The 60,698-nt window shown below is 43.5% G+C and overlaps 4 protein-coding genes across 6 annotated transcripts; 3 read left to right on the forward strand and 1 right to left on the reverse strand.

The window, feature by feature from the left end:
- Positions 1–1,022: 1,022 nt before the first annotated feature.
- HSPA14 (heat shock protein family A (Hsp70) member 14) lies at positions 1,023–13,545 on the forward strand. 2 transcript variants are annotated; one of them, XM_032207985.1, is made up of 14 exons: positions 1,023–1,080; positions 2,195–2,275; positions 2,353–2,435; positions 3,387–3,435; positions 4,027–4,120; positions 4,239–4,329; positions 5,327–5,431; positions 6,258–6,419; positions 7,403–7,558; positions 8,708–8,810; positions 9,996–10,211; positions 10,598–10,771; positions 11,240–11,310; positions 12,857–13,545. In XM_032207985.1, the coding sequence occupies exons 1-14, from the start codon at positions 1,024–1,026 to the stop codon at positions 12,933–12,935; spliced, it is 1,521 nt and encodes a 506-aa protein (XP_032063876.1). In that variant the 5' UTR covers position 1,023; the 3' UTR covers positions 12,936–13,545. The 2 variants fall into 2 exon arrangements, with proteins under 2 accessions (XP_032063876.1, XP_032063877.1); XM_032207986.1 differs by lacking the exon at positions 12,857–13,545 and having other exon boundaries at positions 10,647–10,771; positions 11,240–11,300.
- Positions 13,546–15,064: 1,519 nt separating this feature from the next.
- SUV39H2 (suppressor of variegation 3-9 homolog 2) lies at positions 15,065–23,226 on the forward strand. Its single transcript, XM_032208130.1, has 6 exons — positions 15,065–15,120; positions 16,108–16,253; positions 17,222–17,893; positions 19,304–19,450; positions 20,983–21,112; positions 22,018–23,226. Exons 1-6 carry the CDS (start codon positions 15,102–15,104, stop codon positions 22,125–22,127), a joined length of 1,224 nt encoding a protein of 407 aa, XP_032064021.1. The 5' UTR covers positions 15,065–15,101; the 3' UTR covers positions 22,128–23,226.
- A 2,147-nt stretch (positions 23,227–25,373) lies between these two features.
- DCLRE1C (DNA cross-link repair 1C) lies at positions 25,374–37,488 on the reverse strand. Its single transcript, XM_032207988.1, has 14 exons — positions 37,371–37,488; positions 37,122–37,173; positions 35,635–35,719; positions 33,724–33,783; positions 33,336–33,391; positions 32,606–32,707; positions 32,301–32,373; positions 31,991–32,131; positions 31,755–31,856; positions 31,172–31,308; positions 30,952–31,006; positions 29,832–29,920; positions 28,908–29,008; positions 25,374–27,732 (listed from the first exon to the last, which is right to left on the reverse strand). Exons 1-14 carry the CDS (start codon positions 37,477–37,479, stop codon positions 26,744–26,746), a joined length of 2,151 nt encoding a protein of 716 aa, XP_032063879.1. The 5' UTR covers positions 37,480–37,488; the 3' UTR covers positions 25,374–26,743.
- Positions 37,489–37,701: 213 nt separating this feature from the next.
- Positions 37,702–51,081, forward strand: MEIG1 (meiosis/spermiogenesis associated 1). 2 transcript variants are annotated; one of them, XM_032208113.1, is made up of 5 exons: positions 37,702–37,730; positions 44,944–45,064; positions 46,500–46,629; positions 48,496–48,658; positions 50,719–51,081. In XM_032208113.1, exons 3-5 carry the CDS (start codon positions 46,526–46,528, stop codon positions 50,845–50,847), a joined length of 396 nt encoding a protein of 131 aa, XP_032064004.1. In that variant the 5' UTR covers positions 37,702–37,730; positions 44,944–45,064; positions 46,500–46,525; the 3' UTR covers positions 50,848–51,081. The 2 variants fall into 2 exon arrangements, with proteins under 2 accessions (XP_032064004.1, XP_032064003.1); XM_032208112.1 differs by having other exon boundaries at positions 37,704–37,730; positions 44,973–45,064.
- Positions 51,082–60,698: the final 9,617 nt, after the last annotated feature.

Raw genomic sequence — 60,698 nt, forward strand, 5'->3', positions numbered from 1 at the left:
CAGCCTTTCCTCACAGGGGAGGTGCTCCTGGCCCCGTATCATCTTTGTGGCCCTCCGCTGGACTCTTCCCAGGAGCTCCCTGTCTTTTTTGTGCCAGGGAGCCCAGAACTGGACACAGCACTGGATAATCACCCAAACTGCCCACACACACCAGGTCGGGGAAGATACAGACACTCAATCTGACCCCAGCACCAGGCACAGGGGCTGTGATCCTATAACCCCGTACACCCTTTTCTCCCTTTTCTCCCTATTCCACCTCATTCATCCTGCTCCCCCTCCCAGTCCAGAGCCTGAGCAGCTTTTGGCATGGTGGCAGGAGTTGGGCTCTGACCCATGTTCAAGTCCCCCAGCCTGCGAGCTGGGTTAAAAAGCACACTCATTAGACATCATTTTGTTGGTTTTTATTTTACTTTTTTTTTTTTTCAGTTTTAACACAGATGGGCTTCTCCATGGCAGCGTAACGTTTCCACGTGGTGTGATTTACGCTCAGATGTTGGTCACAGCTGGTTAGGTCACGCAGAGGCAGCCCTTCAGCCCTGCCGCCTCATTAACGATATTTGGGTAAAAAATGTATATATTTATACTGCCTCGTGTGCTTCACTGCCTGCAATTACACACTGAGAGAAGCCAACGGCATAAAATACACACACACCCCGCCCGCCCCCGGCCTGTACACACAGGGAATAGCTTCCTGCGCCTTTCTTTGCATTAATCTTTATTTTGGGGTTAAATAAACTCAAGCCCGGCACTGACGAGCTCCCCTCACCCCTCCCACCCCCCACCCCCCCCCTCACGCACAAAATCTGCCGCGTTGCCATGCGCGATGACGCGCACCCCCCCCCCTCCGATTTTTCTGATTGGTCACTCCGACGCTGCGAGAACGCGGGGGAGAGGAGGGGGTGGAGCCGCGAGCCGTGTATGAGAGGCGGACGCTGATTGGTGCGCGCGGAGAGACGCGGGGCGGGATTGGCTGGCGGCGGGAGCGCGGGGCATTGTGGGGCGGCGGCGAGCAGGAAGGGGCTGATGGCGGCCATCGGCGTGCACCTGGGGGCGTCCTCGGCCTGTGCCGCCGTGTACAAGGTGCGGGGCGGAGGGGGGGGAGGGCGAGGAGAAGTAGTAGTAGTAGTAGTAGTAGTAGTAGTAGTAGAAGGAGGAGGTGGTGGTGGTGGTAGTAGTAGTAGTAGTAGTAGTAGTAGTAGAGGAGGTGGTAGTAGTAGTAGAGGAGGTGGTAGTAGTAGTACTACTAGTAGTAGTAGTGGAGGAGGAGGAGGAGGTAGAGGAGGAGGAGGAGGTAGTAGTGATAGAAGGAGGAGGTAGTAGTAAAGGAGGTGGAGGGAGGAGGTGGAGGAGGAAGTAGTAGTGGTAGTAGAAGGAGGAGGTGGGTGGAGGAGGTAGTAGTAGAGGAGGTGGGAAGAGGAGGTGGAGGAGGTAGTAGTGGGAGGAGGAGGTAATGGTAGAGGAGGTAGGAGGAGAAGGAGGTGCTGGGAGGAGGTGGAGGAGGAGGAGGAAGTGGAGATGGAGGAGGTGGGTGGAGGAGGAGGTAGGAATAGTAAAAGGAGGAGATGGTGGTAGTAGCAGAGAGGGTGGGGGAGTAAGAGGTAGTGGTAGGAGAAGGCGGTGGTGGTAGTAGCAGAGGAGGTGGGGGATGAGACTGATAGTAGAGGAGGTGGTAGAGGGGATAGTAGTGGTAGTAGAAGGAGGAAGTAGTAGTAGAAGAGGTGTGAGGAGGTGAAGGAGGAGGTAATGGTGGTAGTAGTAGAGGAGGTGGTGGGAGGAAGAGGAGGTGGAAGTAGTAGTATAGGATGTAGCATGTGGAGGAGGTGGTGGTAGTAAAAGGAGGAGATGATAGTAGTAGTAGAGGAGGTGGAGGAGGAGGAGGAAGTGGAGATTAAGGAGGAGGAGGTGGTGGGAGAACGAGGTAGTAGTGATAAAAAGAGGAGATGGTAGTAGTGGAGCAGATGGTGGAGGAGGGTGTAGTTGTGATAGAAGGAGATGGTAGTAGTGGTAGAGGTGGTGGAGGAGGTAGTGGGATGAGGAGGAGGAAGTAGTAATAGAAGGAGGAGATAATAGTAGAGGAGGTGGTGGAGGAGGAGGCGGCAGTGGAGGAGGAGGAGGTGGTAGTAGTAGTAGGGGAGGTGGTAGGAGGAGGAGGAGGTGGTGCCGGGGTGACGCTGACAGACATCTGTCCCCGCAGGATGGCCGCGCAGACGTGGTGGCCAACGACGCGGGGGACCGGGTGACTCCTGCCGTGGTGGCGTTCACGGAGAGCGAGGAGGTGAGGGGGGCCCGCAGGGTGGTGCCCCGGGGGAGCCGCTCCGCGTGGGGCTCACCGAGCGCCTCTTTGTTGTTCAGGTGGTCGGCTTGGCGGCGAAGCAGAGCAGGATAAGGAACGTGTCCAGCACTGTAGTGAAAGTAAAGCAGATTCTGGGGCGAAGGTAAGCACATAGGAGGGGAAGGGAAACTGAGAAGCGCAGTTCTCCCCATGAAAGCTGCTCAGTGTCCAAGGCGCTGATGTCCAAGGCACTGTACTGTCAAGCAGTAGCAGTAAAATGAATCTGGTGCTAACAGCGTGGTTCCCCTGGTCTTAAACATTGATTGAATCATTGAAACTCCTTATCCAATATTTAATTTTAAAGTGGAGAGATGCAAAGAATTCTAGGCCTGAATTTATTTAGGTTTAGGTCTGGCGCTGGAGATGCCACAAAACATTTTAGTGATAACGTGGCTGCGTGTTCCAGCTCTTCCACTGAAGCAAGTGGAAGAGAACGTGTCCACTCTGCATCTCTTAGTGCTTGGCAGATACTTCATTTTTTGTCACAAATAGAGGACAGGCAGCTTATTGCTGTCACCTTATCTCAGTCAAGACAATAGAAATTGTTTGCTGTTGTATGGCACTGGAACAGGCTGCCCAGGGAAGTGGTGGAGTCACCATCCCTGGAAGTCTTCAAAAGACGTTTAGATGTAGAGCTTAGGGATATGGTTTAGTGGAGGGCTGTTAGCGTTAGGTTGGAGGTTGGACTCGATGACCTTGAGGTCTCTTCCAACCTAGGAAATTCTGTGATTCTGTGAAATGCCACCAGAGTCTTTTATAACTGAATGTTGGGGGTGGTGGGTTACAAACAAACGTGATGGGTTCTTTTTTTTGTCACTTTCCACCAGCTAGCAGGTGTTTCTGCTATTGTTAGCATGGGGAATGGTGCTTGACAGATAGCAGCAAAACCATTACGTTGTGATCTTTTCTTCCACGTAGATGTATCCGTAGAGTGAAAAGAGGAATCTTGCCTGGAGTGTAGCTTCTTCACGTACTGTCAACATCACCAAGATGAATTTCTGCAGTTACCCCGGAGCATATGGTTTATCTTGCTGTTCTGTTTTTGTCTTCACAGCTCTGGTGACCCCCAAGCACAGAAATACATTGCAGAAAGCAAATGTTCGGTGAGTATGAGCTATTCTGTTTCGTTTTTATCAGAATAACTTTTCATTTTATACCGTGCTACTTTGCAGTTTGTGCCACGCTGGTTGTGTTCTGCAGCGATCGGCTCTCCCAATATGAAGTTTGTTTGCTGTTGTATGGAATGTGTTCCTCTAGAACGTGTTTCTTTCTCTCTTTAGAAAGTAGAGAACTCCTTGTTTGGACATCTGCTGCCATAATGTAGTCCAGCAGAAAAAAATACATACATCTCTTGGCCATTCATAAAAGACAATTCTTTTAAAAATATTGTAGAAGCAGCAAGTAGTTGAGCTGTTGTACTACAGAGAGCTTTTTAATAGCAGAAGGAAGTCGGGAGCTTCTAAGTCTCTACGAACATCACTGTCATGTTGGATAGTACAAGGTTTCCTTGTGCTCTTTAACAGCATTTTGGGAATGCTTTCTTGTCACAGAATCCAAACTATTCTAGATACAACAGAAAATATCTACAACCTTCTCCCTTTTTTTATTACTTTGAACAGAAACTAAATAGGTTATTAATAAACACTAATGTTCAAATTATGCTTCTAACAAGGGTGTGTTGTCTTTGCTTACAGGTAGTTGAGAAGAATGGGAAACTTCAGTATGAGATAGATAATAAGCTTATTAACCCAGAAGATGTGGCAAAGCTAATTTTCAGTAAAATGAAAGGTACTTAATGAGTAAAAGCATTTAATAATAATATTTCTAAGCTTATCCTCACATTTTCAAGATGTGGTCTGTTGGTACTTTGCTTTTAATCAACATGTTTTGCCTGTGTTTATGACAGAAACTGCTCAGTCTGCAATTGGGTCGGATGTAAATGACGTTGTTATCACTGTCCCGTTTGATTTTGGAGAGAATCAGAAAAATGCCCTTGGGTAAGAGGATTCAGATTTTTCTGTTGTTTACTGTGCCTAAAGCAGACCTCCTGGCAGGTGAGCAACGGGAGTTCTGCTGGACTTTGCTGTCATCGTGGCTGTAGTGTCATCTCAGATGTGGTATTTCTACTGCCTCGTCAGTGTCCCCTTTGAAATGCAAATGATTTTTCAGCCCTCCATAATTTCCCTCTGCATCTCACCAAACTAAATGGTGCTACCTGATTTTATCAAGGACTATTTATTAGAGAGCAGGTACTGAATACACACCACTGTTCTGCTTGGAAGTGCAGCTGGAGAACTTCAGTTCTGTGAAAGCATAAGTAGACTTTTGCCACAACAGAAGTCAAAGCTGTGCATAAATAGCAGCATTTCTCTCTACTTTCAGTATATAGAAGACATTATGTTGAACTGTCATGAAGAACTTAAAATACACTCAAAGTTAGTCATGAAACGCTCGCTCTGGGTATCTGCGGTATGCGTAATAAAACTTTCTACTGCTTTGGCATCCGAGTTTCAAAATGACTTCAGGATGGAGGAAACTATTGGGGCAGTTTCAGGGCCACTGAGTGCCAAGAAAACATGTAAAGTTAAAAGTGAGCTGTGGTAACTTGATTTGGAATCAAATCAATTTGACATCTGGTGAAATAATGTACTGAGGACACTCAATGCCACAGATGAAGGAAGACGTGTACAAGCTTGGGTACAAGCTTGCTTGAGGGTGGCTTTTTAATCTTGATTTTCTTCTGCTGTTTTTATGGGGTATGCATGTCTGATGCATCAGTGTTTTCCTTGACATAAGCACACACCAGATCCAACTCCCTGAAGAAAGCAGTTGCAACTGAACTTCATTAAGTTTTTTTTTTCCCAGTCACCTCTCTTTGTTAATAGCATGCTGTAACCAAGTGCTGAGTTGATGTCATATCTAGTTCTGATGAAGTCTTAATAACTACAGTGAAATCACTAAAGTAAAACTCAATGCTGTTATGCCTTATCACAGGGAAGCAGCTGCAGCTGCTGGATTTAATGTTATGAGATTAATCCACGAACCATCTGCAGCTCTCCTGGCCTACGGAATTGGCCAAGATTCACCCACTGGGAAAAGGTAAAATCCTAAGATCTTACTCCTTAAATTTAAGCTGCTGTAGTTTAAATCTGCGTGAGGTTTAGCACAGCACATTCTACACAGAGAAATCATAAATGAGGGAATGATGTGTTCCCCTAACAGCCAATACAAAACTAATGATTTGAAGCCTGCTTTTCTCTTTCTCTCAGAGCCAACGGAAATTCACAAGTTACAAATCTGTGACTTTTAATTAACTCCTTTATTCTATTTTGTAAGAAATTGTCTTAAAGATTTGTCCCCAGTTTGTGTCTTGCTTTTTAATGAGCTGATTGGCTCGGGGAAAAATGTAAGTGTCTTAAGCAGACTTAGGTGTAGCTAGTTTTTAATTGTGGGAGATGGGGTTGTTTTACATATGCTTGAAGAACTAAAGGTCCTGCCTAGGAGGTGCAGTCAGTTTCCCTCATGAGTACTCAGATAAGTCACAAGGTTTTCAAAATAGCTGAGACTGCTGCTAGTGAGAACAGATGTCTTTTCTTCCTCTTGTTGGTATCATTTTTTTTTTTGACCCTTCTCATATAATTGGGGCCCACAACTGAGGACTCAGCGTTACATTTTAGGTTATGTTATGGGATAAACGTGGGCTAACTCTGGCTGTATGATAGTGACTTTTCTTTAGGGAATGTGGTCACTAGTCAGTGATAACAAGACGTGCTAAATCCAAACTGCTCAAATCAAATTCACTGGACCAAACTGATAAAACCCTGCAATATATTATTTGGTGACGGTCATCTTAGAAAGTGTGTCAAAGGAAGCGTAATTTTAGATGACTTGTTAATACTGCTTTCTTTTTTTTTTCCTGTGGCAGCAATGTGTTGGTCTATAAGCTTGGTGGCACGTCGCTTTCTATCACGGTGATAGAAGTAAACAGTGGAATATACCGCGTGCTGGCTACTAACACAGACGATAGCATTGGTGGAGTGTGCTTCACAGAAGCTCTAGCACAACACTTAGCATCTGAGTTCCAGAGGTAGGTTCTGAATTCCAAGCATGTTGTTGGGACAAGAACATCACATGTGATGCTTGCTTATAGAAAAGAATTCACAGAATCACAGAATCGTCTAGGTTGGAAGAGACCTCCAGGATCACCGAGTCCAACCTCTGACCTAACGCTAACCGGTCCTCCACTAAACCATCTCACTCAGCTCTACATCTCAATGTCTTTAAATTGATGCTAGTTTGGCGGAGCTGGTGGGCTGTCTGAGCAAAACGACTCAGATAAAGATACAAAAGGAACAGTCAGCTACTGGGGGAGTTGGGGAAATGGTTGGGTTGGGGTGAGCTGTGAGGGCTCAGCTATGAACTGTTTTAAGTGATGTAGGCATGATTATATTGTTTCAGTCACAGATGTGGTTGTGTTTGGAGGGAGGGGAATTCACTTCTGTGGGTTTTGTTTTTTCTTGTTGACATGAAGGACCATGGACTGGCCGGCTTCATCAGGCTGGAGCCTGTGTGTCCTGTCCTACAACAAACAAAACTGCACTCAAATGTACTAGCGTTAGATCTAGCTCTTTTTTTCCCTGTCATGGTCAACTGCATGCTATCACAGAAGGAGACTTCGGATGAAATAGACTCTTTCAACGTGTCTAGTGTTCAGTGTTCTGTTTCTTACAGTAATATGATTGAAATTGTTTAACTCTTAGGCCTGTTCTTGCTGTTTCTTCCAGTCACTTCCAGGATCCGTTCAGCCAAAAACCAGTTCAGAAAGACTTAAATCTGTATGATAAACATTAATACTTGAGTTCCCAGCAGTGCCTCTACTCAGTGTTCTTTAGTTGAAATTGAAACACGTGCTCTTACTCTCTGTCAACTTTCCATAGTGTCATTGTAGGTAACATTAAAACGTCTACAGAAAAATGTTAATATCTTAAACACTTTCTTAAAGAAAAAAATGAGTTTATGCTCAAATGCCTGCCTTTCTAAATAGACTTTTTTTTTTTTTTTTTAATGTAGGTCTTGTAAGCATGATATTAGAGGAAATCCCAGGGCTATGATGAAGCTAATGAACAGCGCTGACGTTGCAAAGCACTCGTTATCAACCTTGGGAAGTGCAAACTGTTTTGTAGATTCACTGTATGACGGATTGGATTTTGATTGTAATGTGTCCAGGTAAAACAAATCTTGAGGCTACTCATGTTACATAGAAGTAAGCTTTAAGTATTTTTAGTTTGTGTTTAGGATTTTAATAAGCTTTGATTTTTGGTGATGCCGGAAGGCCAACTTGCTTTTTTGAGCTTTCTTTCATGTTATTTCCGTTAATGCATGATCTGTAGGTAGTTGAGAGGAACACTAAAGGTGTTCTTGTAAATGGTTAAGAGAGACACTCTGAAAAGGTCCACAGAGACCCCATCTTTAGAGTCTAGTTGATGAAAGGGAAATAAGCCCTGTAATTAATCAAGGTGCTTTCTCCTGTGCCTCCCATTATTGTTGTTGTTGCTGCATTTTTTCTTACAAAAGAGGGTTTGGGGCTCTCTCATCCAAGTGAGCTCCAAAGTGATAGTCAGGGATATCTTAGTATCTGTCTTTGACAGGTGGAGTGGAAAAATGTTTTTTGTCTTTTTGTTTATAGTGCTGTGTCCTACTCTTAAGTCTCTTTTCTCTCTCAGGATTAACTCTTTTTGAAGTGTTTAATTAAACTTCATTTGTTCTTCCTGTCACCAGTAGAATTTAGCAAAATAAAATTGTTTTGTGCTGTTGCTGCAGTTGGATCTGGTGAAGTAAGGCACAGTATGCCTGGAAGCGTGAGAAGCTCTACTGTGGAGCTTGTTTGGTTCAGCTGAGATAGGGAATTTGACTTACTGCAGTTGTGCAGAGTAACTTTTGTCTTCAGGCTTGAAAGAGCCTGAAGCAAGCACATTTTCTTTTGATTTGGTTAAGTAACTATTCCTCCGTGTAAATCAGGAAGCAGCTTGACTTGCCTCTGAAACTTCAAGAGGTGTGTTTTGATGTGTCTGTTCTAAAGATGAGGGACTTTTTGCTTCTTTATTGTTTTGACTCAGATGTGAAAACTTTGTGTTTTTCCCAAGAATGCACTAAGAAAAATTGCATTCCATGGTAGTGATGCAATCAATAGCAGAGATACTTGCACAACATAAATCACTTACTTGAGATTAATGGTTGGGAAATAAATTTTCTTGACTGCTTAAAAAAAATCTCAATATGAGGTATAGTTAGAGAAGCAAAGTATGTTCTAAAAATGATTGTTCTTCTGTTCTGGATTTGTTTAATGGATGACTTTTTTTTTTTCCCCCCCTTTAGGGCCAGGTTTGAACTTATCTGTTCCTCACTTTTTACTAAGTGTGTAGAAGCAATTAAAAAGCTCTTGCAGCAAGTTGGATTTACAGCCGATGATATTAATAAGGTAATAATAGAAATCACTTGTCTGTGCAATGCTTTATAGCTCTACAAGAACATTTGGGGGGTTGTTTTCCTTGGACTGCGATTATTTCTGAATGTGTTTAAGCATTTTTGGCTCAAATGCAACAGCGTATGTAGAATCAAGGTCTTTGGAGGTTATTTGGACTAAGGTAAAATTAGTCAATGATGGCATTTACTGATGTATATTGAGGAAATGGTAGAGGATTTGTCCCATTTGGTGTGTTAGTGTAACTTTTGGTAGAGCTGAGGAGTACTTTCTTTAATATTCAGAAGTTTGTTTGCCCTCACTGAGTTTTGGATTGCGTTGGCTGACGCTTGAAGAATTCCTGAGTTTCAGCTCGGTCTTACAAGCTGAACAAGATACTTATTGTCTGCTTGGTGTCTGTGTTCCTCCTCCCTTCATTCCTCCTTGTTAGCTTAAATTTAGGAACACATTAGATGCCAAATTTTAAAGCCAAAAATGGTGATTAAAGTAGTAAATATAACTGGTTGCTTCAAATGTCTCTTTCTGTTTGGTACAAAAGTGACTTCATCTAAATTCCTGCGCACCAGTCTGTGGTAAATACCGCTGTACGTACTGCTTGTGGAATTGGTGCATGAATTCTGCAGCAAAGGTTAACTGGCACTTGTAATGATACTGGATGCATTTCAGACTCCTCATTAGTGTTACCACCAAAGCTGTGTCACATCCGAATTACAGTTGTAGGATAATAAGGCATTCTAAGCCACTGATAAATGAGTGTCTTCTGTTTTCTGGTGGAAATATTTTTAAAGTTGTTGTCTGCTCAGGCCTTAATGGTGTGGGTTTTGTTTTACATTTTAAATATATTAAAAAGAACCTAATTCTACAACTCTTAAGCTATGCTTTAAGCTAAGAAAAGTGTGAATTAGCTTAGTTTTAAGATCTAGTTTTAACATTAGGAACAAGGAGAAGAATTTTTAGTGTGAGGGTTATCAAACACTGAAAAAAGGGCTGGCAGAGGTTTTGGAAGTTGTATTTTTAGAGCTGCCTGTTGTAACTGCATGTGTTCTGAGCAGGAGGTTGGACTAGGTGACTTACACCTACAGGTGCTAAAATATCCCAGAGGGGTTTACACTTCCATTTTGCAAGTTGTAGCCTTTTCTTATCTTCTGAAGCGAGGTTTGAAATCATTGTCTTGTTTTCCAGGTGGTTCTGTGTGGTGGGTCTGCTAGAATCCCAAAGCTACAGCAACTGATCAAAGACATTTTCCCAAACGTGGAACTCCTGAGTTCAATTCCTCCCGATGAAGTTATTCCTATTGGTGCAGCAATAGAGGCAGGGATTCTGCTAGGGAAAGAGAATCCATCATTAGAAGAAGATGCATTCCTTATTGAGTGTTCTGCCAAAGATATTCTTTATAAGGTAAGGCTAAAAATCTGTTTAGCCTTTGAAAATGCTATAATGAATATGTAGAACCACTTAGGCTTTGATATTAAAGAAATAGTATTGTTTTAATACGCTAATTAGCTTTAAGTGGCCATTTAGATTTATCCAAATCGTTGGAGAAACTCCTATTGACTCAAAGGGGGGATGGATTGCATCTTTGTTATTTCCTTAATTGCCATTTCCTCGTCACTGCTGGATTTTTTTCACTTAGGGAAACTTCAGGGATTTTTCTTGAATTGCTATTATGGTAAATACAGCAGAAGGAGTGAATCTTGGATTTCTTTGCTCATGGAGCACTGTTACAAAGCATCTAGCTCACTGAAGTACTTAGAAAGGCGTGAATTTGTTCTTTCTTTTTAAAGGGAGTAGACGAGTCAGGGGCTGACAAATTCACAGTGCTATTTCCATCAGGGACACCGCTACCAGCTCGAAGGCAGCATACCCTGCATGCTCCTGGAAACACGTCTTCTGTGTGCCTTGAGCTGTATGAGTCATTAGGAAAAGGTCCTATGAATGAAGAAAACAAATTTGCACAGGTGAGTGTCTGCATGTGCAAGATTTAATGTGAACTACTTGGAAATTAAGTGAATCTGGGAAAAAAAAAAAAAAAGAACCAACCACACTTACCAGAACCTTATGTTAAAAAAAAAAAAATCAGAACTGAATGCATCTGTCTAAAAATTGTCCTTAAATGTTATTCTACAAATGTGTTATGAATTACTGAAGCATCTTTAAAGAAATTTCCCTCCTGAGTTTCTAAATACTTGTTTGACTTTGATGTATTGGCACTGCTGTGGTGCAGCTCATCTGGGACAAGAGCCCATAACCAGGTGTTCCAGTAGTACACAGATCACCAGCACTTCAGAAATAAAATTGCTCGAGGTAACAGTGTTGCTAGTGCATGTACTAATTATTATGCATATCACTTTTTTCATTAGACTGCTGTGTAAGGATTTTAAAAAAAAAAAAAAAAAAAGATTGTAAAATTTTTCTCTGTTAAACAGATTGTACTCCAGGATTTAGATAAAAAGGAGGATGGCCTACATGACATATTAACTGTTCTCACTATGAAAAGGTACTTACCATATTTCTTGTTCTGACATTTAACTTGCTGCTTCACACTTGTTAGAGAAAGTTTAGTTTTGTGTTAAGAAATTTCAGCATTTCCTTGCTTACTGGGCTCTGCCCTAGCTGGGGCAAATTCTGTAAGAATGTGAGGAATGTGTGGGGTTTTTTTTGTTTGTTTTTTTAAGGCAGCACTTTCCGTGCTTGCGTTCTTTGATTGCTATGGAAATAAAACCTAACACGGTTGTATAGATGGCTTCTAGCAGCTTGAGAGCTGCTGATCAGTTTAACCATGCTTGAGAGCAGCAGGTAGTCCTGCAGAATGCACACACTTGTGAATAACTAAAGTTAAATCATCCTTTTATTAGTTGCTGATGAATACTAATGAGTCCCTGAAGGACTTATAATACTGCATTTATGAAAAAGACCTGTGGCCTTTTCATTTTAGAGTCAGGGTTGTTAAGCATGAAAAACAATGCCATAGGAAATCAGGTTTTATAAATCTACTTTTTACAGAACTACCTGTTTTTTACAGGGAAAATACAAAGTGTCATATGGTTGTGGTAGGAGAGGTGGGATGGAACTGACTTAGAAGTGATTTCTCAGACTTCCCTTGGTCTTAATGGTTGACTACTTTGGTTTATGTGAAATAGTCGAAGTAGTTTACAAAGATAACGGTGGAGTTCCAAGTAGTCAGAAGATGTTTGTCTTCTGAGGACTGTACTGGAATTCTTACTGCTTTTCAAACTAATGAGAAAGTTGTCTAGATGTTGCTGAGAAACTAAATCCCTACATGCTATTTGAATACAAAATACTTTTATTTTCTTAAGTTAACTATCAGGTTTATTAATTCTGTATTAATAAACTGAACTTTAAATACCTCCGTAGCCATGCAGAAATTTGCTCTTAGCATTAGTGAGAAAAATCTTTTCGGCTATTTACATGCAACTGTGAGGCACAGAAAGCTTCATTATTTTAAGGGTTTTGGTAATGCACAGAGCAGTGAAAGTTCACTAGAATGCTTCCTATTTCTGTCTGAATCTGAAGTGTGACTTGAATGCATAGGTGAACTAGGATTCAGTGTTATCTTTCTTTAAAGTGAAGGGTTTTCTCTTTAAGAAGATCCTTGGTATTTAAAAAGCAGTACTCTATAAGAGTTCTTGTGATTTGAGAAGATGCACTTATCTGTTGGTTACCATTAGGCTGAGTTCTTAATGTAATTATTTTGAATATTACTACATATTGTATTTCTGATCCTGCATTAAATTAACTTAGTTACACTAATAACATAAACATGTTCCTGAGTCTGTTCCATCATATGTGGAGAAGATGCATGCTTTAATGAAGAACAAGAAGTATCTAAGTACTGAACACAGTAATTTCATAAATATGTTATTCTATGGATATTTTGATGCTTATTTGGCTTCCACTGTTCTGCATGAAGACTACTATTTGTTCTCTATAGAACATGTAATAACATACTAAATGAGATGGTCCTAAATATACCTTTTTTTTTATTTTTTTTTTTTTTTATTTTATTTTTTTTTTCTCCCTAGGGATGGATCCTTACATGTTACCTGCACAGATCAAGACACTGGAAAGTGTGAAGTCATCACTGTTGAAGTGGCTTCATAGCCTCATTTGAAAGGCAACGTTACCCTGAGTTGATTTTGTCTCTCCTTGGCTTGTCCACCAAAGTGGTGACTCTGAGGTGTCTTTAATGATTCATAGGGAATTGTAATAAACTGAAGTAAAACATTAATTTTCCACCAAGTCTGTTTGGAGTGGAAGATGTGGTGCAAAATGTTAATCTAAATAGGAAGAAAACAGAGCATTGAATTTATCAGCACCTTTTAATAAAAATTTCAAAGAGCATATCTCAGGTTTTTGGTTTAGCAGCAACATATTATGTAGTCTGAGGACTAATCAGGTCCTGTACCCATTCAAACAGTATACCTGTGGCTTCAACCAGCATAGCACTGAACCAGCCAGAGCTAGATACGTGAAAATCCACTCCCAAATAACTGTACAAACTATACTTAACCTGCGTGGTTTCAATATTGCCCAAAACCAAGGAGGTGATGCCCTTTTGAGCTGGCATCTTGGGCAGGATATTTTTTTTTTTGTGGCGTTACTGTAAGATGGTTTTGTGATGTTACCTGAAAAACACATGTGAGGGTTATATGTGCTTATTTATGTGTTTATTAATAAATAAAAAAATTTATACAGATGCTGGTATTCTCCATACTGTGGCACTGTTTGAATCTGTATATCGGTATATATCGGTATATATTTGTTTGGCTATAATCTGACATTCTGGTTTTTTTGTTTGTTTGTTTTTGTTTCTAGATCTAGGTAGGGAGGAAAGTAATAGAAAGTGGAACAGGCAGCTGTAGTTACAGGATTTGAGGGTCTTGGTCTTGCATACAGTTGAGAAAAGCACCAGTTCAGCCCTTAGGTAGGGCCAGATATAATTTTGTCAGATATTCAGAGTAACCCAGTAGTACCTCAAAGGCATAAACCAAAACTAGAGAGAGGGATGCCAATCTGGATTCGAAGAGACTTGGATTCAACTACTGCTTTCCTACAGCTTGCCCAAGTGTCTTGAGCTCCTCAGTTACCTGTTGCAGGACATGCATTTTCATATTCTTTCTACCTTATAAAATCCCATATAGATATAAATCTTACTGCATTTCAAACATAATTCTGGCTTACCAGACTAAGCATTTGATTTGAACTTGTAACACTCAGAAAATTTTACCTCACCTAGCACTAGCTCCTTGGTGTCCTGAAGGTAAGTGAATAAATAGTTCATCAGTTCCTGTCTGGAAGCTTTTAAAAGGGGTCTTGGAAAACCCAAACCCTTACTTAGTGTGGGCAGTGGAGTCCCTTAGCCCCATACTGTTGCATATTAACATCAGATTGGAGTAAGTCCTTGAGAAGAGACTGGAGTGCTAGCTAGTGGCTGGGCATCTTTGGGGTGTGTATTTTGTGCTCAATAGTACAAACTGCTGAGGTTTGGGGCTGACTTGAACAGCAGACCTTGTTTTTAGGAAGTGTATTGTGGTGAGAGGGTATATTTTTGGTTCCAAGTGCCTGAAATATTCCCCTTTGACTTCGGAGGTCAGTATCCAGCAGAGAACCAGCTCGGGGCCTCAGGGCAGCCTTCCTGGGGCCTCCAGTTCCCCCTGCCCCACGAGTGGATGCTGAAAGTGAACAAAGAGGAGCCTGGGCCTTCCTCCACCTGGCATACGATAAGAAAGATGGGGTCTGTAAAAGCCGCTTTTACATACGGTTTAGCTTTAAAACTATGTAAGATCCGTTAAAGCTGCTTTAATATACGGTTCAGGTTTAAAACTTGATGTAAGAGTTTTAGTATTTTTGGGGGGGGGAGCTGAAGTCTTGCTATACTTATTTGATGGGGGTTAATTTTCCTTATAGCTGTTAATTTTGTAGGTTTGTTTCTGTGGAGGAGTCGGTGTGTGGGGGAGAGAAGTGTTGGGGGGGGGGGAGGAAAGTGTACGTTAAAGTAAGGTGAAAAACGCTTTATTTTTATTTTTTTAATGTAGTTAGAGAACCTCGCCGCCTTGCCCTCACCCCCGCCCCCTAACCCTCTCCTTTCTCCGTTTACACCCCCAAAAAAAACCCTCCCTAACCGTGACGGGGGTGGAGGTGGAAGAACGGGGCCGCCTCTGAGGCGCCGCCATGGCCCCGCCCCGTGCTGCGGGGGGGGGGGGGGGGGGGGGAAGGCGGAGCATGGCGGGCCCCGACCCGCGCCTGGCGCCTGCGGCCCCCTCCAAGATGGAGGGCTGGCCAGGAGGTGAGGCCGCCGGGCACCGAGCCCCTCGCTTCCCCCCCGCCTCGCCGAGAGCTGAGGAGGAGGAGGAGGAAGGCTCAGGGGGCTGAGGGAACCGCCGCCGAGCCCTCCCACCCCCTTTCCTCTTCCCGTAGCTGGAGCCTGGCAGCCCGGGCTCGGCGGTGTGGTGCGGTGGGGGGTGGGTTGGGGTTGGGGTTGGGGTTGGGGTGGGTTTTTTTTAGAGGTGTGGGGGGGAGGTTGGAGGCCGGAGGGGTGAGCACGGTGTTGTGGGGGGGTGCCTGAGGTAAATGTGAGGGGAGAGGGGTTGGAGCTGCTGTAGGGGGGTTGGGGGAAAGGCAACCGCCCCCATTCCCTCCCCTCTTCCTCCTCATTCTTCTCATCCTCTTCATCCTCCACCTTCTCCTCACCCTCCTCTTCCTCCCCTCAGCCCCTCACCGCCTCACCACCTTCCCAAACTTCCCCCCCTTTACCCCTTCAGCCCCCAGCAGCCTCCCTCCAGCTCCGCGATCCTTCTGGAAGAGCCTCGGGGCCAGGACTCCATCGGTCACCCCGGTCCCGTCACAGGGGCTGGGGTCCCCTACAAGCTGCAGGGCTCTTGGGGTCCCTTTGGAGGTCCCGTTGAAGAAGGGAAGCTGGCTCGGAGCTGCGGCTCGGTTACGGGACGCTTTCACCGTAGGGCAACGCTCTCCCTCGGTCTTAAGGCGCTTTCCGCCCCTGGAAGCGCGTTGCCGCAGTGCCTGCCCTCCAGAGCGTTGGTGGTTCCCTGTAAGTATACGGCCAGGCACGCCGAGCCGAGGTTCAGGGAGGGAATCGTCGCCGTGCTTCTGCCTTGAGCCTTAGGGTGAAAGCTGGAGAGACGCCGAAGGCGTGCGAGAGGCCGCTGGCGCAGGTGGTACCGCGGGGACTTCGGGTTGAGGCACGTGGAGTGCATAACGGGTTGAACTCAGCCGAGACATTAAATAGGATTCTCTACCGATTTTCTTATTGTAGCCTGGTATGTGCCATGTCTAGCTTCACTTGAAACCCTCCAAGAATTATGTAGGAAGGAAAATCTCAGATGTAAATCCATTGGAATCACCAACAGGAGTCTAAAGAGTTATGAGGTGGAATATTTGTGTGACTACAAGGTAGAAGAGGTAAGAGAAACACAGACCGATCTGATCACTCTTTCAGATGAAATTTGGAAGCGAGACAAAGGTAGTTTTGCTCCTAATATAAAGAAACAGGCTGCGAGTGCAAAGCCGTTGATTACATCGCATGAAATATCGTTTAAACTTTGAACTGTAAACAGAAAGCAGCGTAGCTACTTCTTTCAGTACGTTGACGGAAGTTTTGTCCTGAAATTACAGAGATTTTGGAATACAAAATGCTTCACCTTTACATATCTAGAAGCAAAACCCTGATGCTTTTAGGTTGTAGCTCGGTATGTCTTACGATGCTTCTTTATTTGCAGGTTAACTTTGTTTTTCTCTCGAATGTTGTAGTCTGTCTGATGAAGAGTTAGGGCCATGTGCTGCTGCTGGATTCCTATGCCTTGTTCTTGCCGGTGGAATTCAGTATCAGGATTTGGCTTTGTTACATTTACTACAGTTATTTGGCCCTTGTAAAATCTGTGCAAAGCGTGTGCTTCTCGACTGTAAATACAATATGAAGTGTTTTAAACAGATTGCTTCTTTAGGAGCATGGTTGATACAGGGCAAATAGTGTTTTTTTGGCATCTGCTTGGGAAGTTTAGGATTTTATTTTTTTGTTCTGTGTGTGACATGATTATATTCTGCTTATGCATGAGTCACACAACTAGATAGTTTAATTTGCGTAACTGCTTTAAGAAACTAGCTTCCTGGTTTAAGATTAGTGACCTCAGTTCTTCTCAGCTGTGTATTTCTGTGCCCCAGAGTTTCCAAGTTTCCACTGCCCGTGGAGTATCCAAAGTTGTGCTCTAAGTTAATTTGCCAACAGCAAACTTGCTTTTTCCCTTTCTCCCCAGTTCTAATTGTTTTGGGGCCATCAGGACCTTCTGTACTGTGTGGCATTTCTTAACTGCAGAACTCTGCATTTCAGTAAACAGACGTGTGGCTAAATCTGTGTGTTTCTGTATTTCAAGGGCACAGAGTACTATCTTGTGAAATGGAAAGGATGGCCAGAGTCTTCGAATACTTGGGAACCTCAGAAAAATCTGAAGTGTCCGTTGCTTCTTCAAAACTTCCTTAGTGACAAGAACGAATACTTGTCTCGAGTGAAAGAAGGCAAAGCGCTGAAAGTGAGAAACCACGTTAAAGCCTTGAAACCTGCGGTCGCAGATTACATTGTAAGGAAGGCTAAGCAAAGAATAGCTCTGCAGAGATGGAAAGAAGAACTCAACAGGAAAAAGAATCATAGAGGAATGATTCTGGTAGAAAACACTGTGGATCTCGAAGGTCCTCCTTTAGACTTTTACTACATTAACGAGTACAAACCTGCTCCTGGAATAAATGTAATCAATGGAATAACGACTGGCTGTGAATGCTCAGACTGCCCTGCTGAGAAGTGCTGTCCAAAGGAGGCTGGCTTTATTTTGGCTTATAATAAAAAAAAGAAGCTGAAAATCCAGCCTGGCTTGCCCATCTATGAATGCAACTCATTTTGTAGGTGCGGGCCCGACTGCCCTAATAGGATAGTACAGAAGGGCACGCAGTATTCGCTTTGCATCTTCCGAACGAACAACGGACGAGGCTGGGGAGTGAAAACCCTCCAGAAAATTAAAACCAACAGTTTCGTGATGGAGTATGTCGGAGAGGTATGTATTTATCTCATATGGATTGATTGTTTATGGTGAAGGAGGAAGTCTTGATGAGCTTTCTCCTGGTTTTAACACTTCTTGGCTTTTGCTCTATAACAGAAGTTTTTCTGCTTCTGGGCAGAGGAATACACTGAATAGATGTTCAAGCTGGCAGTGAAATTACCTCGTCCAATATATTCTCCATTCCAGAGTATTGTACAAGGCTGAATGTGAAGAGAATACTCGTTACCGAATTCCTGTAGATATGTGCCCTAGCAGTATTTCTAAAGATGAGTCCTTTTCTTTCCTGGCAGTCGCATTCCTCATTCTTCCCTTATCTTTATTGTAGTTTCTGCTGTTCCCCAGGCACACTTGTTACCACACTCCCCACCCAGGCTCGGTCCCTTTTCTGTTCTGTCTGGATAATCTGTCTCATGCTGTTCCAAAGCAGAACTTCAGTGCTGCAAAGTGCAGACTTACGTTGCCTTGTGTTATCTGGTGCAGCTCTGTCTCAGGGCTTTTTACACCAGTAGCTCCTGGCAGCCTCTCTGATCCACTCTGGTGTGCTTCTGCCACGTATCCGCCTTGCTAATAACATGACTCAGAAGAATTAATTCTATCCCCACTTACAAATGTTTGTGGTCTTCATTGTATTTATTCTTGCCTCAAATCTGTGAACTCTGCAGCCTTTTAATAGAACCTTGTCAACTGACAGGAGACTGTTGTGAGTGCAGAATTCTGTTGCTGAAAGCAAAAAAAAGTACATTTATCCTCTCATGTGAATTGGGTGATTCCCTACTGCTGCATAAGTTCTCAAATTTGGTCTGTCAGAAATATTTGAGGTGTTTTTTTCCAATTCTGTTACTACTTTTATCTGTCCTGCTGCCAAATTGTGATATATATATATATATAATTATTTTTTTGCTGATTATGCACAACAGAATACATTCAAAGTAGCAGGCTGCAGGTGAAGTTTTTAAAGCTTAATTTCATAGATTCAGCTTTGCAAAGTGGTGAGGAGACCTAAGGTACCATGAAACCAGGAATTCCACAGAGGCAACAGCATCTTTCATTACAGACAGAAGTCATAGGAAGAGTTGTAAAGACTGGTAACTGCTGTTCTGCTTCCATACAAATTAGAGAGAGAAAATAATTTTAGTTTTACATGAAGTTAACAAAAGGTTTTGTGGGTGTAATGAAAGAACTGGATGGCTAGAAACTCCAGTGGTTTATTTGGCTTCATCAAGACACTTAATGCAAGTGATGATTTTTTTTTTCCTGAGGTGAAGTAGTGCACCAGGCAAGCTACACCAGACAGCACACGTGCTGTTTTTCCTAAGCAAAGTTTTCCTGACTTGATTGTGATGTGTGTTTTAATTCAGTAATAGTTAATAATATGATGCAGGTTTCTTTTTTCTCTCTCTTTAGGTGATTACAAGTGAGGAAGCAGAGAGACGGGGCCAGCTCTATGACAACCAGGGCAATACGTACTTGTTTGATTTGGACTATGACTCAGACGAATTTACAGTGGATGCGGCTCGCTATGGAAATGTGTCCCACTTTGTGAATCACAGCGTAAGGCCTCGTTTCATATCCTAACTGCGGACAAAATCACCCCAGTTGTGCCAGAAATGCTCGCCTACTGCGAATATTTTACTGTCGTGTTCACCGTTTTTCTGATGTAGTGTGTTTTATTCCAACACATAGAACATAACAAATATAATGGCATACTTAGCTGTACTCAGAGTGAGGCTGCCTACACGAATCTGGGAATGTGAGGCTGCATCAGGTGGACATCTGGTAGTTCCAGGGGAGTCACCGCACTACCAAAATAGGGTTTGTTTTGTTTTCAAATAACCAACTGGCATAACGCAGGAGAAACACTTGATCAAGTCAGTGAGGAGTTAAAGACGACGGAGCTGCTGCATTATTTTGTAGCAGGGCAGGGGAGGGTGTGTCAAACACCCTTCAAATATTAGTAGATGAAGAAAAAATTGCTATTTTCTTTGGCATTTCTCTTGTGTAGATACCTTTTCCCATTCTTAGTATCAAATCTAAATTTGCCAGAGAACCTGAAAGTACATTTTCCATGGGAAACTTCTGTTGTGTTTTATTTGCTATCAATTCAAGTACCTACAACACAAAGGCTGAGCTGCATCTGTAAAAGAATTACATGTTCTAGTTCAGGAATGAGGTATTTGTGAACGATGTGGTGTGTACGAGGTCTGCACTCACTGTTGTACAAATAAAGTAAACTCGTCTTCAGGTCAGTGAGCTGATGACATCATTTGTGTGTCATGCAGGCTTGTTAGGGAGGAGGATGAAGAGTTTTAGAATTGCAATTGCTTGCTTTTGGAAGTGGCAATAAATTATTCCTGCACTTGAGTGCAGAGTTAGAAGTCTAACTTCAGTTCTGCTTTTGTAACGTGAAATATTTTACCGTTGAATAGCAGAAAAGCATGCGTGCAGTTTAACAAACTGTCTTAGAGGCTGCTTAAACTTAATCTAGGAAAACTGAAAAAGTGGTTTCTAGTTCCTGCCTAGTTTATTTGACAGGTTCACCCCTCCCTGCCTGTAGCAGATAATTCAAAAGCCAAGCAGGCTAGCGATTAGAAATAAAAATTTACCTGTAGTTTGAGAATGTTATTTCTGTTTTTTTCTGACCTGAAATCAGCCTTTACTCTCATTATTCTATAGTTAGGTTTATGTGGCTTGAAACGCTAGGTTGTTCTTCTCTTCTCAGCTTTAATTATTTTTGTGGGTTCAATAAGTAAATCTTAACCCCAAATATTGGTTGTTTTGTTTGCCATCTTTTTTCCTTGCCATATTTTGAAGGTGCCATTTTTTTAACTAGGCTGTTAGATATTCCTGTAGTCTCAGTACCTTGTAAAGGTTATCTTCTTGAAAGAGCTCTACTCTGAACGTTCTCCTTTAACGCTATTTCAAAACTGGAATTTGTTGATTTCGGAAGATAACTTGATTTCAGACCTCTGTCACTGAAAGAAGAGCCATTCCCTCCACTTCTTTTCAGTGAAACTTCTGTTTTGTTTGGTTTTGTTTGTTTGTTTGTTTGTTTACCAGAAACCACATTATTTTTTTCTTTACAGTGTGATCCAAATCTCCAAGTCTTCAACGTGTTCATTGACAACCTCGACCTGCGTCTTCCTCGAATAGCACTGTTTTCCACGAGAACCATCAAGGCTGGAGAAGAGCTCACTTTTGACTACCAGATGAAAGGTCTGCAGATTTCAAACCTGTTCTCAGGGGAGGTGTGGGGCACTGGCTAACGTTGCAGGCTGAAAAAAAATATGTTTGGATACCTTTAAAAAATTATTTTCTTTATTTAAACTGGCATTTCAGGTACTTTTTGAGGAAACTCCTTGTAAGCACCAGCTAGCGGCAGCCAAGAAGCCAGTTACAACAGCTGAGTGGTCTGAGGCATGTCACTGTTGTGGTGCCTGCAGACGTCAGCTGTGGATGTAGGTCCTGTGCTGCAGATGTTTAGGAAGAAGGAAGGCCCAAAAAAACTGACTGTTGTTTTGCTGGGCTGGATACAGTGATTGTTACTGACTTAAGGAAACAAGATTCTTGGTAAATTATTACCAGCTCTTTGACAGTTGATTTTTTCCGTTTGGGAGTTCTTCCTTCCCACTCTCCCCTCCAATACAATGTAAATATTTTTAGTTTATCTGGCAGTGGAGTTGTGTGTGTCAAGCTCTGTTTGCCTGCAAACCACTAAGCCATAACAAACGTGTCATTTGCCCAGCTATTTACTTCCCAAAGAAGTATGCTTATGCTCCAGGGCTGCACCTCATTTTTGTCAACGCTCTCTTTCAGAACTGACAAATTACCTTACTTAAATCTCTTCTAAAAACTCCCCCTTTTTGTGGTGTGTGTGATGCTGATGCTGAAGGCAGGTTGCAGTTTTAGCTGACCAGGGTGAAGGGCTCGAGTTTGTTGAGCTTTGGATTCTGCTGCTACATATGTTGTGTCGTGTAGTTGTAAATAGAACTCAGCATGGCTTCACGCACAATTCTTCTAAGACCTGAGGTGGTAGGAGACTTTTTGAAGCCATTTGCCTGCCTAGCACGGTTTTGGTCTTTCTTTTCAAACATCCCTATTTGTGTTTGTCTGTGCCGCAGGTTCAATAGATCTGACGTCAGACTCGGCGGATGGCCTCAGCCCCTCCAGAAAGAGGATCAGAACAGTCTGTAAATGTGGAGCTGTGTGTTGCAGGGGTTATCTCAACTGAGTTTGGGTGTACAACGTCACAAATACTTCGTTCTCTTCTAAAAGTGTTTTAAGAAGACTCTTCTTTCACACACATATTATTCTTACAGCTAATGTAAACGAATACAATGAAAAGAAGGCATTCTGTTTGTAACTGAAATGGCATTGGCCAAAGAAAGAGATCTAATGTTTCAGGCTGAAACTGATAACAGAGATTAAAGTTTGATTTCTATAGCACTGTTCTGTAGGAGGGAGAAAGCTGTATGGTAAGAAAACTCTTTAAAATATACCTTGATTTGAATATTGAGTGTGAGCTTACAAAGTGTAGGCCTTTTAGGAGCTGATTTCAGTGGGATGAAGTCGTGTTGCATATTTTCTGTACCTTGAGAAGTCTGGAGACATCCAATTTGAGTCCTGAATCATAGCGGACAGTTCCTTTGCTTTTTTTCCCGTTGGTGGTGTTGAACAAAAGAAAGGCTTGGAGAGATTTGCAATAACACTTCTGGCCCCGCGATGAAGGAGGGCTGTCGGAGCGTGGCTTGATGAGCATTCCCAGGAATGCAGACGGCAAAACGTCCGCTGAACTCCACATGAGTCATCGGTGTTAGCAGAGTCCAGACGAAAGGTCAGGTCTCGAACAGTTTTAGCTGATGTCACGTTACTTAGAAGTTTCACAGGTAGAACTTTTCCACTTGTTAGGTTCTGACTCGCAGTTGAGATTCCGGAGAGGATCTGCAGTTCTGCACAGGATTTGTAAATACCGCACTGTTACCGGTTCTGTTACCAGACGCTGTTCTGTTCCTACTGCGGAGAGCTGGAGGTCATTGCTGAAACAAATCTGGTTTGGAAAGAGATAATGAAGAGGGAAAGCAGCCCATTGTCTAGCAAAGCTGATGCATTCTGGAGATGGTTACCTGTTAGGTGCAGCAATAGCCTGGGAGTTGATTTGTATTAGCAGTTGGTTCTGATTGTTTTTACATACTGTGACTTTTTTTACCTAGTGACAGATTTTTAAGAGACTAGGCCTATTTTTTCTTGTTGCAGAAATGTTAACTTCAGTGAAGTTAGGCTAGGGACGAGCTACCCGTTTGCTGTAGATGTTTGTAAGATGTTCTTGAATGTAAAGGCTGAGAAACACACAGTTCTTCAGCTGCTTGAATCTTTTTTTTTTTTTTTTTGATTATCTTAAAGTTGACTTGATCTGTTTGTAATGTATGCTAACTTTTGCTTGGCTTCAAAACACTGAAGAGCAGTCGAGTTAGGTTATGAGTGAAGTTCCAGCCAAGGTCCGGCGATGATCAAAGGGCTTTATTCTCATGGATTAAAACGCTTGTAAAACTTGCTTACAAATGGTGTAAATGTCGGTCGGGTCAGGCAGAATTATGTTGCTCCATAACTGGATGCGAGCTATGTATCATAGGTCAGCTAGTTGCCTTTATAAGGTGCGCTGCTGTTGGCTCAGGTGAATGAAGTCAAGTACCCAGCATATATCAGTTTACTTAATTAGTTAGAAAATGCCTTAAACTTCACATTAATTCCTAGCACTCCAAGAAGAGTGTTTCAAAGGATAATACAGGTTGGTTGTTGATGAAGAAGCACAGTTGCATTGGCACTGAACATCCAGCTCGTTGGCGGAAAGTGACATTTTTATATGCTACGAGGCATCAAAATCAGTTTGATGGTTGGGGTGAAGAGCGTAGGCCACCGAAAGTGCTCAGTTTTGTAGTCCACAATACAGAGATCTGCGTTGCAATCGATGTTTTATATTGTTCAATGGGGAAAGTTTGCTTAGATTTCAGAGTATCTGCCATTACCAGGCTCACCTGTATTCACACACCTGAATAAACACTGAATCTAGCTGATTTTTAAAATGCCGTTTCTCTCACCTTTTTTATTTCGGTGGAATGTGGAGCTTTAACGTTACCGAACTCTAGATGATCTTTTGTCATCTGGAACTCTGCTTTCTCTTGCATGTAGCCCAGGTCAGCTGTGCGTTCCATGTGGATGGAATCGGCCATCTCCAGCTGCTCAACCTGCTGCTGCCCACAGCATTTCCTGTCGGTGCAGGAGCAGCCGCGGCAAGAACTCGATTCCTTACCAAATCAGTCCCTCTGGCCTCTGCTGTGCGAGGCGACAGGACGGTCCGACACCCTTTTTGGCTATGTCTATGCCCAGTTGGATTTAAAGAATCACAAGTGAATGGATTTTGAAAGCTGAAGTCTTACTAGTTGTACTTGAGTTCAGTGTCTTTCTCCCAAGGCAGCGTGTGTTATCACCAGCATTGAAATACCGCTGATGTTCTCTAAGGATGTGTATGTTACCTCTTGTGCGACAAATAAAGGACCTTTAACTTACATCCTGGGAGGTAACAGTAGTTTGTATTTATTTGAAGTTAGTCCATGGATCCTGTTCCTAATTCAGAAGCTCGAACAGTGTTTATATTTACATATTCAGTGCATTTGGGATTGCAGTTGGTGAGTTAGCTTAGTGTTACACTGTGTCACTTTTAAAACTTGCTGTTCTTAGGAGTTCAGGGGGAAATTGGCCAAATGGGAAGAGAAGAAACTGATTTTCAAATTCCTAAGGAGTCTAAACCAGCCTAGCTTCTGCTTTTGTTTTGCTTTGTGGTCTGGTAGCATCGTCACGGCCACTAGGTCAGTTGTGTGCATGCACTTAGAGTCTGGTAACCTGTGCTCTATCCTCTAGCTTTTTGTTCTGTTTTCTTTTGTTTTTGTTTTTGTTTTGTTTTTTTGAGGTAGCAGAACTAATGCTGCAAGATCATCTGTAAGAAAGCTATTGTCTATTTATTTAATCTCAAAGTTAAGTCAATCCTTTGGTCATTTCTAATGTATGTTTTAGGACTGTGTACGTTAGAATATGCAGTTTGTAAGCTCAGGAACATTTTCTTCTCATAATGTGTGATCTCTAGTATTGCTATCTTCCTATAGGTTTTGATAAAAATAAATTAAATTTAGTTTTTCTCTTGTTGTTGTCATTCTTGAAAGAACAAAATAGGTTACCCTCTCAGCATGAGCTGGAACAGAACAGTTTGCTTTAGAGCTGCCCCCTCTCAATTCCCGTCTTTTAGCAGTGAAAGGACCGTAGCTGAGCACGCAGGAGGAAGTCATGTGTTTCCTTTTCGGTTTATGGCTTAGGGGAGCTGGTCTGAATTTGCAATATTGACTGGCCTAAAGCAGATGGGGTTCCTGTATGCTTAAGCACACTGGAAATGTGTTTTGCTGTTAAGGGAACGAGCCAACAGACAAGATTCTGCTCTGTATGACTTTATTCACAGAGGTAGATAGGTACAACAGCACTTTGGTTCCTTTTAACCTTGCTGAAAAGCAAAATAAAAATCTGTGCTTGGAATCTGTTACTAAATCCCAGGAACAGAGTGGGTAAGGGGACAGAGGAAAAACACAGGGATTCAAATAACCTTTAAGTCATACATCAATGATAGCAAATCTTCATAATTTTTTCCTATCCCTGTTCCCAGTAGCAGAATGCTGGCTGGTTTAATGTTCGTGGTTCAATAAAAATAGCAGAAAATTTGATGTACACAAAAGGGAAGGCTGTCACAATGGAAGTCTTTGATTCTTTAGGCTTTAAGAGCTCATAGAACACTCAGGTAACTTCTGGTGTTTAAGCATTTCTTCCTAGACATCGAAATTTAACAACCTGAAGCCACATTTCTGTTGTAGAAGCTAAGAATTTTGGCAAGAAGTTAGTTATGATGGCAAACGTGCATGGAGGACTTGTCTTACTTTAAAAAAAGAAATCTGAACATGACTGAGTTCAGTAACATGAATGGGATGTTGTGGAAAACGTGGAATTTAAGAGCCTTGAGTAACAGAGGTAACAGGTTGGCTTCTGCTGCTGTGATGTAGCTTCCAAAGCAAGCTACTTGTAGTGGCTTTGGAACCAAGCGCCTGGCATTTTATTTTTAGGTAGTTCTGGAAAACAACTGAGAGGGACTGATGACAAAGGGGTTGTAGTGAGTTAGATTTAAACCATAGGCAGTGGTGTGTGGTCCCTGCTCGCTTTAAAGGCAGAGCGGTTTGATTTAAAGAAATTACAAGAAAAAAAAAAAAAGCCAAAACTTTGCTCAGTCATTCTCTACTCAGTTCTGCAGTCCTTTAAAATGACTGCAGTGCAAAGTCGGGATTTCCTAAAGCCGCAGTGCAGCTCTTCACAGTATCTGCATGGCCATTCCTGGAAAATGCCACATTCTTCCCCCCCCTCCCAACCTCCCTCCAGTTAAAAATGTAGCATTGTATTAAAACCTGAGATTGCTTGCATAAAAGGCCAACTCTTAGAGCTCATGGTAAAAGTAAACACTAAATTTCATTTAGTGTCCCATCCTTACGTTTCTCTGTTCTATCTACCTACTTGCAGCCCTGCAAAATCAGCTTCAGGAGGTAGAAGGCTTTTATAGTCCCCTCTGGAAGTACTTTTTTAAAATACTTCATGGAAGGAACAACAAAAGTTACGGGGCTGCAGAATGGTATTTATGATAGTAATACTGAAAAATTGTATAAATTAGCATAAGTGCAAGTAGTAATTGGCACTAAAGAAGAATAATTTGGGGCTTAAATAAAAATGCCCCTATTCTTGTAATTTAATCTGTTCTACCTGGCTTCAGGAGGGTTTTCTCACTATGCTTTCCCCTGCTGCAAGCTTCTTGTACAGGCAGTACAGCTTGTCTGGTTGAGGTAACTCGGCATCGGGGGTCAAGGGAATTTCAAAGTCTGAGGAGCTCTGGGAGTCCCGCTTCAGTTCCAGATTGGGAGCTCTACAAGTGTCAGGTGTTTCCACCAGCACCTCCTGAACGTGAGCAGCGCCAGCTTCTGCTTCTTTCTCTGAGTCTTTGCTTTTCAAGTCACAGGTGACATCGGAGGCACCAGACCTGTTCTGCCCCGGTGCCTTCCAGCTGCTGTTGTCAGCTTGACTCTCCTTGGCAGCCTCATGTGGCACAGGAACCATCCTGCTCCCGGCTCTGCTGAAGCAGCTGAAGTCAGCAGCATTCCTCTCCTGGGAGGTGATGAGCACCGTGTCCATCTGGCTGTCCCAGCCCTGGCTGCCCCAGCCCTGACTGCCCTGCTCCGAGATGTGCGTTGACTGAGAGGAGTTCTGGGAGGAGATGTGCGTGGAGTCGCTCACCCCATCCGAATCGCTGAAAAGGGACTGGGACCCACCAGCACCTGCTGAGGACGGGAAGTTGTCCTCGTTTTCAGAGCTCTCATCCAGCCTGTCACACTTAAAAAACGTATCCCAGCGCGGGACGTCAGCTTTAGGCTCCTGCTGGTCGCCAGGTACACCATTGCAATTTGCTGTTGAAGTGGCATCTGACTCCTGGGGAAGAACTTGAGCTGTATTTTTTTCAGTATCTTCTTTGTCTTCTTCGTCATCGTCATCATCATCATCATCGTTTGACTCCTCACAGTCCATGAAGTCCACCTGGAGGGATGTATAAGTTAGGGGTGCTTTGTAGCTGTCTGTGCTCTCCTTCACGTTTCCTTCAGCATTTTCAGGCTGTGTTGTTTCAGATGGCCCGCTCTCTTCTCTCTGCTGCTTGGAAATCTTAGGCCTTGCAGAAGTGAGTTCTGTATCAAAGAGATCATCTTCATCTGTCAAGAGAAGAATTAGCAAAATTTTAGCAGAGGTTTCAATTTCTTTTTTTTTTTTTTTTTTTTTTTTGAGAGCAAAGTTTCAACGAAAAAAAATAATCATTTAATACAGAGAAAAAGTTCTTTAAGCCAGCTGGAGGCTTTGCAGGACATCAGTGACGTGTTTGCCCTGGCTCGCAGAGTGCCTTACAAACTACAGCAGTTAATTTTACCAGTTTGGTTTGGCATTACTCAAACACCACGTTACTGGGTTCCGTCAGGGCCTTCCTTGTTCATTGGAGGCCTTAATTTCTAGCATTCTACTGGAACTGTCACTACACTGGTAAAGAGGCTCTTATACACTGACCCTCAGAGGCAGTAATTATTTGCCAGGTCAGACACTTAAAAAAAGCAAAAACTAAATCCAATAGCAGCTAAAGAAAGCGGGTTGCATATTAACAAAATTCGTTCTGCTTGTTAGCACTTACAGACAGCACTGTCAGGGGGTTTGTTAGGATGAGGAGACGTTTAGTCTCAGCAGTAAGGGGGCTCTAGAGGTGTCAAACAACTGAAGGTACTGAAGAAGCCAGCGTTTCTTCCATGCTTTGAATAAAGGTTGACTCAAACATCAAGCAGAAGCTGACAGCTGGTGTCCCTGCCCCTGGCCTCCACGTGCATGCTGCAGATCCAACAGAGCCCTGATGGACGCTGATCTACATTCATGTATTCAGCCCCCTGCAGCAGGCCTGAAGCCATCCTCTAGTTCAGTGGCTTTCCAGAACCTCTACAGAGCACCCACTGCTGAAGCAACCATCATTAGTTAAAAAAGATATCAGGTGCGGAGAAGCCTGGTGCTTAAGATAATGAAGAGGAGCAATTCCTCTGAAATACCTCACTGTTCGTCCACAGCATGGGATATGATACAGGCAGAGTCAGAAAACAGCTTTATTAGGGATGGTGTAGGGCTGTGGAATGGAATCCTTCTAGAATGTACAAGGCTTTTAAGTACATTTTGAGATCACAAGCAAGCACGCTTTACTATCACCCTCCTGAATACTAAGTTCACTTCATTTACATTTCTCCTTTCTGTGTTTCTCTTGCTTTCTATACAGACTAGTGAATGCCGTGGCTTTTGGCACCTCTGTTTTGTCTTAGGCTTTCCTTTAAGGACAGAACCACCAGCAGAATTTTTTTACCTGTATCAGACGAGTCTCTTTTGTGGACTCTCTTCAGCGTTCCTAAGGGCTTGTACCTAGGTTCCATGTTTCTCCTGTACGATCTGCATAGCGGCTGTAATCTGAGGTGAATTAAGAAAAAATCAGTATTTAGAACTTGGCAGCTATTTTCAGGCACAAAAGTAAATATTTTGACACTGCTTCATGCCTTTCACAGGCACTGCGGCAGAAGCGTTAAAGCAAATGCAGCAACAGCTAGGGAAAATGTTAATACGTTGGTGAGCTTAGGCAGCTTAAAGGGAGAAAATGTGTCATTTCCAGGTATTTACCTTAAAACGTACACCATTTGGAAACTATCTTTTAGCCCCTTGCTTAGAGAAGGAAAGATGACAGGGTTCAAAATCTGACTGCAGGTTTATTCAGTTACTGTAAAGTGTCTCCTTTCCTATTAAGGAAGAAAACAAAAAGGAGCAAAGAAACAAGTCCTCGTTTTGTTCAGCCCGAGTGCCACCACAACTCTCCTACTCCATAAAAGCACTTGCTAAGCTGCCAGCATCTTTAGCAGCACAGGAGTACAGTCATGCCTGCAAACAGAGTAGGAGTTCAAGTGCCCAAAGGAATTAATTCTCTTTATAAGAAACTTCCCAGAAATAGCACTGACAAGTAGAAACAGGTGAAGAATGAAGTGAGGTGAACACAGGTGCCACCCAAATACAACGATCAGAAAAGCCTCTCTACGTAGCTGTGCCTAGTGTGTGGAATGCAAACTCTCAGACTCTGTTTTAGTGGTCAGAAAGAAATCTGCAGGACTGAATGTGGCAGGGAGGGAACTGAATTATCAGAAGAGTGAAGTAGAAGACATTGGCCTGCTTGAGAGGCTGGGATTCAGGAGAGTTGTCCTCAGAACAGGGACTAGGTGACCTCCCTTCACCAGCTGCCACTTACAGTTCCATAACTTTGTCTTCTGTCCCACCCACCGGCAGCACGTTGGGGTACACGTTCACTGGACAGATGTGTCGCAAGAAATCCTTAATCTAATTCAAAGAAGAGAAGCAGTTTCATGAGTTACACCAACAACAGTTTGGGTCATAAGCCAAACACTAAATGTAACAAAACCCTGGGTCTGAGAGTTTCTTGAAAATTGCATCTAAACATGTCAGCGCTTCACTCCAGCTGAGGTTCTACCAGTGCTGAGCACTGAACACAACTACGTGACTGCAGATTATGCTCCTATCTACACAGACCAGTACAACCCAACTATTTTTGCACGTCCAAGTCCGTTACAACATACTGCCCCACACATTCTGCCAGCAGAGCTGCTGTGCTTTATGTACTACTTAGCACCTCTACCCAGAGGTTATTCCGAACTCTAGGAAGATGACCCTCTTCTACAAGGCAGGGGAAATTCCAACAATTCACTTGGGTTCTTAAAAATGGGACCACCTTCCTAGAGCTCGAAATAATCTCCACTTTGTACACGCAAGGCTTTGTGACAGGTTGATTGGTGGCACTAATCCAGCTTCAGTTCAGCTTCTTATGAGAAAAGTACTTGAAGGACTGGATCGTCATGTTAAATGAAGGCGTGTGATTCTAGACAGGATGCTGCCAGGCCCGATTTCATTTTAGCCTTCAGCAAAGAAAGAGGAGTAACAGTGGCAGCTGTGATGGGAGAAAATTCTGCTTGAATGTGTGGACAGGGGAAAGCTGCCCAAAACTGAGTCACAGCAGACAACCAATGCACTGAAAAACCAAAATGCCAAGCTGTAAGCATTTAAGCTCACATTTTTAAGTTACAGAATAATCAAAACGGTTGTAGAGGTGACTGGTGCTTCAAGCAGAGAAAACAAAACTGGGTTTGTAGTCCTGCCCTACCTTAACATGTTCTTCTGCAGTCAGATTAAAACATTGCTAGTTTGGGATATCTCTGCCTCCAACATCCAGAACTTCGTATCTCATTAGGTAGTGTTTTGTGGGTTTTGTTTCTTTGTTTGTTTGGTTTTTGTTAATCATCACAGCATCCACTCCAGGTTAATCAGTGTCTACTTAGTACAACACGTATACAAACCTCACTGAATGAAGAGTGGAAAGAGAAACAAGCTCTGTATGTACTCTCCCCAGTCCTACAAAGAAAAAAAAGACAGGAGGTATATAAATTAGCTCGTTTTCAAGCTCAGTCATCAGGCAAGCATAACTTGCTCTTAAACAGCCCATTTTAAGATTCAGTTATACAAACCTCGGGCAAGACACACACCTGAAACAAGTTTCAGCACAGCCCAAACACTCACCTCACAATTACATTGGTTTTCTTGATCCTTTCTCCAAACCACATAGTGGAGGGTTTGATGCTAATTATGCGCAAGGGAGTTCCATTTTGGCATGTCATTCCACAGGGCAGTCTGTTCCCTCGAAAGTAGTCATCATCCTGCCAAATGCAACATCAAATTAAGTGTAATCCTGGCTTTTCCCCCCCAGAAATTAAGCAACGCAGTATCTAGCCAGACTGTATTTTTATTGTACTTCCAACTCTTTTGAACACTATATCTTTGCTGTCACCTCTTGCTTCCAGAGCTGACAAAGCAAATCACAAGAGCTGGTTTTGATATATTTGAAGGGATAACACCTGACTGATTTAACCTGCTGTTTATCTTACCTCATTTAACAATTTCTAAGTTTCAAATACAATTAAGCCATATGTAGTATCAGATAATATCTTTTCTAAAAACACACCTTAACCCACCAGTTGAAATTTTCATTCTCCTCTGCATTAAACAACCAGTTGGCCACAGCCTGCTGTAGAACAACAGCACCAGAACAACTGCAACCAGTTATTCCGAGAGGTTAGCAGAGGCTGTCCAAAATGATACGCACCCGAGGATGTCGACAGGCATGAATCTGAGTGTGCCGATCTGTTGTAACATGGCAGAGGATTTCTGGCATGTTTCTGAACATATCCAGCTTGTTCACGTGCACCTAAAAAAAAGGCAGTTTACTCTTGATTAGCTTGATGTATTTAGTGAACTGCAGCTAGAGGAACTATACAGGCGTGGTTCTGCTCTCAAAAAACGCTGATAGGTTTTAAAGAATTACTGGTATGGAAGCATTACCTTGATTCCAAGTTCCTCACTGAGGTTAATGAATAAATACTCATAACCATAAGCAGCTTTGCAATTCAGCCACACCACATGATAGCGACTCAGCGAGGTCCAGCTTCGCACTAACTCTAAGATCCCATTTAGACACTCCTCCTGAAAAGTTCAGAAAATATTGTGATTCGTCTTTGAAGATACTCCCAAAGCACCGTGATTTGATAGGCGAATGCCTAAAATGCCATTTTGTATTTTCAGGATTTACCTAAAGGGATGTTTAAATGATTAATTGCTTTTGGACCTCTCCTCTCACGGCTTGTTTACTTACCCTGCTTGGTATATGATAAAATTTGGGATCACAAAAAGTGGTGTCCAAATACACGCTCTGAATGTCCTTTACTCTAAAAGAGAGAAATGTGACATTGTGAGCAATGCATCACAGTATTAAGATGTATCACTTCCTCTCTTCAAAAGGTACAAGCTTGTCTTAATACACCATTTAAAAAATGAGGGGAAAAAAAATGACATTCACGAATTGTCCATGCCTGTATGATCTTTTGTTCTTTCTAAACCCCATGGATAGCCAAAGACTTTCCAAAAGTTGAATTAAAATGTGGATTCTTTTCCTCATACCTGGTCCCTGAATGCAAAAGCTCCATTCTGGCTGCTTCTCCTTTTGCAAGCCTGAAATCCCCCGTGTACAGCACAGTGCCATTTTCACCTTGAAACAAAAACCTGCAAACAGAAACACTCCAGTCAAACTCAACAACATAAAGCATTAACTGCCAGCTGTCAATTAGTTTCTTTTGCTTAGAGAAATCTGTGTGACTAAAATACGACATAATAGAAACACTGGGCTCAATTTTGTCCTAGACTGACTTCAAATAAAGCCAGTGATTCAGACTCAGCACATCTGGGACATGCCCAGTGTCAGAGCCCACAAAGGACAAAAGCCTCACAGATTCTGCAGGGGAAGCCCAGCTGTCTTCTGCACCCAAAGGAGTTTATTAGGCATCTGTACCAGGAAGTTGGGCAACTTGTTTTTGACATCTAGTAAGTACAGGCTTTATTTTAAACCACAGTTTTGTGCACCATTTTTAAGTGCAGCTGCAGTCAAGAAAGTTGTTTTTCAAGGCACAGGAAGAAGTGCTCTGCCCTAGCATGGTAACAACTGACTTCTGCGCGGACAGAAAAGCCCCGTGCAATCTGGGTTCTAACACTGACTGAAGCTGGTGGACCCTGTGGCTACAGTGCTAGTTAGGAAAGGAAGAAAAATAAATAAAGAGACACAACCACAACATTTATTGAGACTCCATAGGACAAATTTGCCAGCAGAGAATTTTAGAGTACTGGAAGGACGTACATGACTGATCCAGGACAGTGACCAGCTGGTAGAAGCGTCACCTCTATATCTTCTTTCTGGAAGAGAGGGGTTGGCGTTATTTTCACACTGCAGTGAGTATTGCTGGTACCTTCACTGACACGGTGAAAGCAACACATTGCTCTTCACAGGCAATGCAGCACTTGGCACTGGTTTGGAATGAAGAGAGAATGTTTCTTCACATTGCAACAAGCCCTGAGGAGCAACAACCATTCTGTCATGCCAGAAGAGGTGACAGCAGGTTGTAAGGTGCTCATGAGAGCCTGTCAGCCAGGAGACAGCACTGCTTCCTTGATTCCTGGTGAAAAAACATCTCGGGAAAAAAACTTGGGATGCTCTACAAAAGAAAGGAATTGTTTTCATAACTTACCTCACCAGAAGTTTCATCTACTAAAGAAATCTGAGTTGGAGTTTCAACTTCCAGTGCAACCTGTAGCAAAATGAACAAACGCGTTACATGACTTACTGAACATCTGGGTTCATGTTTAGGGCTAAGAATTCACTACACATACATTTTCAGCATGTACTGCGGCTAATTCTAAGCCTGTAAAATTGAGCTCACTTCTTTCTAGTAAATCATGGATTTCCATTCCCAGTGGAAAAAAAAATTATGTCAAAAAAATGAACTGGAGATATCATGATCAGTGCCTGTATGCTTACAAAAAGGAAAACCTGTTGGCCTATTTCAGAGCAAAAGCACAGTTTTCTCTGGCTGGATCATCTGCCTTGGTTTTGTATAACATTCAAGACATCCCAGTTCCAGAGCACACCAGTGGATTCACAAGACACCACGTCCCCATTCCAGATTTCTGAGCGGTTCCGAGAGATTCATTGAGCTGGTACTCACACTGAGCTCATAAAATTTGGCTTCTCCATGACAAACCACAATGCTTATTGAACAGACAACTACCTGGCTTTCTCCAAAACTTGCACATACACATCAAAAGCAATTTACACTAAGAATTCAAGCCATCAGCAAGAGTTGTCTTTTTAAATAATTTTATCATCTGCAATTTCTTTCTGAAGCTGAATAAACTCACGAGGTTGCTCTTAAGCCTGCATACTCAACATTTCTCAGTTATGCCCTAATTTCCTAATTCAGTGAAACAACCGCCAAGGTTTAGATCTAAACCGCCTGACAAATTCTTCACTGACAGTATACACGACAGTGTCTCCAGCAGATCTTCAGTAGTTTAGATTTTAAAGCCAGCAGCAGATTCAGAAAGCCTCTCATGTTACATGAACAAACACAGGTCAGACTAAATCGTAAAAACATTTGTCTGGAAGCTGATGTGATTGCTTCTTCAGTCTGAACATCAAATCAAATGGCTGCGGGATGTTCAGAGTCCTTCGTGCAGAGCCCAGAATCACGTTCGCTCCTCCAGAATAATTAAATCTTTCAGTCACTCGAGACTTTGTATAAAGGTAATCACGTTCTCCTCAGCCTCACAATTAAACGTATAGGAATCCCCTTTTTCTCTTTTTCTTCCTACCCGGACTCAGCTCCTAGGTAAGAAACTTGTAGGAGTTTCTTTGAATATGGAGCTTAACACCCACAATTATAAAAACTATAAGGCAACTCTGAGCCATAACTGCCCCAAGGAAAGAAGTTTCAGCTTGCCTGAAGTTCCTGAGCTGTCATTTGACTAGAAGACTCTCCTGTCCTTGCTTGGGGGACATCAAATCCTTACACTATGTGACGATGTACGTACACACAGTAGGACGTGAAAGGAATCGTGCTCAGTTTCAAAGCCTGCATCTGCAAAGGGAAGGAAATAACTAACTACATCCATCTAACTATAGATAAGCCACATCTACACACGACCACTGATAATTGGAAAGTTTGCTCCAAACAACTGAAATCAGGTAATTTGTTTCCTTAGCGATTTTACATCACTACAACATTTTCCTGCTAGAGATAATTTCATCTTCCGAAAAGTAGAAGGAAGATAACGTAACTGAAAGATTACACTCCAAATAATACAACACTTTAATGAAGCAACAGAGATGTAGAATACAGACAGGAGTAAAGAGACATGAGTAAGGTGAGGGAAAAGGATCAATTTTGTGGAGAGAAAAATAAAATTGAGCAGTAAACAACAATAAAACAATCCGACATAGCAGGCAGCGAGGGAAGTTCCTACTGGTGTAGGAACTTAAGAGCTGAAATAGTGTATCGAAACCAACATTAAGAAACCTTGAGGAAGGGAAGCTTCCTCTTTCCTGGAGCCATTGCTTGAAAACCATTAATCTAAAAATAAAGAATAAAAAAAATACTCACAATGTGATTCTCCCAGAACTTGTATTTCCAGTTAGTCAGCAGCAGTTCCTTAGTTACTGGAGAGCAATATAATTTAACTTTCAGGCTGAAAGGAGACAAGAAAGAAGCGTGCTTATTTGAAGTAGAGACAAGGAGCAACGATGAATTGGTACCTCACACCAAGTACACCAAAACATGCACACAGCTCCCTCTTTCCCCCAAAAAACCTAGAGAACAGCAAGCCTGCAGGAGCTGTTCTGCCCCTGCCTGATGTGGGACCAAGACGAATTGTTCTACCTTGCAGGGCTTTTCTTCAGCACAGCAGACACAAAATCTTACCCATGTGTGCCCACAGATGTGCATTTTTGGTACGTGGCCACGTGCACGTACACCTTTGCTGGTTTCCCAACCTACCAAGGTCTGATCCAGCCACATATGGGCTCCTTGAGACTTGGGGCAGCTAGCAGGCAGCACAACAGCATGCTTCCTACAAAGCTCCTGCTTTTGCACAGTGCACAGATAGAGCTGATGAGCAAAGAGAGATTACCTGTGTGCACGTGAGAAGATGCAACACCTACTCTAACAAATGTAACAGTGTCTGGGAACATGGCAAGGAACTGAAACTCAATTATCTGCAGGTTCAGATGTTAGACTGCTTTCAAGCCCACTGCTGGTCCCTGCCAACTAACTCATCCATGGAATTCATGGCTTCAGGAGATAGATAATCCCACTGAACAGGCAAAAAAAAAAAAAAAAAAAAAGTCCTCCTCTGTACAAGGACATTTATTAAAGCACTGCTCAGCTCCTGGTCCAAAAAGAGCAGTCAGAGCTCAAGAGGACCATGCTGTGATGGACCATCACAAGTGATGGAGCTCTCTGTAGTTTGTGATATCAAGTTTCTGGGGTGCAGACCTCAGTGGGAGTCAAGTGACCTCCAGTCACAGGCGATGTTTGGTTGGAAAACAAATCAAAACCCTTCATAGTTTAGCTTTTGGGAGTTGGTGAAAGAAATATGGGAAAATCTGAAGTTGTGCAAGGTGAATGTTTTCATGACAGTGCTTCAAGTTGAAGGAAGAATTGGGATCCAGAGCTGTGCCCCTTTGGAGCCTTCCCCCAGTGGCAAACGGGCTGCAGGCATTAAGCTGCCTACTTTTGTGTGGCGTAACCCTGAGGACAACAGCATTTAGTGGGCAAAGCGTTGACGTTAGTGCTTAAATCACTGATGTTCCACACATTTTGGTTAAACCGTTGATGTTTTGGCTGAAATATGTGAGAAATTAAGGATTTGAGAGGAGAAGGTCCCAGAACTCAGGAGACCTCCTCCAGCAAAGAGCCAGGCACCTCTTCGTGCCTCAAACTTTACTTTTTCCTCAAATAAAACATAAAATTCTGACAGGCCATGAGCCATCCTGTCAAAAATAATGACAATAATAATAATAATTCTCGCTGCCTTTCTTTCCAACCGCCGCCTCCCAAGCCCTGAGGGGGCCGTTCCCCTCGCGCCGTACCTGCTCTCCAGCCTCCTCTTCAGGGCGGACGCCCTCAGCCCCTTCATGTGATCTGCGGGGAAAGATGGCGGTCACAGGGGGCCGCCACAGGGACGGGCGGGAGTCGCCATGGAGACGGGCGGGAGGCGGGAGTTGCCATGGCGACGGGCGGGAGGCGGGAAAAGGGGTCGCCATGGAAACGGGCGGGAGGGGAAGGGGGGGGGTGTGCCGTCGCCATGGCGACGGTCGCGGCGGGGGCGCGGCGCTCACCCTTGTGGCAGTGTGACAGGAAATAGGCGCGCGCCCGCAGGTTGTCGCGGTCGAAGCGGTCGATGGACAGCGCCGGGTACTCGCGCAGCCGGCCCCCGAACCGGCTCATGGCGGCCGCTTCTTCTTCCGCCTTCTGGTCGTTAGTCCCGCCTCCTCCCCAGCTCTCGGCCAATAGGAAAGATGGTTCCGCCTCCCTCCGCGCGCTCGGCCAATAGAAAGGCGGTCCCGCCTGCCTGCCGGCCAATCAGATTGAAGCCGGCTGACGGGTTCCTCAAAATGGCGGCGGCGGGAGAGGTTGCCTAGCAACAGGGCGCGGAGGGACCGGTGTGGGGCGGGGAAGGCCCCGGGGCGGGCCGAGAGGTCTCTGAGGGCCGGAACGGGGGGACGGGGGCTGGGGGGGGGTTAAAGGTGTCCTGGGGGGAGGCACCGTGCTGAGTCGGGGCTTGGGGTGGCGGGATGGGGGTTGGAGACACCGGCAGGGCGGTGAGGAGGGGGTTAGGGGTGGGGATGGGGTTGGGGGGGGGGGGGGTTGGGGTCGCAGATGGGGCCGTGGGGTGGGTTTTGGGGTCTGCAGATCATCTGTGGGCATGGTGAGAGGCTGGGGACCAGTCAAGATCGTGGGGTAGAGTCTTATGGTCATGGTGTCTGCGCTGGGGTAACTGCCTTCTGCAGCTCCGGCTTATGGGACAGGGGAAATCCCAGCGTCTGCCCTTCATCACTACCTCTGCACACCCTGTAATACACAATAAATGTTTGTTCATTGTCTTTTGTATTATAAAAACAAGGAGTTCTGTTTGAGGAACGGGAGTTGTGAAAACTCCCTGCTGAAGTAAGGAGCTGTATAATGCTTTGCTAGACACTATGAAAATTCTTTTGCTTAATGTAACAAAAAGAGAACCCCCTCCCCTTCTCTCCTTCTGCATCTCAGTTGCCTCTTTTGTTCAAAGACACTGCTGCAAAGTTCATGTAACCATCTCCTGATAAGTTGCTAAACTAGTGTATCAACATCCTGCATTCCTGTCTCACGCTGGGCCAACATGACCAAATAAAAAAAAGAAGTTGAACCACAACGCGGAGGAAGACTACGGCCTTCATCTTCACGACCACCAGAGGGACAGAGACGACCCCCTAGCAACAGTGCGCGCAGTCGCAGAATATACCAGGATGTGCTGCGTAATCAAGATATAAAAAGGGACCCTGGCGGGGGTGAGGTGCGCGCCGTTGGTGGAGCCGAGACTCCCCGGCCGCCCAGCGCTGTTTTGCTTGCTGTTGCTTACTCAATAAATTCCTTTCTATTATTAATGCAATGCTCTCTGAAAATTAATTAAGGGGGCAACTTATAACAAATTTGGTGCCGTGACTCGGATGAAGGCAATCTGATTGAAAGACCTTCGAAGGGGGCGCCCCGCTGATTTCAGCGGCCTTCGCTAGGACTGCTTTCATTCAAATCCTTCACCGACGAACCCTAAATTCGGCAGCAAGCAAATAAAGCCGGCAACCCCTAGTAATCTTTGTGCACGAAGACCGAACGAAGACTCAGGAGTGAGTAAGTATAGGCCGGTGATCCGTTCGGTTGGGGTTGGGTATCCTGGAGCGTGTCGCTGTGAGACGTCCAATTGCGGACGAAGCGAGTGTGGACCCCTCAGTAGTGCGGTTCCCACATCCCGCGAGGGACTGGGCCACGAAAAGGGGGAAGCGATTCATGCGTGTGTGTGTGAAGGCGCTCCGGAAGATGGGACAGAAGAAGAGTAAGCCTTCTGGTCCCATGGGCGGGGTAACGTCTGATGTTAGGTTACCCCGGGATTAATGATTAAAAATTGGGAGGATTCCCCTTTTAGGCGGGGAAGGAATAAAGTAAAAATGATACATTATTGTGTTGAAGTTTGGGGTGGTAAACAGATTTGAGGAGACCACCTTTACTGGCCTGTATTTGGGTCCTTTGAAGATTGGGTTTGCCAGGCCCTAAATATTTATGTAAACTCAAAAGAACCTTTTAGTTTGGAAGAAAGTGAATATGCACATTTGTGGATCAGCTCGGAAACTCGAGCCAATTTATATCCTCTAAAAGAAAAAGGAGGGGATGGGAGGCACAAGATAAACTGAGAATTAGAGATTCCAGCCCCACTGCCTCCCTATATTCCACCATCCCCACCTGCAGCCCCTCCGACTCCCGGGCTTCCTAATCTGCAACCCCGGGGAGACTCTGATAGCAACTCTGATTCTAGCACTCAGGGACCAGTGACTAGGAATATGTGGCAGTCCCCATTAACTCCAGGGACGTCTGAGATTTTAAGAAAGAGACAGGAGGAGGGTAAGCGATCTTTAATGGCAACTGGCATAATGTTTGCAGCTGCTGAGGAATAATTCTAACTGGAATAATAACTGTACATTGTATATTGTATATATAAAAGCCCGGGCATTTTTGTTAAAGTGTTCTTTTATACATATGTTAATATGTTAATATGTAAATATAAGAACTGCCATTGAGGTGTATGTCTAAGGGAACAAAATTTGCCCAGGCATATTATCGGCTCATCAGGTTTAAATGTCCCCAGTGTAATTGTCTACAGGCAGTTAATTTACAGTGGTTTGATTTTACTTGTGTATCTGTATATTGTGGATTTTGGAGGGATTGGGATTGACTAGTAAAGAGCTTCTAGGAAAACGGTGGAATATTAACCACTGTAGATTACAATAGGAAAAGTTCAAAGCAAAGAAATCCCGAGGAAAAGCCTCCTAGGATGTATACTAACACATTGGAGGGATATAGTGGGGTGAGAGGGTACAGAAAGTAAAAGGACTCTTATCAAATATTGTAATCAGTGGTGGCCACTTTATAAACTAGAGGATGGAGCGGAGTGGCCCCTAAATGGAACTACTAATTATAACACCATATTACAGTCAATGTTTTTGTTGAGAGAAGGAAAACAGGATGAAATGTTGTATATTGATGTTGTTTCAGCATCTTGGAGGGAAAAGGTATGGAATTAAGTTGGCCCCTGACTGAGCCTTTGATGTCGGCATTAGAAAAGTAAAGGCTAGAGAAAGATAAAGGAAGTGTTTAAAGGTTTGTTGAAAGTGTTAAAGGTATTCGAAGTTGAATGAGCAGGGAAAGGTGTTGCATATTTGCTGTGGTGTTTGTTCAGTTTCCCAAGCATCGGGGAGGGGGGAACAGCCTGCTCCACCAGGGGCCTCTCCAGCGGCCGCAGGGGGGCTTCGGCTCCAGCGCCTGGAGCGCCTCCTCCCCCTCCTTCTGCACTGACTTTGGTGTCTGCGGGGGGGTTTCTCGCTCTCCCAGCTGCTGTTGAGCAGCAGGTTTTTGTTTGTTTGTTTGTTTGTTTGTTTTCGTGGATGTGCTCTCACAGAGGCACGGACTATGTTACTATGGCTTGGCTCTGGGCAGCAGTGGGCCCCTTTAGGGCCAGATGAAATTGTCCCTTATCTACCACGGGGAGGTTTCTGTTTTTGTTTTGTTTTGTTTTTCACGGGGGCTGCCACTGCAGTTTCCCACCCCCACACCCCTCACACACCCTCAAACCTTGCCATCAAACCCAATACACTGGAGCAGCTAAATCATTACTGACTTGTAAAGTATCAGGGATTAAATTAACTAATGAAACCCTAAATGTGATGGGGGTAGAAGGGACTGGGATAACAGTGCCACTTTTGGGGGATACCAAGCTGAGACTAGGGGATAAAATGATCACGGGGCAATTATTGTATGTATCCAAGGCAGAGACTAACTTGTTGGGAAGGGATTTGATGATTAAATTGGGCATTCAAATAGTAAATTGTTAGACTGGAATAACACTGTTATTAATGGAGTGCTCTCTGGCCCTGAGAGCAAACATACATGTATATTCACCTCTGACTGGAAGGACCCTGAAATGGGGGCGGAAGCAACAATATAGGTGGACAATTTTACTTTAGGGGTTTACAGGGCCACCTATCTATTTGGGTAAATTCTAAAAAAGATTTTGGAGCAATTACAACCTCCCAAGGAGGTATTAATGTTATAAATATGTGGATCATTTTAAGGAAAATCGATACTCCCTGATGGGAGAGAAATGCTGAATAAAGTGATAATGAGGCAAATATTAACTGTTTTACGTCAGAAGAGTCATTGGGAGGTGCAAGCAATGTGTGATGTTGTTCTAAGAAAGCATGTCTGTGTAGGAATATATACTTTAGGGAAGCACACATGCAGAGGATGTACTATATGTCAAAGGGTAAATAAAATGGTCTTCTGTAACCTATCTAGAGGAGGATGGGAGCCAGGGCTTTGACCTTTCCAAAGTATACAGGTAGACTTTACTGAGTTACTTGTTTGTCCTAATTGACCACATGACTGAATGGGTGTAAAGCTTTACTGCAAGGATTAAAGCAGGCCTTAGAGATTGAGTGGGATTTTCACAGCCCCTGGCACCCCTCCTCTTCTGGAAAGGTAGAGCGAATGAATGGTGAAATTAAGAAACAACTAACAAAACTTGTGCTGGAAACTAAGGCTTTTTGGGTAAAATGCTTACCCCTTGCACTGTTAAACATATGGATGCAGCCCAGAACTGATGCAGGAATTTCTCCTTTTGAAATACTATATGGTATGCCCTATGACTCGGAATTGCCACTTGATCACCTTCAATTCTAATTAAGACTTGGAAAGAGACTTTTTTAACACCACTATGGGGAAGGCCCCTATGTTGTTTTGCTTACCACAGAAACGGCTATTCAAACTGCGGAGAAAGGATGGACGCATGCCGGCCGAGTGAAAGGACCTATCCGGGAACGTAAATGGGAGGCAGCTCCAGGCCCTGACGACTTGAAGCTGACGCTAAGACGGACTCGATAAGTATTGTGTATTATCTGTGTATCGTGGGAAGGGGAGGAGGCCCTGTTTCGAAGGCTCCCTAGTAGGTTCCCCTGAAGAACACTGCTGCTGCCAAGAAAAACCGATACCTTGTAGTTCGCTGCAACCGAACTGACAAGCGAGGCAGAGAAGTGAAAACGGTGGGGGACTGAGGGGCCGACAATTTAGATGGGCTCCGACCACCTCCTACGATACATGGGAGTCAGTATCATCGTTTTGGTCAGCTATGGGTCTGCGCATCCCCACCAGCCTTTTAAATGGAGCTTAATCAGATGGGAGGATCAATTCATCATCCAGCAAACGACGACAGCGGGTGCTCCCAGTTTCCGCATCACATTATGTGACCTGGCGTCAGTGCAGCCATGCTTTAACCTATCAGGATTTTATTTCTGCCCAAGTTCTAACCCAGGAAAGGGGTACTGTAATTATCCAAACGCATATTATTGTGCATACTGGGGGTGTGAAACCATTGCTACGGACTGGACACTCGGGGCTGGTCGGAATAAATTCTTACAAGTGGGATATGGGCCACAAGGTTGTAACTGACAAGTGGATCCCCGTTACAGGTGGCAAGGGCATGGTATAGGGTATACAGGAACCTTCCATGGAAATAAAGAAATTTGCAAGGTTCTATATATAAATATAACAAACTTGGACGATACTAGCTGGGTACTAGGAAAATGTCAGATTTTACGAACACGGAACAGATAGGGGAGGACTCATACTAATAAAAAGGAGGATGCTGATAGGCCCCAGGCAGTAGGAATAAATGAGGTATTGTCAGAAAATGTCCAGGGAATCCAGCCTGTGGAAAATACTACAGTGCAACCCTCAGCAGCCCTATGAGCTCAGGTAAAGCCAAGAATGATAACATAGCTGAGAATAACATATGGGGGGGGGTCATGAATGCTAGCTACCAATTATTAAACAAAACAAACCCAAATGTAACAAAACACTGTTGATTATGCTTTAGTATAAGGCCTTCATATTATGATGCTATTGGGGATCCTGGGGAGCCCATCTGCACAAACAAGAACAGCCCTCTACATTGCAGTTGGGGAAAAGACATAAGGGTAACACTAACACAAGTCACTGGAGGTGGTAGGTGTGTGGGCACGGTTCCTAGTGGGAAGTGTCACCTATGTAATACCATGGAGAATGGAAAACAATCAACCGAGTGGCTAATCCCAGCCAACAACGCTAGGTGGGTTTGTTCGTGAGTGGGCGTAACTCTTTGTCTATCACTAAAACTCTTTAATGCGTCTCGTGATTTTTGTATACAGGTGATAATTATACCAAGGATTCTATACCACCCTGAGGATTGTATGTATACCCAGCACACAGTGGCAAGTTATCATCTGGAAAGACGGGAACCATTCACGGCTCTAACTTTGGCCACCCTAATAATCCTGGGAGGAGCTGGAGTGGGGACCAGGGTAGCCTCATTGGTTAAACAAAATCAAGAATTTACTTCCTTACGCATTGCTGTGGACGAGGACCTGACACAAATTGAACAATCCATCTCAGCCCTGTAAAATCTATCAGGTCACTTTCAGAGGTAGTGTTACAAAATCGTAGGGGATTAGATTTGGTATTTTTCAACAGGACGGGCTGTTTGCAGCCCTGAAAGAGGAATGCTGTATATGCTGATCACACTGGAGTGGTAAGAGATACAATGGCAAGACCCAGGGAAGGGTTGGAAAAAAGGAAACGGGAGAATGAAGCCAAACAGAGCTGGTACGAATCTTGGTTTAATTATTCACCTTGGCTTACTACTTTATTATCAACAATAGCAGGACCTTTGTTGTTATTAATAATAGCACTAACTTTTGGACCATGTATTTTTAATAAATTGATTGCGATTGTAAAGGGATGTTTAGAAGCGGCACATCTAATGCTCATACATGCCAAATACGAGCCAATAAGTACCAACAAAGAAATCAAGGAAACATTAGTTCTTAGTAGCCAGGCATTGCAGAGATTCAATGAACAAAATGAGTAACTAAAAGAAAAAGGAGGGATTGTAATACACAATAAATGTTTGTTCATTGTCTTTTGTATTATAAAAACAAGGAGTTCTGTTTGAGGAACGGGAGTTGTGAAAACTCCCTGCTGAAGTAAGGAGCTGTATAATGCTTTGCTAGACACTATGAAAATTCTTTTGCTTAATGTAACAAAAAAGAGAACCCCCTCCCCTTCTCTCCTTCTGCATCTCAGTTGCCTCTTTTGTTCAAAGACACTGCTGCAAAGTTCATGTAACCATCTCCTGATAAGTTGCTAAACTAGTGTATCAACATCCTGCATTCCTGTCTCACGCTGGGCCAACATGACCAAATAAAAAAAAAAAGTTGAACCACAACGCGGAGGAAGACTACGGCCTTCATCTTCACGACCACCAGAGGGACAGAGACGACCCCCTAGCAACAGTGCGCGCAGTCGCAGAATATACCAGGATGTGCTGCGTAATCAAGATATAAAAAGGGACCCTGGCGGGGGTGAGGTGCGCGCCGTTGGTGGAGCCGAGACTCCCCGGCCGCCCAGCGCTGTTTTGCTTGCTGTTGCTTACTCAATAAATTCCTTTCTATTATTAATGCAATGCTCTCTGAAAATTAATTAAGGGGGCAACTTATAACACACCCCATGTTTTTTGGTGGAGCAGTTTGGTGGTCATGGTGACAGTTTTTTAAGTGCAGTCTTACCTTTTAGAAGATGTTTCATTTCCCTTTGTGAACTTTAAGGAAACAGAACTGGAGAAAGAAGATAAAAAGAAGCATTGTGGAGCAGCTGTTTTAGGGAGACACAAATACTACACTGTCTCAAGAACTTGAAAGTAAGTAGTGAGCTGCTCCTTGCTTCTCAGCTTTTAGTGGTGCTTAATACTGCTAAGGGGAACCAAATCCCCAGGACTTCAAACACCAGGGAGTTTTCCTGTTCGAGCCCCACAGAGGCAAGTGTTTCCTTTTCCAGCAAGTAGCCAGGATGATGATAATACTCCTGATAGGTGCACGTGCACACACACGCACAAGCTATACATTCAGCTGGACACACAGACTGAAAACCGTGCATTTACTGGCACCCACGTAAATACAAACAGCACTCAAATAAACATGAAGTACACAGACCATTGGTCCTATTCTCCCTTTCCAGATGATCAGGATTGAGGTTCAGTTGTGACCCCCCCAGCCCAACTTTGCTACAAATATATACGTGTTCATGAATCCTTCAAATATTAGTTTTTTACAAAAATACTAGCTTTTTACCAAAAAAAAGTGCCTCTGGACAAGAGGTCTTGTACAGGTGACTGAGCAATGGAACAGGTTGCCCAGAGAGGTTGTGGCATCTCCCTGCTTGGAGATACTCAGAAGCCATCTGGATATGGTTCTGGACAACCTGCTCAAAGTGTTCCTGCTTGAACAGGGGCTGGACCAGAGGATCTCCAGAGGTCGCTTCCAACCTCAGCCCTTCTGTGGTTCTGTTTAGTCAGTGTAACGTCAGGCCAGGGGCCTAGACATCTGCCTCAATACCTTGGCAAATACAAAAAGGTCTCATGAAAAGTCTGTTGAAGCCATTGGAAATATCTGACTGGCTGTTCTGGGACCCAAAATAGATCCTGTGAATGCTGACTTGTATAAGCATTAAGTAAACAAACATATGCGGGCCCAGGCTAGCTAGGATTCCTTAGAAATTATGGCATGATAACATAAAAATCTTTCCCAAAGCCAAAATAAAGACATGAAATGTCACTATTTCCCCTAAAGTAAGAGTAGACAAACATCGTTTTAGCAAAGTTTACTGTTGAACAATACAATTTACATGAAAAGCATTAGTGTTATGCTGAACTATATTTTCTCACTATTGTCTTGCCCTGTGTTCAGTTTTGGGCTCCTCACTACAAGAAGGACATCGAGGTCCTGGAGCTTGTCCAAAGAAGGGCAACGAAACTGGTGAAGGGCCTGGAGCACAAGTCCTGTGATAAGCAGCTGAGGGAGCTGGTGTTGTTTAGCCTGGAGAAGAGGAGGCTCAGGGGCAACCGTCATGGAAATGATGGTTCTGTTCTGTAGGCTGTCTGGAGTACGGCTCATCTCGTGCTCCTGCACAATGAAACCAGATCTCTGTGCAACTCAGGGGCACTACAATAGACGAAGAGCACAATTTGCAAAGGGCTTAAACAGCATCATAGAAAGGATAGATTTTTTTATTATTATTATTTGAAGCCAGCAAGCTGGCACTTTAACTATGTGACCTTTGTACCTGTGTTTGAGCAGGAGCACCTGTGGACAGGCCACCAGCAATGGTGAGTCAGGAAGTGCCAGGCTTGTCTAGGTGTCTTGGAGAAGCACACACATCAGATGAATTCAGCACATCCTGTGATGAAGTACTTAACCCTAGCAATGTGTAAGTTACCAGAAAAAAAATGAGAAATACTGAACTATTACAAATTCTAGCTCTAATGTCATCGCTAATAATGTTAACTGTGTCGAGTCCCACACTGACAGCAGTTCTCAAACATGGTTGAGCACGCACAGGATAGGAACAGCTCTGTAATGGCTACAAAAGGGCACTTTGCAGCAAGGGATTAATTTTTTTTTTTTTGAGATAAATATTTCCAAGACTACACAAAAATTTATAATGATATATGCTAAGCATGTAATTTGTACGGGTTACCTCATAACTGGGTGGGAAAATCTACTTTTTTTTTTTGTTGTTGTTTTGTTTTGTTTTGTTTTTTTTCAGTAGTAATTGTCAGCCTGCCATTCCAAAATGCCAGTAAAGAGCTGCAGAGCTCTTACTGCTTAATGCTTGCAGTGCTGAACTGCAAGATGCTTAGTGTTGCCAGAAAAGAGTCCTTGTGCATGGTTTTTATTGATCTTTAATAAAGCATATGTGGTAAGAGATGAAAGGCCCTTTTTTTGCTAATGGCACTTATACGGTCAGATGGCAGAACTGCAGGCTTCTGGTTCTACATTATGATAACAATAATTCTTGATATATTCCCAAAGATGTGTATGCTGCAGCCTGACTTTTTTTTTTTTTTTTTCCTTTCCTGCTTCTTTTAATGGACTAAAAGCATTTGAAAAGGCATCAGCTTTCCACTTTTCAAGCCCTCAGTTGATACAGGAACTTGCTAAGTAAGGAAATTTTACTTTGTGCAGGATTTGGAGGCAGTGTTCTACCCAAAGGCAGTGAGACTCTTCATCCCCTCTCCACAAAATCCATAAGCTTTTTGTCCTTCCTTTAAAATACGTTCCTAATTGCAAAGCTGAAACCTGGTGACGTTACGAACCTAAGAGAGGACCCATTTCTGGTTATATCTTGTAGATATGGTAGAGTTTTGTATGGCTGCTTGCAGAGACAATATAAAGTTCTGGTTTTAGTAACAGAATAAGATATACTCAAGAAAGTAAATGCAGTGAAATTCAGATATTAGGTAGAAATCAAATGATTCATATTTTTGAAATACAGTTCAGATCCACCATTGGTGATTTTTCAGTCCATTTTTTTTAATTGGTTAAATTTTTATTTGTTTGATTTTTACACTCTGAGTTTTACCTCCCAGGTTTAGAGCTGACTGACCTATTCACTATTTCTCAGCAGACTTGAACAAATGGGTTTGGTGTGGGGAGAATGTCAGTGGCAGTCAGTGCAGATTTGGGTTGGGCAAGCACAGACTAACATGAAGTTTGGTAGGTTGTGTGCCTTTCCTTTTCCTTACCTCACCCAACTTATTTCTTAAAATCAACTCCGTTGTCTCCATATGTGTGGCGGTGCATTTCTCCCTTCTTTTCCATCCTGACTGCGTCCCGTTCTTCAGTAACATCCCAGTTTTTCATTTTGTGGTTGCCAGTTTGGTGTCCCTTCAATAGGAAGACAGAAAAACCTGAAAAGCTGCCTGGCTGAGGGGGCAGTGACTGTGAAAATGTGAAATTAGAAACAACCACAGGGTTTTGTTTAGTTTTTATGCATCAATGGGCACCAGTAAATTTTATGCACCACTGTTAACTCAGGGTGACAAAAATACCATGATAACGGTTTCCTAGATGTAGAAGTGTAGGTGACTTGGGTTTGTATGAGATCAATGAGTACATTTAATTTAATTCTGATAGTTTATAATGTCTTTTTCTTTTTTAACCTCAGACTTTGAGTTGAAGACATTATTGTATTGTGTATACTTTTTTTGTTGTTCTACTTATCCATATTCCTCCCTAACAAAATCACTTACTTTGGCCTTCTCTTATTTCATTTTCAAAAATCTAATTTCAGGATAAAGCCTGAAGCTTCTGCAGTCATGGCTAAAGCTGACCTCAAGCCAAAATCTATACGTCATGCCAAAAATTGGTCAGATGAGGTAGAGAACTTATACAGATTTCAGCAAGCTGGATACAGAGATGAGTTTGAATATAAACAAGTAAAACAAGTTGATACGGTAAGATTTAGAATTCTGCAACAGTTACTGCATTACACTTCTGTCTCCTGTTAAATTATTAAGTAAAAATGAAGGTGCCTCTTATTTCCTCTCATCAGGCTAGCTTCTGGTAGTTTTTTTTCTCCCAGATCTGACTTGAATTCTTGCACTGTTATTAACTGTGCAGAGTAATTTATTTTTCAGAAGTGAAATATAAACACTCACCAGCCTGTGTTTTTGTTCCACATCTCTTATGCATTTAGAAGTGTTAGAGATTTCTTTGAATAGATGTAGCTGCCATCTGAAAGACTAATTCAGCTTTGAGGAAAGGAATATATCAAAGGTAATTCTCTGTGAAGTTTCCCCATTCCTAACAGGTCTATTAAGAGAGTAAACACATCCATTGCCAGAGGACTCAGTCCTATATCATTGCTACCAGCTTCACTTTTACAGTTGAACTGCATGGTAGGATAGATAATCAAACCGTGCACACCCAAAACTTGGTTTCTACCTATTTCTGAAACTGTCCCAAGCAGAAATGTTTGATGCCAACTGGGGTAAAGGGAGTTGTGGAGGAGGCATTTGTCAGCTGAGCACATCCAGGACTTGGTTGTCCAGTTGCTACAGCTACTGGTAATACTCCTTAGCACATCAGGTGAGGTAATGTAAAATAGCTAGATATTCAGTGGCTACCTGAGATTCAAAAGAGCAACAAAGAGTTTAATACAGCAAACAACCTGTTATCTTTATTAGATCTCTGTAATTGCTCTTCCAAAGCACCATAAATCTCATGAAAAATACAGTTTAAAATATGTTAACCTCCAGTGCACCTAAGTGTGGAATACTCCTGAGAAAGTCATTCCTCATTCCCATTAACTCAAAACAGCAAAACGTTGATGTGCATAATAAGCCACAGTTATTTATTTTGTTGTGGGCTCAGACACCGCCGTAAAGGCTGTAGAGTAAATTCTGGTGCAAAAGGAAATCCTGCAACTAGTGCGGTAGGATCAGTCTGCTCAAGATTTATGGCAGGGTGTAAACAATTAAAACCTCATAAAGGTTGAAGAACATCGCTTACTCCGATTGAAAATGATTGTGCATTCCGTTCAGACTTGCCAGGATCTGGTAGAGGTTCTCTTTCAACTGACACATTTTGAAATGTCTTGTTTACTCTGTATTAGGTTTCCATAATGCAGTTATGGTTAATGATGCAATTAGAATGTAGGTGTCATTAATATTAAGGCTCTTAGCTTCAGACAGAGAATGCAGATGCATTCTCTGTCCCATTCTACTTGGGAATGCAGAACTGTATGTCTAAGTAATAAGGTAAGGAAAGTACCACGTCTGGAACTCTCCAGTTAGAGAATGCTCTACTTAGACATCCTATTGTCAACTCTGCCTGGAAGAGAAATAAGGTTCTTATTACGTGATTTTTAAGGTTCAAATTGATCAGAAACACAGTTCAAGCTGCAGATAGCTGCCTACCCAAGCCATGAAGCTGTTAAACTAAAGGCTTGAGCACTTGTTTGTTCAAAGCTTCACACTGTGAATACCAAACAGCACCAAGATGATGCTGGTTTCCTGCAGGATTGATCCTGCTGTCTGAGACCAGCTTTTACAGTACACGTAGCTCACTTTATCTTTATGAAATCAGTAATGAAATGTGTGATGTACACATTTTTCATGGTCAGAAGAATCCTGAAGAACCACTTAAGTGTGTGTCAGTCGTAGAGAAGTGGAATTTTACAGCATCTCAGATTACTGAATAAATGAATAGCATCAATGTTTTATTCCTAGATATATTCTAAAAGCTTTGACTGGCCCACTTTCTAAATGACTCTATCAAATATTCTTAGATCCTTATTTCTAGACTTTTCTGATCAACAAAATCGTTATCCCAAACCAGAAAACTGGTTTCTCACATCCTGCTTTTAATCTTCTTTAAAAGTCAAGCAAATTAATAGCAAAGCAGCAGTCAGATGCAGTGAACTTTTCCAGTGAAATGTACCCTATATTTTCTGCAATATAATGCACAGACATTATTCAGTGGATGTCTATATATCCTTTTATTCTATTTGTAGGTGGAGTGTTGGCCAGAAACTGGATTTGTAAAGAAGCTTCAGAGAAGGGACAATACCTACTATTACTACAATAAGCAAAGAGAATGCGAAGACAAGGAAGTTCATAAAGTGAAAGTTTATGTTTATTAATTTTGTTACTTTTCCAATATTTGCATTGTTCTATAAATCTGTTGGTTAGGATCTGTAAGTAAATGGGATTTGTGTAATCTGACTTAAGTACAGATGTCATTCATAGATAGAATGGGGAATGTAGGAAATGTAGAGTGACCTGTAAGTATAGACAGGGGAATTTCTTTTTTTTTTCCTGTTATAATTAAAAGTATTATTGTTGCTGGTTAAAAATGATTTGATATCAAAAATAAAAAAAAAAACATGGCAAAGGGACGTCATGTATTTGGGCTGACTGTGTGCAAAGTCTGTTACAAGATGTCATTAATCTTTATTCTGAACAAGATGCACTTGTTGAGGCTGGCTAATGTCAGCCACGGTCTCTTGATATAGCTAAGGACTGTGACGCTCCTGGGGGCCAGAGTAAAGCCAAAAGGCAAACAAACATTCCCTTGAGAACAGCAGGAATAACAAGCAGAAAACTTTAATAAAGGACGCTGAACAACCAAGCCACGAGGATAGTGCTGAACTGTAGATTTAAACAACTGGTTATTGTGACAGTTACAACAAGAAATGTCTTTCTGAGCAATAGGTAAGGTACACCCAAAATTTTTTTTTTTTTTTTTTATTTACCTGAGAAGTATTTAAGTGAAGTGAGAGCACAGCTGCCTCCTCCAGGTGCTCCTAAGCCAGGCCTCTGGAGCCCAGCAGCCTGGTGTCTCTGCACAGCCTGCAGGACATGGTTGCTGCTTTCCTTGTGCAGGGCCAAGCCAGTAGCAAGCTCAGTGCATTTCCCAGAGAAACACAGACACACAGGATGCAGACATAGCCCATCACACAGCCTGCTACAGTGTGATGCCTTCAACAGCACCTACTGCAGGATTCCTATAAAACAAGCACAGCCAGCCGACTCCTTTCTTCCTCTCCAGCTGGCAGAGCCAGGTCACTGGTGCAGGTGCACAGGTGCCACGCTCCAGGTTCACAAGCACATGCACTTCCACAAGTGACCTGAGTACCAGCACAGCTCCTCTGTGTGCTGCTCACCTCATTCACTCAGGTTCCTTGCCAGTAGCTGGTTTTTGGGAACACACACTGTCCCCATCCCAGTGGGATCCCCACTGGTTCCACTGTCTGGCTCCAGTTTCTACTCTCACACACACACAGGTCTCCCAAGAGGCTGGTACTTAGTCCTCACACCACACATGAGAGGGAGAGTGCAATTACACAGAGAGAGAGTTAAGATTTAATAATAAAAGATTTGTTAAGAACAGGCTCTGTTGGTCAGGTGCAGGGCACAGCCAGGCAAGCATAATGACCAGTGCCATTTTACACGTGACCACCTCCTTTTACACCCTTTTTTGCATATTGTCCCTCTTCAACCTGCCTTGCCCTACATGTTTTGCTGTGTAGATCCCACTACTGCCCCTGTCCTGCGTCCCAAAAACCTCCCTGATTTACTGCCTTAGCAGCTGCAGTGTCCTGGCTGGCTTTCCTAGGAGTAGTGGCTCTAACTTGTGGATGGCCCAGCTCTTAGTTTGACAGGCAGGGTTTGTTTCTTGTCAGTGTCTTCGTGATTGTGATTGCTTTGTCGGATCCATGCCCCAGCGTGTTTGCTTATTGCTTCCTGTTTTTTTTTTTTTTTTTTTTTTTTTTTTGCCTTTAGCATCCCAATTTAGAAGCCCTTTATCAGCCAGCCCTGCTAGAATAAACATTCTCACACTTAGCAATCACTGGGACTGAGCAGGTTTGTTTCTGGTGTTTGTTTTGTAATTTGGAAGTCCTCGATCAGATAACCCCGCTGGAATAAACACTCCCACATGCCACTTCTTTCCTTATCAATGAGTGCAACCCACCAGGTTTGTTTCTGGTCGTTATCTTTGTTAACACCAATTGGTCGGGATTTATCTGTAAGTGCTTGTTCTTTTTGTTTTCCTCCTCATCCCGTTTGCAAGGCCCCTAGGCAGCCAATTTTTAGTCAGACAAATAAACAGTCTCACCTGCTTCGGAAATGCTGATTTTGTAAGAGTTGGCAGATGCTTTGGCACTGAGAGAGTGAACTGCCTAAATTTTATTACTAAAACTTTTAAGTGCAGTGTGGGTGCTGAAAGGTTGAATCTCACTGTCAAATTTAAAAGATTAGCAGAAAAGAAAAAGAAAATAAAAAGCAGGAAAGAAAAGCCTTGTAATTGGTGCTGGAGACCAGCTTACAGGCATACCCTTCAGCAGCCATCAAGCTGTATTGAGAGTTCCCTCACTTCATTATAAAACAGATCTTGTGTTGACAGTGACAGTTTGGGTTATCATTGTCCTTTGACATCGTTTGCATTCACATTTCAAGGCAGTTCATGCTAAATTTAAGGTTCCTTACAACCCCTTTCATTTGTTCAATTTATTAATTTTTATCTGGGGCTGTGAAGTCAAAGGGGTTCCTTTTCTGTTTAAAAAGAAGCAACTACGGGGTTCTTGCCCAAATGTGTCTGTGATCTCAAGATAACATTAATCTAGTGTAACAATGGTTGCTGGAGTTACTCTTCCTGACACGGAGCTGGTATTCAGCTCTACTTGCTGAGCGTGAAGTTGATACTCAGGTACTAAGAAGCCTTCTTCTGTTACTGGCATGCTGGATGTATCACTTCTAGTCAAAAAGCTATAAAAAATGCCAATATTTTATCTTCTTTGAAAAATCTTTAACTCAAATGTCTTGTCTGTCACCTTGGGTCTTTCAAGCATATTGAAAGCTGTCAGCTTACTTGTGTCTTAACCTAAGGTCTCTATGTTGTAAAAAAGGATCAGGCTATCGAGGAAGTTTTCAGGGTGACGCTCCAGTTCATGTGGATTATCTAGATAAATAACTCGCACTTCTGAATGCCGTTACAAAAACTCTTCATACTCAATTTTATTAACTTTAAAAAGAGAAAGGAAAACACATTTCTCCCTTTTATTGCCCAGAGATAAAAATATGTGTCATTTTGTTAATTGGACTCCTAAGTAAAAGTAATTCTGTGGAAGTACTTTCATCGTGCTCACTGCTGGCCCTCGCAGGGCACGCTGCAGTGCTTGCAATGAACAAATGGGTGGCAGGGCTCCCTCTTAGCAAGTATTTAACCAGCTACCCACAGGAGTACGTGGTCTCATTCTAATTCACTCCACGGCTTTGTGCAAGGCAAGGATGAATGTTTTCTGTGCCTGTTGAAGCTCATAAAAGGCGGTAAAACAAACTTTTCCAAGACCTACTTCTCAGGCTTTATATTCAACAGCTAGTAGAGAAATGGCTAAGCTGCAGCCTCTTTGAATTCATCAGCTACAAGGAGGGAATAAAGGCTGTATTTTTGTGTTCTTGGGTGAATTTCAATGTTTTCAGCCTTTATGTGAATTCATTATGCAACAGTATTGTCTGAAACCGATGCAACAGTTATTTGATTGCTTTACAGTCACGGCAGCACAATTACCACACAGAATGGCAGTATAAACATTTTAGTACTCACTTTGGTACCTGAGTGGACAATTCCAGATCTGAAGACACTGGAACCTCAACTTTTCAATGTTTAGACGTGGTTCCCTTGTTTCAAGATGCTGCAAACGATTGACTGGCTTCAGGCTCACTAAAGATGACTTTAACTCAATGGCTGTTGATGTTGCTGGGCCTCACACTAAAAAAAAAAAAAAAAAAAAAAAAAAAAAAAAGGAGCCTGTCTGAAAGCAGCATGAATCACATTGCCTTATTTTCTTTGCATTTTTTATTACCCTTGTTCCACTGACTGTTACTTACATGTGGGAGCTGCTTCTTAGCAGCCCCCCTGTGCTCACTTTGTAATGACTTACACTGCTCTCAATAAAACATTTTCTTTCTTGTTACAGTTGAGATTTTGCATTTCCTTAAAACCCAGCACGCTCACAAGAAGCAGGGTAATGCCTGCTGGCAGGAGAGTTCCAGGCTGGCACCAAAAAAAGGTGCAGTGTGACTTTGAACAAGCATAACCTTTTTTTATGGGTACTCCATTCAGCCAGTACATTTACATATCTCACTGCTAGGATACAAAATCTTTGCTGTTTGGTGCTTTTGTGGATTACTTTTTTCCTCTCTCCCATACTTCAAAGCTTCAATATTCTTCCATAGATTATAGATGGAAGACTGGGGGCACCTCCCCAGGCATCTCCACACCCCTAGCAGATGATGGGACTGCCCTTTTCTGCTGGGGTCCAGCCCGTAGCAAGGCTGAGCACATGCTCTAGAGCCTCATCACTGTGTGTGCTCTCGCTCACACACTTTCTGGCTTCACAGATCTCTGAAAAATCAGCAAGACCTAGCTCTGTGCAATGCCTGTAGCCGGGCTTCCTGACCTCTCCCAGCTCTTGACCACTTCTAGCTGTGGGCTTTCTACTCACCAGCCAGTACAGCCTGAAGTCTGCAAGCAAATTGCAGGGATGTGGGGCTGAATTCTCTAGAGAAAGAAACACAGCCAGGCTGCTGCAGGTGTTGGTAAACTGGGAGATGATGTGGAAAAAATTGGATTGAATAAGAAGACAGGCCAGACTGTGGGGGTCAGGTGCAAAGTGTGGACAGGTGAGTCTATCCCTCCTCCTTGCCGTCTTCTTGTACTCGCTCCATCCTGATCACACCTTTTCCATGTCTTTGATTGTTCCCCTGAACAAATTCTGTGCAGTGCCCCAAGCCCCCTCAAACAGTACTCCTGCTACTCATATTTCCTCCTTCTTAATGGTCATAAGCCAAGGCTGACCATCTCCACGGCTGGATTTGTTCTTTTAACTTCCCCCCAGCCACTGCCTGAGGTGTCCTGGCCTTCATTACCCTCACTGCTATCACCTGTTCATTGAGTTTGTGTGTAGTTAATTAAGCACTTCCCTTCTGGTTTGCTATTTCTGTGGCACTGAATCCTCCTTCACCAACAGCTCACTGCCCCAGGTGCTCTCATTTCTCACGTCTTCACACCAGGGAAACTCCTCAAAGCATCAGCAGGAGGAGGACAAGGGAGGGAGGGAAACAGAGCACATATGGAGGGAAGGGTGAATGTGTGTGGGCAGTCAACCAGGCAGCGCCTTGGAGAGATTTTGTACCACAGAAACCTCCTCCCTCGCTGGCAGGCACTCAGAGATCCCTGGCTGGGAAGTGGGACGTGGGCCCAGCTCCTCGCCACAGATGTTCGGCCTTGGCAGGAGCACCCCAACGCCTCAGCCAGAGGAAGGTGTCCTGCCTGGGCGCTGCGCTGCTGGCAGCTGCCGGGCTTGGCAGGGGGATGGAGCGAAAAGCAGGAGGGTTTGATGCGAGCCTGGCTCTTTGGTCCTGCTCAGGGTGCCTGTGAAATCTCATAGAATCACAGAACGGAATCACTAGGGTTGGAAAAGCCCTCCGAGATCATGTGGTACAACCAACGTCACCCACTAAACCATGTCCCCAAGCACCATGTCCAACCTCTCCTTGAACACCCCCAGGGACAGTGACTCCACCACCTCCCTGGGCAACCCGTCCCAGTGCCTGACTGCTCTTTCTGAGCAGAAATGTCTCCTCATTGCCAACCTGAACCTCCCCTGGTGCAACTTGAGGTCATTCCTTCTGGTCAGCTGCCCCGAGGGCCTGCTTGTCCCAAACATATGGATTCGGGGGAACCCCCCAGTGTTGGGACATGGGTGGGGAGCCAGCAGGCAGGCTGCAGGCACCAGGACATAGGTGCTAGGATGTGCATGGAGAGACGGGCTGGGGCCATGCACGCTCAGTGTGAAAGATCATAACGCTTGCAACTACAGAGATTTATATAAAAGGTCACTGGATTAACGTTTTGTCAGGCCGCAGCACTATTTCTACAGGGTAACTAGATTTATATACCCAAAGGATGAGTTCAGAAGAGATGTTTAGAACAGATATTAATCAATAAAATGAGTATTGTGAGCAGATTATTGACAATACAAGGCAATGGAAGCAGATGAAGTATAAAAGCTTAATAATGCTATTAATATTAAGAAGATATTGAAATGTCATTCAGAACATTAGTTTAGGAATAGCTTCTCTGTTATTTACAATTTTACCACTTGCATCTTTTTATCTTTACCATTTACATCTATCAATCTGTTCTACTATTTGCACCTATCAGATAGAAAACAAACAAACAAAGAACCACAAAACCCACCAGCAAATTCTTGTAATTCCTGTTTTTCTATATCAGAGCAAAGTAGGAAGATCCATCCATGCTGGAGGCATTTTCTTCATATTTTCTTTATATTCATGTAAAGGAATATTACATATATATAATATGAAGCTTTTATCTGTTTGAAATCTTTTTATTTTTCTCAAAAAAAAAAAAAAAAAAAAAAGATTTATCTAAATCTATCAAATGCTGTGTCTCTTTCAGTTGAGATTTTCAGGCTTGAACGAGTAGATGGGAAGGCTTCTGTCTATATAGCTATCAAATAAGATAATGTGAGAGAGGAATAATCCAGAGTCCTGATGAAACTCAAACTGCTGGAAAACATAAAGGAGAAATTTGATTTTAATGAATAATTTAGACAGCACATCCCTGACTCTGAACGCCTCAACTCTTTTATTTGTTCAGTCTCTCAGAGATTAAAACATCAATGTGCAAAAAGTAAAATGAATTGCTTTTTGGTGAAACACTTTAAACCTGCCGCATTTGCCAGTTCTGAGGGATGCCACGGGCTGGGGCTGCGTGCTGCATGTGTGAGCCCACATCTCCCTCTGCTGACTGCCCTGCAGCTCCCCCAGACTTTATTGCATATGATAAAACCTGTGATTTTTATTATGACTTTTTTCTCCTGCTGATGGGCTAATGCCCTCTCTATGTCCGAGCCAGTGCCCACAATGTCCCTGTGCTGGAAGGAGATGGTTGTCTTGGGCTCCTCACATCAATCCCCTTTGGGTCTGACTGCCAGTGGATTCTTCCATTCACCCTAAAATAATACATAAATTCTTAAAAGAAAGTCTCCCATAACAGTAACAGAGAGACTCAAATAAATTTGCTATAAGCCAAGAGAAGTGAGCAAGGAGCTTTTGCTAGATTTCTAGATTACGGACAGGGCGTGGTAGAAACAGTTTTGATGAACTTGGGGTTTGTTGTTTCCATTTGAAGATGTCTGTAACTCCCCTCGGTGTCAGCTTAGAGATCCTTTGGTCCTTACAGGCAGCTACTAAGTAAACCTGACTGTGGGAACTGCAGTACATAAAGGGTTTGGTTCCTGTTTTCTTCCTACAAGCAACCTTCAGAAACCCCGTGTCTTCTCAGCAGGGCATGTCCCAGTGGGACATGCAAAGGCAAAACCCCAGAATTGCAGGACTTGATGGAAAAAAATATCCCTTTCTATGCAGGATTGCCAGGGTTGTGTGAACCTCTCCATGGATGGAGATGAACACACCTCTTTTGGGAGGTCAGAGAGAGATCCCAGTGTCATGATGGTTTGTCCACTTTTTTCTTCTTCCACAGCGTTTCCTTGGGGTGGCTGTTTGATTATTTGTTAGGACAGAGAGGAGTTTAAAGTCCATTGTAACAAAGCAGGTCTGTTAATCAGGTTTCCTTTGGACTTGAAATCAAAGGGAAAAGTAGCTCCTGGCTCCTCGAGGAATTTTGGTTTGTGGAAGCTTTGCTAGTAAGCTCCAAAGGAGACCACATCTGTTCAAAAAAAGACCATGCCAAATAGAACAGCCCAAAGGCCATCATGCTGGGGGCTGATTTAATGGTGCAAAACCCAATTACCAACCTGTAATCACTAACCGTGATGCTGAGAAGCTGAAATCACTACGGGGAAGGAGATGGCAGAGCAGTGGCTGCTGCTGCTGGGGCCAGGACTGAGATAAATAGCAGCAGAGAGCCAGCACTAACAAAGAGCTATAGAACAAAGTGATGCATCACAAACCCCAGTGCACCAGGCTGCTTGGAAGGACCTGCAGAGCTGAGGACGGTGCTGCCTGCTGGCAGCCAGCTGAGGAGTCACAGGGGCAGCGGCAGCAATAGCAAGGATATATAGTTAGCTTTGGGATATGCTGACGTTTTCACACGTGTGCCGAATTAAATCTTAACCCAGAGAGCAGGAAAAGCCACATGATGGCCTTTAGAATGAATAAAATATTAGAGGAGAGAGTTTGTTTTTCTTTAGGAGTCGGTGGAACTGATGTTCTGAAAAGACTCCAAAGCTCTCTGCAATTTATGTGCCAAATCTGTTTCTTGGAAGCAGTGCCAGGACTATTTTTTGAAAAAGGAGAGCTCCAGCTTGGTGTATAGCCTTGGAACGGCTCTGACACTTAAACACAGCCGGCTGTGGTAAATGTAAAGCATACTAAGCAAGAGTAAGGGAAGGGAAACTGCATGTAGCCTGACCAGAACAAACCATTGCCATGTTAAACCATCTGAGACTTCTTTATATGTTATTTTAGCCATTAAAAACAACAACAAAATAACAGTTAGGCTTTTATTTCTGAGCAGAAAAGCTTACCTGCTTTTCACTGAAGACGGATATTTTAGAAAGAAGTGACTCAGTGCTACAGGGCATCAAAACTGTGGCAGTCAAGTCATGCCTGACAAATGTGTTGGTCTTCTACAGTGATAAGAGGTTTTCCTCAGGTTCAGTACTGGGACTGGCACTGTTTAACATCTCTGTTGGTGATGTGGACAGTGGGATCAGGTGTACCCTCAGAGAGTTTGCCAACACCAAGCTGTGTGGTGCGGTCGACATGCTGGAGGGAAGGGATGGCATCCAGAGGGACCTGGGCAGGCCTGAGAGGTGGGCCTGTGCGAGCCTCGTGAGGGTCAACAAGGCCAAGGGCAAGGTCCTGCACCTGGGCTGGGGCAATGCCAAGAACAAATCCAGGCTGGGTGGGGAATGGATGGAGAGCAGCCCTGAGGAGAAGGACCTGGGGGTGGTGGTGGATGAGAAGCCCAACACGAGCCAGCAATGTGCGCCTGCAGCCCAGAAAGCCAACCGTGTGCTGGGCTGCACCAACACAGCGTGGGCAGCAGGGCAGGGAGGGGATTGTCCCCCTCTGCTCTGCTCTCCTCAGCCCCCACCTGGAGCCTGCGTTCAGCTCTGGGCCCAGCACAAGTACATGGATGGATCAGAGCGATCCAGAGGAGGCCACGAGGATGCTCAGAGGCTGGAGCCCCTCTGCTGTGGAGCCAGGCTGAGGGAGCTGGGGATGTTCAGCCTGGAGAAGAGAAGGCTCCGGGGAGACCTCCCAGTGGGCTGCCAGGGCCTGAAGGGGCTGCAGGAAAGCTGGGAAGGGACTGTGTGTCAGGGGGTGTGGTGGTAGGACAAGGGGGGTGGCTTTAAACTAAAAGAGGAGAGAATTAGGTTAGACATTAGGAATTTCTTCACTCTGAGGGTGGTGAGGCCCTGTCCCAGGCTGCCCAGGGGAGCTGTGGCTGCCCCATCCCTGGCAGTGCCCAAGGCCAGGCTGGATGGGGCTTTGGGCAGCCTGGGCTGCTGGGAGGTGTCCCTGCCATGGCGGGGGTGGCACTTGGGGGGCTTTGAGGTCCCTTCTAGCCCAAACCAGAGGATTTCTTAAACTTTGAAATGTGGTGGAAAGCTTTAACCACAGCTCTGTTGTATGACCTGTCGCATCAGCAAGCATCAGTGCAAACACTGTGCAGCCACCCTGCACACCCTTGCTGCATCGCTGCCCCACAACATAGTATGGAATATCCTCTAAGGACATTTATGGCATTTTCACTGAGGACGAGATGTATTTTGAGTACTAACGTAAATGTTAAGGTAGAGAGGTCTTCAACCGCATGTGCCAGGACTGAAGGCACAGTCCCATTTTCTAAGGGAGATTTCAGAAGTTTGACATTGAACATTGAAATATGAGCTCGGTGAATACATGAGAGAAAACCAAAACCATACCAAAGCCT

This window comes from Aythya fuligula, chromosome 1 (genome assembly GCF_009819795.1).
Source record: "Aythya fuligula isolate bAytFul2 chromosome 1, bAytFul2.pri, whole genome shotgun sequence".
Taxonomy (NCBI): Eukaryota; Metazoa; Chordata; class Aves; order Anseriformes; family Anatidae; genus Aythya; species Aythya fuligula.

Excerpts from the sequence above, each read along its gene's own strand:
- MEIG1 (XM_032208113.1), top strand. The coding sequence starts at position 46,526 with ATGGTGAGTCAGGAAGTGCCAGGCTTGTCTAGGTGTCTTGGAGAAGCA. Across the intron at positions 46,630-48,495 it reads GTACTTAACCCTAGCAATGT|GATAAAGCCTGAAGCTTCTG; the intron begins GTAAGTTACCAG and ends ATCTAATTTCAG. Across the intron at positions 48,659-50,718 it reads AAGTAAAACAAGTTGATACG|GTGGAGTGTTGGCCAGAAAC; the intron begins GTAAGATTTAGA and ends TTCTATTTGTAG.
- HSPA14 (XM_032207985.1), top strand. The coding sequence starts at position 1,024 with ATGGCGGCCATCGGCGTGCACCTGGGGGCGTCCTCGGCCTGTGCCGCC. Across the intron at positions 4,121-4,238 it reads AATTTTCAGTAAAATGAAAG|AAACTGCTCAGTCTGCAATT; the intron begins GTACTTAATGAG and ends TGTTTATGACAG. Across the intron at positions 10,772-11,239 it reads AAGAAAACAAATTTGCACAG|ATTGTACTCCAGGATTTAGA; the intron begins GTGAGTGTCTGC and ends TCTGTTAAACAG.
- SUV39H2 (XM_032208130.1), top strand. Across the intron at positions 17,894-19,303 it reads TGATGGAGTATGTCGGAGAG|GTGATTACAAGTGAGGAAGC; the intron begins GTATGTATTTAT and ends CTCTCTCTTTAG. Across the intron at positions 19,451-20,982 it reads CCCACTTTGTGAATCACAGC|TGTGATCCAAATCTCCAAGT; the intron begins GTAAGGCCTCGT and ends TTTTCTTTACAG.
- DCLRE1C (XM_032207988.1), bottom strand. The coding sequence starts at position 37,479 with ATGAGCCGGTTCGGGGGCCGGCTGCGCGAGTACCCGGCGCTGTCCATC. Across the intron at positions 31,007-31,171 it reads AAAACCAATGTAATTGTGAG|GACTGGGGAGAGTACATACA; the intron begins GTGAGTGTTTGG and ends TTTTCTTTGTAG. Across the intron at positions 27,733-28,907 it reads AAGAGACTCGTCTGATACAG|ATGAAGATGATCTCTTTGAT; the intron begins GTAAAAAAATTC and ends TTCTCTTGACAG.